General features: G+C 47.0%; 2 protein-coding genes across 2 annotated transcripts; one reads left to right on the forward strand and one right to left on the reverse strand.

The window, feature by feature from the left end:
* Positions 1-17,883: 17,883 nt before the first annotated feature.
* Positions 17,884-43,886, forward strand: POLG2 (DNA polymerase gamma 2, accessory subunit). The gene is made up of 8 exons (XM_082272101.1): positions 17,884-18,257; positions 21,645-21,765; positions 22,075-22,180; positions 32,671-32,844; positions 35,282-35,422; positions 35,500-35,580; positions 35,684-35,784; positions 43,694-43,886. Exons 1-8 carry the CDS (start codon positions 17,978-17,980, stop codon positions 43,857-43,859), a joined length of 1,170 nt encoding a protein of 389 aa, XP_082128227.1. The 5' UTR covers positions 17,884-17,977; the 3' UTR covers positions 43,860-43,886.
* A 5,377-nt stretch (positions 43,887-49,263) lies between these two features.
* LOC309567505 (uncharacterized protein) lies at positions 49,264-54,960 on the reverse strand (the record flags this gene model as incomplete). Its single annotated transcript, XM_082272889.1, has 5 exons — positions 49,264-49,334; positions 49,470-49,532; positions 50,575-50,631; positions 54,407-54,514; positions 54,819-54,960. 5 exons carry the CDS (start codon positions 54,958-54,960, stop codon positions 49,264-49,266), a joined length of 441 nt encoding a protein of 146 aa, XP_082129015.1.
* Positions 54,961-60,948: the final 5,988 nt, after the last annotated feature.

The raw sequence follows: 60,948 nt of genomic DNA on the forward strand, positions 1-60,948 counted from the left end.
AAAATGCTGCATGCACCTTTTTTCTGCGGAAAATGAGGGCATAGCAGCCCGTTCAAATCAATGGGCTGCTATGCCTGTGCAAATGTGGGCCGCCAACCCGCATACATGTGAACCACCAACCCGCATACATGTGAACCAGGCCTAAAGCAATAGTAAAGTCATTAATAGATAAAAACACCGGTCCTCCTGCAGGTTTAACCACTTCTGGATCGCAAGGATTTGCCCCTTTAAAGACCAGGCCATCGGATCAGAGCGCCAGGACCAGTCATCACCAGGTAGGCCAGACACTGCTTGATGGCTATATAATAATGTAATGTGGGCAGCTATGCGTGTGTGTGTATATATATATATATATATATATATATATATTAGAGCTGCACGATTCTGGCCAAAATGAGAATCACGATTTTTTAGCTTGGAATAAAGATCACGATTCTCTGTGTAACAAAAAAAAAATTGGGATAACTTTACTGTTATGATTTTTTTTTTTTTTATTCATTAAAGTCTATTAATTGCGTTTGAAAGACTGCTGCGCAAATACAGTGTGACATAAAATATTACAACAATCGCCATTTTTTTTCTGTAGGGTCTCTGCTAAAAAAATATATAAAATGTTTGGGGGTTCTAAGTACTTTTCTAGCAAAAAAAAAAAACTGATTTTAACTTGCAAGCAACAAGTGTCAGAGAAAGGTCCAGTCTTTAAGAGGTTAAACTTCCTTTCTCCCTGGCAGAGGGAAGGAAAAGATACAATGTAATCATTTTTGTTTATAGTTACTGGGAGACTAAGGCTCGGTTCACACTGATGCGATGCGGGAAGGCTGCGAATTCGCAGCCTGTTCCCGCATCGCACACGCACCCCCGGCAGTTCACACTGCCATATGCGATCCGCTGGGGGTGTCAATGTAATCTTAACGACACCCCCAGTTTGATCGCATATCGCAGTGCGATCGTGCAGTTCGCACAGGATCGGATCGCACAAGTGTGAACCGCTGTGCGATCCGATCCTGATGCGGCAGCAAAAATGCCTCCTGTGCGTGTTTGCTGCGGGTGCGATGCGAATTTAGCCATACAAACTGTATGGCTAAACTCGCACCGCACAGCTGATCACATGTCATGTCGGAGCAGTGCGCTCCGACATGACATGCGAACCCCGCACACGCAGTAGTGTGAACCGGGGCTTAATGCTGAAAGGCGTTAGCTGTGTGAGTGAATGAGTCATTCAGCTCACTGAAATGTATCAATTCACAAGTCAGACCCAGGAGCAGAGAAACTCGGTATTTTAAAAATGCCACAATAACAATACCGTGGCTATGCAATACCGCGATATATCGAATTACCGAAAACCGGCATATGTCTAGTCACAGTACATGTTGGCATTCATGGTTCCCTCAATGATCTGTAGCTCCCCAGTGCCGGCAGCACTCATGCAGCCCCAGACCATGACACTCCCACCACCATGCTTGACTGTAGGAAGACACACTTGTCTTTGTACTCCTCACCTGGTTGCCGCCACACACGCCTGACACCATCTGAATCAAATAAGTTTATCTTGGTCTCATCAGAGCACAGGAGATGGTTCCAGTAATCCATGTCCTTAGTCTGCTTGTCTTCAGCAAACTGTTTGCAGGTTTTCTTGTCCATCATCTTTAGAAGAGGCTTCCTTCTGGGATGACAGCCATGCACACCAATTTGATGCAGTGTGTGGTGTATGGTCTGAGCACTGACACCCCTTCAACTTTTGTAGGAATGCTGGCCGCACTCATATATCTATTTCCAAAAGACAACCTCTAGATATGACACTGAGCACGTGCACTCAACTTCTTTGGTTGACCATGGTGAGGCCTGTTCTGAGTGGAACCTGTCCTGCTAAGCTACTGTATGGTCTTGGCCACTGTACCTCAGTTTCAGGGTCTTGGCTATCTTCTTATAGCCTAGGCCAGCCATCATTAAATGGTAGCCCGCGGTCAAAGAATGGACTGCACGATGCTTCCACCCGGACCGTCAGGCCCCACTATAAGCAGTCATTGGTTTGCTGGGACCTCGCGTGTCCCAGCAACCAGTGACGTCCCGTGTATGCGCCCCACCCCACTGCTTCTTTCTACCGCTCCCGGCTCACTCCCAGTCAGGCCGCGAGTTGGGGCGTGATGTCAAGTGCACGCCCGCCCCCTGCTCCTAACTGCGGCTCCAGACTCTCACTCTCAGCCGGGCTGCGAGTTGGGGCGTGACATCACGTGTGCGCCCCGCCCCCCTGCTGTTTGCGGCTCCTGGCTCTCGCATTTTCTGCCCCCAAAGGTATGTGGGTCACCTTTTTAAAGTGGGTTTCTTATTTTATAAAGTGCAGACTGATGGGCACATATCATGTTAAGAGCAACGCTGATGGACACGTTTTGTTTTGCCCATCCCTCTGAGTCATAGCACAGACTTGAGATTCGGACCTCGACCCAAAGAAAATTTTAGCGGCCGGACCTCCTTGAATGTTAATTCATTACCCCTGGCCTAGTCCATCTTTATATAGAGCAACAATTCATTTTTTTCCAGATCCTCAGAGAGTTCTTTGCCATGAGGGGCCATGTTGAACTTCCAGTGACCAGTATGAGAGAGTGAGAGCGATAACACCAAATTTAACACACCTGCTCCCCATTCACACCTGAGTATCACTAACGAGTCACATGACACTGGGGAGGGAAAATGGCGAATTGGGTCCAATTTGGACATTTTCACTTAGGGGTGTACTCACTTTTGTTGCCAGCGGTTTAGACATTAATGGCTGTGTGTTGAGTTATTTTGAGGGGACAGCAAATTTACACTGTTATACAAGCTGTACACTCACTACTTTACATTGTAGCAAAGTCTCATTTCTTCAGTGTTGTCACATGAAAAGATAGAATAATGTGAGGGGTGTACTTACTTTTGTGAGATACTGTATAAACCTCAGCACAATTATTTAAAAAAATAAAAATAAAACTCTTCCATTGTGTCTTATTTTGTGTACATTGAAAATAAATGGAGAGCTGACACTTCATCTGAGCCGACCATAAAGGATTATTTCACCTTTTACCTGAGAATAATAAATGGCAATTTTTTAGCAGGTAAGAAATCGTACATTTACTTTTCCTGTAAAGCATTGCAGTGAGATTAGCAGATCCCGGGTACCATGCCGCTCTCCTTCACACTGACAGTTTAATAACAAAAATCGGTTGGCAGTGAACAGGTGAGGAGAGAGAGTTGGGGGGGAGGGGAGACTTGGCTCCAAGATTTACAGTTTGTTTCTCTTGATCCCTATAATCCTATCTATCGATCCCTATATCCTTTGCAATCCCTATACATGTGTACATATGGGGGGGGAGGGGTGACCTGTCATCAATGGAAATCCCTATACATGTGTATATATGGGGGGAGGGGTGACCTGTCATCAATGGGGTGGAAGGATCCAATGAAAGGCTGTCAGTTATTTTGTATCTATTAATATCCACAACACTTACCAATCCCGGTGTCGGTATTTCGGGGCGGTCCATTGGCTTTACGGCCGGAACCAATACATCTAAGAACGGCTCTGACGCAGCCGCGCACAAAAGCCCTCCCCCTCTTCATTTTGGGGGGCTTCTTGGTTGGGGTATCTGCAGGATGGTCACTGATACCTCCTTCCATGGGGGGTTTCTCTTTGGTGTTTTTCAGAGAAAAAAGCTGTTTACATTTAAATTGGTTCATTATTAAGAATAATGAAACGCGCTTTAAACGTACAACGATGAAATCGCAATGAAATTGAATTCAAATGAAATCAAATCCAATGAAATCGCAAGAAATATCTCAGCAGAGATAAAGACAGGTCTTCACTGGTCGGTGTCAACACTTGTCTCACTGATCTCCCGCCGCTGCAGCTCCTTATATAGGCCCAGCCTCCTCTGGCTCCTCCCACTGGTCATGTGACTTGTTTTTTTATCTCATGATGACTCAGCAAAAAAAAATAACTGACGATTTTTCTTAAAGGAGCCTCGCCCTTGTTTGTGAGCTGTGTGAATTCAGGCTGTAGGCTCAGTATACGGATCTAATAGGGATACGGCTCCGGTAATAACAGGTTTTTCTGGAAGTGACAGTTATTTTCACTGACATTTAACCCTTACAGTCCCATGGCTGAAATAAAGATCTGTATTCCTATGATAAGACGGTGAATGGAGTCTTATAAATCCTCCCCAGAGATCAAATCTTCCCATTTATTTCATCATTCTCACAAAACAATTATTTTTATACTTTTTAACCCTTTACCTGCCAAACCTTTTTTTTTTTTTTTCCTTTCAGCTTTTAACCCTTTCACTACCAAACTATATACTTCATTTTTTTAACCTTTAACTGTAAAACCAATGTTTTCCCCCTTTCATTTATTAACCCTTTCACTGCCAAACCAAGTAATCCCCTCAACACACACTTTAACCCTTTCACTGCCAAACCAAGTAACCCCCTCCACACACACTTTAACCCTTTCAGTAATCAAAGGGTTAAATCTGAGCCTAGGGGGTGTTTTCTAACTGTACGGGGGAGGGACTTCTGGAATCAACACAGAGACATGTGATCCTATATAGAAGGATCCCAGGAGCTCTGTGTTAATTCCAGGGAGAAGGACGGTCGGATGTGTTTATAACAGCCGACCGTCCTTCTCTCTCAGCGGGGAGCGATCGCGGCGGCCGGTCCTGTGGATCGGCTTCCCTGCTTCCTAATGGCGGAAGCGCGCTCCTGCGAACCGACGTACTGAAACTTTGGTCCGTGCTGCCCAGCCAGCCTGCCGCAGTATATCTGTCGTGGGCGGTCGGTAAGTGGTTAGCCCCTTAATCTCCTCTGGGTTAACCCCTTCCATGCCAGTGTCATTAGTACAGTGACAGTGCAATATTTTTTAGCACTGATTACTGTCGTAATGTCACTGGTCCCCCCAAAAGTGTCAGTTAGGGGTCCGATCTGTCCGCCGCAATGTTGCAAAAATCGCAGATCGCCGCCATTACTAGTGAAAAATAAATAAATAAATAAAAATGACATAAATCTTTCCCCTAGTTTGTAACTTTTGCGCAAACCAATCAAAATACGCTTACTGGGATTTTTTTTTACCATTAATATGTAGCAGAAAACAAATACAGTAAACCCCCCTCCAGACCCACCCGCAATAAGTGAAATTCCGCGAATTAGAAATCCCCTATTTAAATGCACCCTAGGCAGGTTTTTATAACTTTTTAAAGTGCTTTTAAAATTACCGTAAGAGCCGGTTCACACTACCGCTACCAGAAAGTCGCCCCATGAAGGAGCGACTTTTTAGCGCAACTTTAGCGTGACTTTTGAAGAGACTTAAATGATAGGCGACTTTGTCTGTGGGGAATGCCTGGCTAATCTTTTTCTTCTTCCTGGAAAATCTGATAACAAGTCGCTTGAAAATAGATAAGGATCCGACTCAGAGGCGACTCCCATTGAAGTCTATGGGACAAGTCGGATAGAGGTCGCCTTGAAGTAGTACAGGAACCTTTTCTGAAGTCGGAGCGACTTCTGTAGTGCATATTAAGACGGCTCTCATTCATTTACATTGAATTTGTAATGACAAGCGACTTGGGGCAACTTGAGGTCGCACAAGTCGCGTCCCAAGTCGGAGTAGTGTGAACCGGGTCTAAAGGTCTTTAACCACTTTACCGCTGAGTACCGTAGTACTACGTCGTCAGACACTCCCCTTGTGGGCGGCGCACGCGCGCGCCGCCGGAGGCTCGCTCCCGCTGTTTTCAGTCACAGCGGGAGTCGGGCCAGGGGAGGAGCAGCGGCGATCGCCTCTGCTCTTCCCTGATCGTCGGGGATCTAGTGTGGAGATCCGCCTGCTTGTGTAAACAGAGCGGGCGGATCTCCCAAGTGACAGACAGGGTCAGATTGCAGGGTTCAGCATAGCTGAACCCTGGATCTGTCCTTCTGTCACACAGTCACCTCCCCCCACACACGTTAGTAAGCACCAGGCATACATTAACCCCTCCCTCTCCAATAAAATTAACCCCTTCCCTGCCAGTGTCATTTTTACAGTGACAGTGCATATATATAGCACTAATTACTGCAGTAATGTCACTGGTACCCCCAAAAGTGTCAAAAATGTCAGTCAAGGGTCCGATCTGTCCGCCGCAATGTCGCAGTCCCGCAAAAAAAATCGCAGATCGCCGCCATTACGCGTTAAAAAAAAACACCAAAAATGACAGAAATCTTTCCCTTAGTTAGTAAACGCAATAACTTTTGCGCAAACCAATCAAAATACGCTTATTGTGAATTTTTTTACCAAACATATGTAGCAGAAAACAAATTGGCCAAAAATTTTTAAAAATTTTGATTTTTACATTTTTTTGGGGGGAATTTCATATTAAAAAAATGTGAAAAATATTGTTGTTTTTTCAAAATTTACGCTATTTTTTGGTTTATAGCGCAAAAAGTAAAAATCGCACAGGTGATCAAATACCACCAAAAGAAAGCTCTGTTTGTGGGGGAAAAAAGGACGTAAATTTTGTTTGGGTACGGCGTCGCACGACCGCGCAATTGTCAGTTAAAGTCGCACAGTGCCAAATCGCAAAAAGTGGCCCAGACGTAAGACAGCAAAATCCTCCGGTGGTAAAGTGGTTAAACACACATTTAAAACAATAGAAACACATTTAAACACATAAAAGATACAGAGAGAGAGAGCAAGAGCTATGGAAAACACAATACTTAATTAACAATGATTTAATTAGTAAAATAATATTAATAGGTCTCACAGAAAAAAAAAAAAACGCAAAATAACGGGACCGCGAAAACTGAACCGCGATATAACGGGGGTTTACTGTAGGCCTAAAAGGATAAAAAAAATGATTTTCATATTTTTTTTTTATTGGGAATGTTATATAGCAGAAGGTGAAAAATGTTTTTTTTTTTCTTTTTCAGAATGTCGCACTTTTTTTGTTTATGGCGCAAAAAAAAATAAATAAATTGCAGAGGTGATCAAATACCACCAAAAGAAATCTCTATTTGTGGGATAAAAAGGACATCAATTTTATTTGGGTACAGCGTCGCACGACCGCGCAATTTTACGTTAACCACTTAACGACCGCCCACTGCAGATATACTGCGGCAGTCAGCCCCTCCTGGGCAAAGTGACGTATGGGTACGTCACTCGCTCAGTCGCGCGTTGGGGGCGAGCGCACGCCGCCAGAGGCGCGCTCCCGCCCCTGCTTGCTCCCTAACATCCCTGTGCGTGTGACCGGCGTACCTGATGTTCGCCGGTCACTCGCCGGTACAGAGGGAGAAAGGCAGGCGGCTGATGTAAACAAAGCCGCCTGTCATTCTCCCTGGTGTAAGTGCAGAGATCATACGATCCTGATATATAGGATCGTATGTCTCTGTGATTACATCAAACAGCCACACCCCTTGACAGTTAGAATCACGCCCCTAGGGATACATTTAACCCACTGTTTACCAATAAAATTAACCCCTTCACTGCCAGTGTCATTTTACAGTGACAGTGCATATTTATAGCACTGATTACTGCAGTAATGTCACTGGTCCCTCCAAAAGTGTCAAAAATGTCAGTCAGGGGTCCGATCTGTCCGCCACAATGTCGCAGTCCCGCAAAAAAAATCACAGATCGCCGCCATTACTCGTTAAAAAAAAAACAATAAAAATGATAAAAATCTTTCCCTTTGTTAGTAAACGCAATAACTTTTGCGCAAACCAATCAAAATACGCTTTTTGCGATTTTTTTTTTACCAAGCATAGGTAGCATAAAACAAATTGGCCAAAAATGTTAAAAAAATTTTGATTTTTACATTTTTTTTGGGGGGAATTTTATATAAAAAAATGTGAAAAATATTGTTATTTTTGCAAAATTGACGCTCTTTTTTTGTTTATAGCGCATGATCAAAAAATCACAGAGGTGATCAAATACCACCAAAAGAAAGCTCTGTTTGTGGGGAAAAAAGGACCTCAATTTCATTTAGATACAGCGTCGCACGACCGCGCAATTGTCAGTTAAAGTCATGCAGTGCCGAATCGCAAAATATAGCCTGGTCAGGAAGGGGGTAAAATCTTCCGGGGCTTAAGTGGTTAAATTAACGCAGTGTCGAATCGCAAAAAAATGGCCGGGTCATTAAGGGGGGTAAATCCTTCCCGTCCAGAAGTGGTTGAAGGGGAATTATACAAAAAAATGATTGGTTGAACCCACGAGTGCTTTTTATAAAGAGCTATATATAGATCAGACAATAATAAGGAGGAAGGAGGGACTTGTTCCCAATCAGGGACAGGTGGGAGGAGCTATGAATTTATCTGAAATCCCACATTGAGGAGGTCTGGCCCTTTATAGGAACATTGTGTACAATGTTAGAGATGGGACAAAGCTTCTCCTCCTTCACCAGGCTAATACAGCACATCAGAGACACCCCAACCCCCCAACTACAGCCCCAGCACACAGGAGTCACCACTACCGGAAGTCTGCAACTCACAACGAGGCATGAGACGCAGGATTTGCTCCATACAGAGGCTTGAGACGCAAGCCACGCCCACATGCCAAGCTTTGGAACGCAAAGCACGCCCCCAGACAACTTTGAAACGCAAAGCACGCCCCCAGACTGGGCTTTGAAACGCAAGGCACGCCTCTACCACTGGGCAGCGATGTGTGAGACGCAAAACACGCCCCCTATTACTGAGTCGTGAAACAAGGGCGATGACACTCACGCAGTACACGCCCCTAGTGGGCAGGGAAGGAGCCCACTAGAGTGCTGTGCGGGGCGGTGGCACGTGGAGGAAGTACTTTGCTGTAGGTTAGTGATAAATTCTATCTGTGTGTTCTGTGTCACCGCCTACAGGGGCGGACTGAGCGGTCGGAGATGGTCCGAGGGCCCGGCAGCTGGCGCTATTTTCGTGGGAGGAGGGGCCCGGCGCTGTATACTTCACCCCTGCAACGGATGCAGGGCAGAGGGACAGCCTCTGCTAGAAGACTCCGCCCCCTCTCTTCAGCCTCTGCTAGAAGACTCCGCCCCCTCTCTTCAGCCTCTGCTAGAAGACTCCGCCCCCTCTCTTCAGCCTCTGCTAGAAGACTCCGCCCCCTCTCTTCAGCCTCTGCTAGAAGACTCCGCCCCCTCTCTTCAGCCTCTGCTAGAAGACTCCGCCCCCTCTCTTCAGCCTTTGCTAGAAGACTCCGCCCCCTCTCTTCAGCCTCTGCTAGAAGACTCCGCCCCCTCTCTTCAGCCTCTGCTAGAAGACTCCGCCCCCTCTCTTCTGCCGTCACTGTATCTTGAAAAAAAACAATCCCTCCTTCCATCTGGGCGGTGGCAGAGAGAGGGACAGGGAACGCCTCCAGTTCAGCATCACACAGACCATGGCCGCTGAACTGGAGGGCACGGGGAAGAGCCTGGAGCCGATCTAGATGAGGGGGAGGGGCCTGGAGCCGAGTCAGACAAGGGGGAGGAATCTGAAGATGAGGGGGAGGAGCCTGTAGCCGATCTAAATGAGGGGGAGGGGCCTGGCAATGAGGGGGAGGAGCCTGTAGCTGAGTGAGACAAGGGGGAGAAATCTGAAGATGAGGGGGAGGAGCCTGTAGCTGAGTGAGACCAGGGGGAGGGGCGCAGTGGCACTGGTAACAGATGAAAATGTCTCCATACCATCTCTGGGAGGTGGGGCATACAAACTTTTATCTTTATGCTGTCAGAATCTGGCTGTGAATATCATTGTACCAGCCATTCCTTGTGCAATGCCCGCAGTCTGTGCCCGCCCCTTGTGCCATGGATGCAGTTTCTGACCGCCTCTTGTGCAATGCCCGCAATCTGTGACCGCCTCTTGTGCCATGTCCGCAGTCTGAGACCGCCCATTGTGCAATGCCCGCAGTCTGAGACCGCCCATTGTGCAATGCCCGCAGTCTGAGACCGCCCATTGTGCAATGCCCGCAGTCTGAGACCGCCCATTGTGCAATGCCCGCAGTCTGAGACCGCCCATTGTGCAATGCCCGCAGTCTGTGACCGCCTCTTGTGCCATGGATGCAGTTTCTGACCGCCTCTTGTGCAATGCCCGCAATCTGTGACCGCCTCTTGTGCCATGTCCGCAGTCTGTTTCCGCCCCTTGTGCCATGCCCGCAGTCTGTGACCGCCCATTGTGCCATGCCCGCAGTCTGTGACCGCCCATTGTGCAATGCCCGCAGTCTGTGCCCACCCCTTGTGCCATGCCCGCAGTCTGTGACCGCCTCTTGTGCCATGCCCGCAGTCTGTGCCCACCCCTTGTGCCATGCCCGCAGTCTGTGACCGCCTCTTGTGCCATGCCCTCTGTCCCTGACCGCCCCTTGTGCCATTTCCCACAGTCTGTGACCGCCCCTTGTGCCATGCCCGCAGTCTGTGACCGCCCCTTGTGCCATGCCCGCAGTCTGTGACCGCCCATTGTGCCATGCCCGCAGTCTGTGACCGCCCATTGTGCAATGCCCGCAGTCTGTGACCGCCTCTTGTGCCATGCCCGCAGTCTGTGCCCGCCCCTTGTGCCATGGATGCAGTTTCTGACCGCCTCTTGTGCAATGCCTGCAGTCTGTGACCGCCTCTTGTGCCATGCCCGCAGTCTGTGCCCGCCCCTTGTGCCATGGATGCAGTTTCTGACCGCCTCTTGTGCAATGCCCGCAGTCTGTGACCGCCTCTTGTGCCATGCCCGCAGTCTGTGACCGCCCCTTGTGCCATGGACGCAGTTTCTGACCGCCTCTTGTGCCATGCCCGCAGTTTGTGACCGCCCCTTGTGCCATGCCCGCAGTCTGTGACCGCCCCTTGTGCCATGCCCGCAGTCTGTGACCGCCCATTGTGCAATGCCTGCAGTCTGTGGCCGCCCCTTGTGCCATGCCCGCAGTCTGTGACCGCCTCTTGTGCCATGGACGCAGTTTCTGACCGCCTCTTGTGCCATGCCCGCAGTCTGTGACCGCCTCTTGTGCCATGGACGCAGTTTCTGACCGCCACTTGTGCCATGCCCGCAGTCTGTGACCGCCCATTGTGCAATGCCTGCAGTCTGTGACCGCCCCTTTTGCCATGCCTGCAGTCTCTGACCATCCCTTGTGCCATGCCGGCAGTCTCTTATCATTCCTTGTGCCATGTATGCAGTCACTGACCATCTCTTGTGCCATGTATGCAGTCACTGACCATCTCTTGTGCCATGTATGCAGTCACTGGTTATCTCTTGTGCCATGTGCACAGTCTCTGACCATCCCTTGTGCCATGTCTGCAGTCTCTGACCATCCATTGTGCCATGTATGCAGTCTCTGACCATCTCTTGTGCATTGCATGCAGTCTCTGTGGACAGTAATGTAAGGGGGAGCTCTATGGATTCTTGTGTAAAGGGGTCTGTGGTGACCAGAGACTTTTTTACATCAGAGTTTCCCTTTAAACCAGAGTCCACAGCAAAGCCTCCTACATCAGAGTCCTTAGAGTTCTCCTTTACATCAGGGTCCACCATGTTCTCTTTTACATCAGGGTCCACAGAGTTCCCACTTACACTGTAAAGGAAAACCCTGTGTTGGGTTTTATTACCCTGACCTTCATATAAAAATGGAGAAATATGTGTTTGGGCTTTTGTTATACCTACAACACATTGCTAATCACACTAATAACATTTGCGATTAACACAATATATATATATATATATATATATATATATATATATATATATATATATATATATATTGTGAGACATTAGCTCGGTGGTAGGCGTAGATGACCCCTTGGGGGGTGCGTTTTCCCAGAGAGATAGCCGACAAGTGCTTGCAAACAACAGTTTGGTTTATTAATGGTGTTTTCTTCACCAGACTGCATTCAGCAAAAACATCCAAAAGAAAATAAAACAGAAAATAAATCCTTGCCTCTGTGGGCGGCTACCTTCTCACTCTGGAACCTACCTAAGAGTCTGTCTCAAACCTACTGTTGGGCAGACTTTCTTGTCCTACAGCGGACACTCAATAGTCCATTTATAATCTCTTCACACAGCACAAATGTCCATTGAACATGTCCTTAACTCATCACAATGAGAATGTCTCTTGGCTTGCCTCTTCACATGGCAAACATTCCTTTATTTCTTTCACATAGAAATAGTTCGTTTTCTCACCTTTGAGACGTCTTCACACTTGGTTACCCTCCTTAGCGCACATCACTTCAGGGGGTCTTCTCCCATGCTCACCAGCTTGTCGGGAGGCACACATCTGACTGTCCTCCTTCTCCCAGCCCACATGGCTTCAGGAGACAGCTTCCGGAGGCAGCAATCCATTAGCCTTCCTTTGGACAATTATAGAGGCCTTCATTTCCTCATTCTGAACAGCTGAAGGCCTTTCAACTTCCTTAGACAGTTCTGGCTACCTCTGCAGCCGACACCCTATAGTAATTGGTGATTTGTCTAACCCAGGTGGAAGTGTAGCTCCTGTCTGTGACTACATTCACAGATTTACCTGACTTTCTGTCACATACCCCCCCCTCTTGTCCCCCCCCCTCTTGTTTCAACCCTAGGGTTGGGACACAGATTTCCAGACACGCATGTGTTAAGCACTGCACTTGACACTCACTGATACGCCTCTTAGTATCTTCAAACTTCCGAATGAAACTGTTTCTGTCATCTTCATTGACAGATTTCTCATAAATGTCAAACAGTTTGTCTCTTATCTCATTTACACATTCCTCAACTGTATTTTTGGCATCATTTCGCTCCTTCTCAAGTTTGTCTTGCATACAAGTTTGTCCTATCCGCCATGGAGGACCGTGATCCATAGGCAACTCAAGTATGCTAGTCTTAATGTCTTCAACATTCTTGAGCCGCCTCTCTCTGCAATCAACAAATGATTTCCACAACACTTTGAGAACCTTTGCTTCACTAAGCTTTGTTCCAAGTAGGGACTCTTGACGTCCCTCTGTGACTTGAGTTGCCTCTCCATACAGCTGTACACAATCATTGACTTTTTGTTGTAAAAGGGAATGATCTTCCTTCTTGAGCTTGGCTTGCTCTAAGATGCTGTGCAGAGGATTTTCCAATTGAGACAACAGGCTGTCACACATTTCTTCAAAGTGACCCCTGTTCCTTGTCCCAGAGACATCAATATCATTCACCAAACATTTCATATTCATAGGCAGATCTGAAGCATTTGCACTCATCAACTTCTTAAACTGTTCGCCCTCCTGAGCGAGTCGCAGTAAAGGCCTACTATTTGATTTGATATTCAGTTTATATTTCTTGCCAAACTCTTCACAGAAGTAGACAACCAGAACATCATCAACTTTCCTTCCACCAACATAGGGGTCAAAGGCAACACATTTGAACCCAGCGATCTGGGTGGTATCCATTATAGACCTCCTCTCTGCATCAGTGAAGAAGCATGGAACTGCAACACATTCTTTTACAGGTTTCTTCAATGCACTTTCTGCTGAACTATTTGACCGCTCAAGGTCACCTAGTTCCTTTTCTCTATCTGAATTCCACATGGAATGCATCTCAAGATCACGATCAAACTTCTGCCACCTGTCTTTCACCAGTTCCATTTTGGAAATATTCCCTGAAAGGCACTTGAAATTCATTTGCTTCACGTTTTCACCAACAGCCTTAGTTTTCTCCACTAGGTGGCGTTTGCTTTTTTCTCCCAGATTTATATCACTTGCTTTAGTTTTCTCCGCTTTCGTTTTCTCCACTAGGTTTTCAGCCTGAACTGAGAAATCATCACATTTCTTACCCAGCTCCTTTGTTTGCTGAAGTTCTAATGATACATTTTCCAATGCTTGAAGTTTTTGAAGGAACGGTTTATTCCAAAGGGGTGATTCAAGCCACATGTCATCACATTTCTGAGGCTCACTCCGGACAGACCCCAAAACACTGATCCTTTTAAAAACTGCATCAGGCACACTATCCCCTCTTTGGGACAGATCCTCTGTTGCCTGTAATTCCTCTTCCAGTTCCTGCAACGGAATCTTCATCTCTTCTACTTGCTGTTCTAAGGCTCGCCTACACCTTTCTAGCTCCAGAACGCTTTTCCCAACATCATCCTTGGAGCTGACCAAATCTTCAATTTCTGTACACAGCTGTTGGTTAACTCTTTCTAGTTCAACCTTACACTCTAGAGCTTCCTCCAAAGAGCGAGCCAAGAACAGGGCTTTGCTCTCGTTATCATGCGCCTCTGTTTTTGCACGGTCGCGTTCCTCTGCATATCCTGCAGACACAGTCCTCTCCTCACCAAGCATCTGATCAAACTTCTTTTGCTTCTTCTCCAGGTTGGACACAATCTGATTCTGGTGATCCAGATTCACACTCAGTTCATCCAATTCCTGCTGAAGTCTTGTCTTGGTCTTCTCAAGCTTGTCATAAGCAGCTGTTTTTTTTTCATAGCGTTGATTAGCAACTTCAAGGTCTTTCTGCAGTTTCTTTTTCACAACTTCAACACTCTCTAATGAACAAACGCTTTCTTCCATGCGTTTTTTCATAACCGCTATCTGAGCTTGCAATGTTGCGACTTGCTCTGACAAGTTTTTCTTTGCTTCTTCCTCCTCTATAAATTGTTCCAGGAAGCCATTTTTCTCATCTTCCATTCGTTTGAGCTTTGTGCTAAAACTCAGCCTTTGACACCTCTCTTCCTGTAAGAGTTCCTGAGTGTCTTGCAGCTGCGATTCCAAGATAGAGAAATCTTTGGCAATTTCTCTAGATTTTCTGTCTGCTTGAGAAAGCTGATTTGTAACCTTGTCCAACTCAACCTGCAGTCGGTTTGCCTTCTCTGACAGCTTAGCACACACTCGGTCACCTTCTGACACCTTGACTTGCGATTCCTGCAGCTGTGCCTCTATTTTTTTTCTCTTGTGTTCCGAATCTCCTTTTCCCTGCATAAGAGCTTTCACCTCACTGGCTAGCTTCTGGGAATGAGACTAATTCTGCCACACAGGCTTCTTTCTCCTTTAACTGCTGGTTGGACACGTTGGGCTTCCCCTTTCCAACTTTCACAGTCCGTACGCAATTCATTTACCACATTGCTCAAAGTGGTGAGCTCATACACAGTACTCAGTAATTTAGCCTCTCTTTCACTTTTCTCTTTGTCGCTGAGAGACAATGTCGTTTTCAGAGCAACATTCTGTTCCTGCGCCCCCTGCAGGTCTATTTTTGTAGCTTCCAAACACTGAAGACTTTTTTCCAGCTGATTACGCAACTCCAACATATCAGCCATACTTTGCTTCTGCAAAGTCTGAATTTCACTTTCTTTTTCCATGAGGATGGTATCTTTCTCCATTATAGTCTCTCTGCGTTTGTGCAACTCGGAAAAAAGAAGAGCAGAGGATTCTTCCCACTGGAACACCTGAGCCTGCACGTTTCTATGCTCCATCCTAAGCAATTCCAAGGCTTGTTCCTTTTCTTCCATTTTCCGTTGCAAGGCATCCAACTCAGCCCTGCACACATACTCGGTTTCCTCCAAACCGATTGCCTCCATTGGCTGCTGGCATCTCTGTTTCCAGCCTGCCATGCTCTCTTGGTGAGCCTTTTGTTGAGCTGCAAAGCTCCGCTGAAATTCCGCATTTTCCTGCTGTTGAGCTGTATTTGATATAATCAGTTGTTTCAACATTTCCTCCATTTTGGGCTTACTTTCCATCTGAGAACACTGTGTCTCCATAACCGTTTCATTTACACCAGCGTTGCTAGGGACAACAACCTTTCTCTTTAGCCGATTCCGTTCAGGCATGGATGGGGCTGGTTCAGACGGTAGCATCCCCTCCATCCATAGAATCCGGTCTCTCATTTCAGCGATCCTTGCATCTTTCAGGCGCTTTGACCGCCCCATCTTTAGTCACTCCACAAAAAAAATGTTTCAAAGTCCAGAAAAACTTTTAAGACCACTGTCTCTTTAAAACTTAATAGTTTTTTCTCTCTCTTGCAGGATCTCTTTTCCTGCGCACACAGTTTGTGCAGTCCCTTGCACCAGACACAACAAAGTTCATCAAAAATATGCACTTCTTTGCAGGGATCTCTGCTTCTGCCCACTGCATACCTCCACCATATGTGAGGGATTAGCTCGGTGGTAGGCGTAGATGACCCCTTGGGGGGTGCGTTTTCCCAGAGAGATAGCCGACAAGTGCTTGCAAACAACAGTTTGGTTTATTAATGGTGTTTTCTTCACCAGACTGCATGCAGCAAAAACATCCAAAAGAAAATAAATCCTTGCCTCTGTGGGCAGCTACCTTCTCACTCTGGAACCTACCTAAGAGTCTGTCTCCAACCTACTGTTGGGCAGACTTTCTTGTCCTACAGCGGACTCTCAATAGTCCATTTATAATCTCTTCACACAGCACAAATGTCCATTGAACATGTCCTTAACTCATCACAATGAGAATGTCTCTTGGCTTGCCTCTTCACATGGCAAACATTCCTTTATTTCTTTCACATAGAAATAGTTTGTTTTCTCACCTTTGAGACGTCTTCACACTTGGTTACCCTCCTTAGCGCACATCACTTCAGGGGGTCTTCTCCCATGCTCACCAGCTTGTCGGGAGGCACACATCTGACTGTCCTCCTTCTCCCAGCCCACATGGCTTCAGGAGACAGCTTCCGGAGGCAGCAATCCATTAGACTTCCTTTGGACAATTATAGAAGCCTTCATTTCCTCATTCTGAACAGCTGAAGGCCTTTCAACTTCCTTAGACAGTTCTGGCTACCTCTGCAGCCGACACCCTATAGTAATTGGTGATTTGTCTAACCCAGGTGGAAGTGTAGCTCCTGTCTGTGACTACATTCACAGATTTACCTGACTTCCTGTCACAATATATATATATATATATATATATATATATATATATAGTAGCTTAAATATTGATATTTGCACTGTTTTGCACTGAAATTAGCCATTTTATGTAAATTTCTGAGTTATCTGTTAAAAATGTGGCTCTGTTAGTAAATTTTGGACACCCTCTCAGTAAATTTCACTCGGGGGGTTGGCAACACTGCACCCCATTATAGTGCCCCCTCCCCCAACTATGTATGCTGAGCGCCGCTTGCCCACCGCCGGTGTCTGGGCCTAGCATAGCAGGTGCCGCCAGATAGAGGGGAGGGAGAAGAGCAGACACACGTCCACTCTCCTCCCCTTCTTTTGGAGACGGGACGTGGGTGTGGCTGGAGGTGAGACGTGGGTATGGCTGGAGGTGGGGCAAGGGTGTGGCTGGGGGCGGAACATAGGTGGGGCCTGGAAGGGGGCCCTTGATTTATTTTGCCCAGGGGCCCTGAGGGTCCTCAGTCTGCCCCTGCACCATATATATATATATAAATACATATACCTACATTGTATGTCACCCCCCATACCCTCCCTATATCCTCCTATATATAATATATTGTATCAGTGTGTATGTTACCTTCCTATATCGGCTCTATGTACAATCTTCTAACCTGTCCCCATTGTATCCCTCACTTCCAGCCATGGCAATAGTACTCAGGTTATAGACCGGCCTCCCTTGCATCTCCTCCAGCCCCTGCTCCTGTAATCTGCCTGTATAATAGGGATGTTTCCTGGAATGTGGCATCCCCGGCATTGTTCTTAGGTTTAGCGCACTGACAGCGCCTCCTATGAGGACACGAGCTGCCAATTAGTGCTATTTTTTAATGATTTCTGCATGTGTGAATGGCTTACCTCTGTATCTACAGAACAGGAGCAGGCAAGGATTTGCAGTAAAGTTTGGATCTCACCTGGCACAGTTTTTCTTTTCCTGACTGCTGATTGGCTGCCATGAACAATGTCATTCTCACATTATCTTTCTGTACTATTCTCACAGAGCTATGTACCATCCCCCGGCGGAGGCCATATTGTGTCAGGTGACCACGATCTGCCATGTCTTGGTGTGCGGTGGGACTGATCCGGGTCGGGCGGACAAGGAGGACATTTCCGGCGTCTCTATTACTGCAGTGCAGAAGGCTGGCGGCCGGAGGGCGGGAGAGTGATGATCTTCTGGAGTTGTGCCGTCGAAGGTGCTTCCTGTTAGGGGAGAAGATGACTCCGGCCTCTGTTCTAGGAGGACATCACAGCCTGGGGCCCCTGGGAGCCCAAATGAAAAGGAACTTGGTAAAGGAATGGTGGGACGCCATGGTGCTGCACCGGGAACAGGTTCTGCCCATTGACTCTTTGTGTCACCTACCAGGAACATCTAACCCTTCACCAAGACCACCGCTGAAGACCCTCCCCAAAGCCTGTCTGGACCGCCTCCAAAACCAAAGTCTAACCCAGGAGGAGCTGGAAAAGATGGCCGGTCCTCGCCAAGATCTCCTATATGGTAACAATGACACAAATGGAGATGGGCTGAACACCCCCCTGTTCAATTAACAGCAGAACTCCCGAACAGGGAAAAATTCTGCCCCGAAACCAAGTATCCTATTGAAGTCTATGGGGGACGAACATGAAAAATCAAAAGTCCCCATTATGAAGGCTTATATGCAAGTAATTGGCCATAAAAAGGGTATGGGGCCGGGTACTACCCTGGGGGACAAGTATCAATGCAGCATTTTTATACAGGAGCAGTGATTTTAATGATACTTCAAGTGCAACAATAAAAATGATAAAGTGCCTGGGGGGTCCCCTTAGTCTGCCTGTAAAGTGGAGCATCTGTACCATGTATAGAACCTGCTGCAGCAAAACTGACATTTATAAATTATATAAAATATATATATATATATATATTTAACCCTCCTCTTGTGTTAGGGTAAAAACTGACCCGTTTTCAGGTTTTGAATGTCTATAAGTATCATATAAATTTGTTTATTGCATCAAGATTTTTTTACTTTGTCAGGAACCTCTATTTAAACAATGTAATAGAAAAATAATCATTTTCACTAAATTATAAAATACTGTGGTGAAAATTAAGACGTTCATGGTGTTAGGGTCAATTCTGACCCAGTTATAATATAGGATTTTAGGACACTAATAAGTGCCAAAACTGAAATCATAAACACTCTCTCTGCTTAGTAACAGTGACAGCCAATCCCCTCTCAACCCTGTGAGCTGTAGTTAGGGAGGGGCCTATCTCTTTTCCTGCTTGTCTGCTTCTCTAAATAAAGTGAAGAAACATAGGACAAATTCATTTCAGAGTTGCTGACTTTATTTTACCATTTTTTCAATTTGACAATGAGAGGTATGCTATCAAAAGAAAGGTCTAAGGGGTCACGCCAAAAATATTAAAACCAATCTTTTCAAGGATAAAGAAGCCTAACAAGGTAACCAAGAGGTAAGAAACAAATTTGATGATAAATAATTATTCAGAGGGTATTTTATGGCTGATTTAAAACACGGGTCAAAACTGACCCTAACATCATGGATAGTAACGGAATTCTAACATAAGAGGAGGGTTAAATCCCATTTAAATTGACTCACTGTTGCAAGTGCTGGCACCCGGCTATTTAAAAAAAAAAAAAAACGGTGTTCTCCCCCCCCCCCCCCCAGTCCGTACAAGACCCTTATCCAAGCATGCATCCTCCTACCCACAACCCTGTGCTTTGATTGTAGGGGTCTGCGGGCAAGGGGTTAATCAGAATCTGGAAGCCCCTTTAACAAGGGGGCCCCCAGGTCCCATTGCCCCCCTCCTCCCATGTGAATGAGTAGGGTACCCCTACTGCTTCACCAAAAAAGTGTCAAAATATAAAAAAACAGACAGGTTTTTTTTACAATTTCTTTATTAAAAAGAAAATCACACCGTCCTTCAATGTAGATCCATCGTCATTAACTACGCCACCACCTGACCTGAAAAATAAAATAAAAACGCTCCACCCACCACAAAGGCAAACCCCCGAATGGCTGGCTTGCCATTTGACAGTTCTTATATAGGTAAGGGCGGGGCCACCTGGCGACATCACCTGGTGGCACCGCCCACCTGTGATGTCATCGACACAGCATGCACTGGTTGGCAATGTCACAAGGGGGGCGGTGCCACTAGGTGATGTGACAGTTCTTAGGTAAAGGCGGGGGGCCACCTGGCGACATCACCTGGTGGCACTGCCCCCCTGTGATGTCATCGACAGCATGCACTGGTTGGTGATGTCACAAGGGGGGGCGGTGCCACCAGGTAATGTGAAAATTCTTAGGTAAGGGTGGGGCCACCTGGCGACATCAACTGGTGGCACCGCCCCCCAGTGATGTCATCGACCCAGCATGCACTGGTTGGTGATGTTGCAAGGGGGGCGGTGCCACCAGATTTTGCAGCCAGGTGGCCTCGCTCTTACCTATATAAGAACTGTCAAGCCCGCAATTGGGCGGTTTGACTTTGCGGTGGGCGGAGGCCTTTTTTTTTTTTTTTCAAGTCCAGTGGTGGTGGCGGCGTTGTGATTGACGATCGATCTACATTGGAGGACAGCGTTTTTTAGTTTTTAATAAAGGATTTGTCAAAAACCTGTCTACTGTTTTTAATTTATTTTGACATGTTTTTTGATGAATGGGTCGGGGTAAAATGTACCCATTACTCATCCACATATGGGGGGCAAGATCCGATGCCCGCAGACCCCCCACACCCCAAGGTTTTGGGGAAGAGACCCTTGTTGCCCTCAACATGTCCCCTGCCCCAAAGCACCCATGCCTGTTGAGGGCATGTGGCCTGGTATGGTTCAGGAGGGGGTGGGGGGCCCTTACTCGTCATTGTCCACCCCCCCCCCGACCCACCAGGCTGCATGCTCCGATAAGGTACTGGTATGGATTGTAGGGGGGGACCGACCATGCCAGGTTTTTTTATTTTGCTATTTTTTATATATATATATATATATAGCTGTCAGTGGGGAAGTTCATTGACCGCTGATGACTCATCGGTTGTTAAGGACGCTGTAGCCGGCTTCCCGGCCGCTCCTTTACAACCAGCTTATACTGCACCCTTATTGGGCAGAGCTTGCGTAGAATGCACTGTGCAGCACAGGGAACCCCCAGCAAACGCCCTGTAACTTTGGGTGTTCGCCGAATAAGGGGGAACAGCTAATAATAAGCTGAAACTCCTGCTGGGGCTGAACCGTTCGCCCAACACTAGACACAAATTACTGCAGGAAATGTCACCATTGTGGGAGGGGCAGAGACACAAATTACTGCAGGAAATGTCACCATTGTGGGAGGGGCAGAGACACAAATTACTGTGGGAAATGTCACCATTGTGGGAGGGGCAGAGACACAAATTACTGTGGGAAATATCACCATTGTGGGAGGGGCAGAGACACAAACTACTGCAGGAAATCTCACCATTGTGGGAGGGGCAGAGACACAAACTACTGCAGGAAATGTCACCATTGTGGGAGGGGCAGAGACACAAATTACTGTGGGAAATATCACCATTGTAGGAGGGGCAGAGACACAAACTACTGCAGGAAATGTCACCATTGTGGGAGGGGCAGAGACACAAATTACTGTGGGAAATACCACCATTGTAGGAGGGGCAGAGACACAAACTACTGCAGGAAATGTCACCATTGTGGGAGGGGCAGAGACACAAATTACTGCAGGAAATGTCACCATTGTGGGAGGGGCAGAGAAACAAATTACTGCAGGAAATGTCACCATTGTGGGAGGAGCAGAGACACAAACTACTGCAGGAAATTTCACCATTGTGGGAGGGGCAGAGACACAAAGGGGGAAATCTCACCATTGTGGGAGGGGCTTAAAATGTTGACTTTTAAAAATATTTTTCCAATTTTAGGTGCCTTGTATTATTACCCCTCTTGTTTGGAGCTCCTGAACAGGAAGTTGCCTTTTGGTATTGCAGAGGTGGGGAGATGCTTTCACCCAATCGCAGACAACAAGGATCCCGACACCTGCAGGTCAGCCATCTTGTAATGTGCCTAGTAATGGGGGGGGGGGGAGGGTTCTAAATTAGTGTGCAGAATACAATGTATTCCTCATTTGTCTTTTACCCACAATGCAGTTTGTTAGTAACTCTCAGATGTGTGCGCTCTGATTAATACCGGGGAAGGAGATTGGAGGTCACATGGGTTCACGGGCCACCGATTTCATCAACTGGTGCAAAGTCCTAAAAGCAAGAGATAGAATCCCGCTGACAGCGATAGAATTGATTTTTTATGAAGTTATTACATTCCTGTAAGTTGATAAATTTTACTTTCATGTTGTAGGGTGGGGGAGAGGACGGCGGCCTCTCTGGTCTGGTTCAGCTCAGCCAAGACTTGCGCTCAGTGGCGGGACTACTGGCTGCGGCAACGGCTGCTGTGGTGGAGGAAGGTGAGTGACCTGTGATTGCTGAGACATCTATGGGGGTTATTTATAAGAGATGAGATACACTATATTTTCAAAAGTATCGGGACGCCTGCCTTTACACACACATGAACTTTAATGGCATTCCAGTCTTAGTCCGTTGGGTTCAATATTGAGTTGGCCCACCTTTTGCAGCTACTTGAACTACAAGTCCCATGAGGCATTGCAAGGCTGACAGTTACAAGCATGACTCCTAAAGGCAGAGGCATGATGAGACTTGTAGTTCGCAATTGCTGGAACACATGAACTTTAATGGCCTCCCAGTCTTAGTCCGTAGAGTTCAATATTGAGTTGGCTCCGCCTTTTGCAGCTATAACAGCTTCAACTCTTCTGGGGAGGCCGTCCACAAGGTTTAGGAGTGTCTATGGGGGTGTTTCGCCATTCTTTCAGAAAAAGTGTTCCTTTAATTTTTTTGAGCAGTATATAATATGTATGTGTGTGTATACTAGGGACAGACCAATATGTTTTTTTTCAGATACCGATATTTTGGTCACAACATATCAGTATCGGCCGATATGGGCCAATATTTTGTACATTTAAAGTTTTGAAAAATAAAGACAATTTTTGACACAAATCTGGTACTGAACATGTTAATTTATGTTTAATGCTTAATGGCTGGCTGGCACCCTGTGGTGGGTGGGTGGCTGGCACAGGGGCTGTGGGTGGCTGACTGGTACAGGGCCTGTGGGTGGCTGGTAAAGGCCCTGTGGGTGGCTGGCTTGCTGGTACAGGGCCTGTGGGTGGCTGGCTGGTACAGGGCCTGTGGGTGGGTGGCTGGCTGGCTGGTACAGGGCCTGTGGGTGGCTGGCTGGTACAGGGCCTGTGGGTGGGTGGCTGGCTGGCTGGTACAGGGCCTGTGGGTGGGTGGCTGGCTGGCTGGTACAGGGCCTGTGGGTGGGTGGCTGGCTCGCTGGTACAGTGTCTGTGGCTCACTGGTACAGGGCCTGTGGATGTGGGTGGCTGGCTGGCACCAGGCTGCTGTGGGTGAGTGTATGGCTGTGATACACTGCCGGGAGACTAGGCCTGACTCCAGACAAGGCTGTCCAAGGTGAGGGAGGCGGCCTAAGAAGGCAGAATGACATCACAAAAATATCAGCCAGTTCCTGGGCCGATACCGATATATCGGGGAAAGTGCATATTGGCCACCGATATATCGGCCTTGCCAATAATAGGTCTGTCCCTAGTGTGTGTGTGTCTATATATATATATATATATATATATATATATATATGTATATATGTATATATATATATATATATATATATATATATATTACAGTGCCTTGCGAAAGTATTCGGCCCCCTTGAACTTTTCGACCTTTTGCCACATTTCAGGCTTCAAACATAAAGATATAAAACTGTAATTTTTTGTGAAGAATCAACAACAAGTGGGACACAATCATGAAGTGGAACGAAATTTATTGGATATTTCAAACTTTGTTAACAAATAAAAAACTGAAAAATTGGGCGTGCAAAATTATTCAGCCCTTTACTTTCAGTGCAGCAAACTCTCTCCAGAAGTTCAGTGAGGATCTCTGAATGATCCAATGTTGACCTAAATGACTAATGATGATAAATAGAATCCACCTGTGTGTAATCAAGTCTCCGTATAAATGCACCTGCACTGTGATAGTCTCAGAGGTCCGTTTAAAGCGCAGAGAGCATCATGAAGAACAAGGAACACACCAGGCAGGTCCGAGATACTGTTGTGGAGAAGTTTAAAGCTGGATTTGGATACAAAAAGATTTCCCAAGCTTTAAACATCCCAAGGAGCACTGTGCAAGGGATAATATTGAAATGGAAGGAGTATCAGACCACTGCAAATCTACGAAGACCTGGCCGTCCCTCTAAACTTTCAGCTCATACAAGGAGAAGACTGATCAGAGATGCAGCCAAGAGGCCCATGATCACTCTGGATGAACTGCAGAGATCTACAGCTGAGGTGGGAGACTCTGTCCATAGGACAACAATCAGTCGTATACTGCACAAATCTGGCCTTTATGGAAGAGTGACAAGAAGAAAGCCATTTCTTAAAGATATCCATAAAAAGTGTCGTTTAAAGTTTGCCACAAGCCACCTGGGAGACACCAAACATGTGGAAGAAGGGGCTCTGCTCAGATGAAACCAAAATCAAACTTTTTGGCAACAATGCAAAACGTTATGTTTGGCGTAAAAGCAACACAGCTCATCACCCTGAACACCCCATCCCCACTGTCATACATGGTGGTGGCAGCATCATGGTTTGGGCCTGCTTTTCTTCAGCAGGGACAGGGAAGATGGTTAAAATTGATGGGAAGATGGATGGAGCCAAATACAGGACCATTCTGGAAGAAAACCTGATGGAGTCTGCAAAAGACCTGAGACTGGGACGGAGATTTGTCTTCCAACAAGACAATGATCCAAAACATAAAGCAAAATCTACAATGGAATGGTTCACAAATAAACATATCCAGGTGTTAGAATGGCCAAGTCAAAGTCCAGACCTGAATCCAATTGAGAATCTGTGGAAAGAACTGAAAACTGCTGTTCACAAACGCTCTCCATCCAACCTCACTGAGCTCGAGCTGTTTTGCAAGGAGGAATGGGCAAAAATTTCAGTCTCTCGATGTGCAAAACTGATAGAGACATACCCCAAGCGACTTACAGCTGTAATCGCAGCAAAAGGTGACGCTACAAAGTATTAACTTAAGGGGGCTGAATAATTTTGCACGCCCAATTTTTCCGTTTTTTATTTGTTAAAAAAGTTTGAAATATCCAATAAATTTCGTTCCACTTCATGATTATGTCCCACTTGTTGATTCTTCACAAAAATTACAATTTTATATCTTTATGTTTGACGCCTGAAATGTGTCAAAAGGTTGAAAAGTTCAAGGGGGCCGAATACTTTCGCAAGACACTGTATATATGTGTGTATATATATATATATATATATATATATATATATATATATATATATATATATATATATATATATACACAGTGGGTACGGAAAGTATTCAGACCCCCTTAAATTTTTCTCTCTTTGTTATATTGCAGCCATTTGCTAAAATCATTTAAGTTCATTCTTCTTCCTCATGAATGTACACATAGCACCCCATACTGACAGAAAAACACAGAATTGTTGACATTGTTGCAGATTTATTAAAAAAGAAAAACTGAAATATCACATGGTCCTAAGTATTCAGACCCTTTGCTGTGACACTCATATATTTAACTCAGGTGCTTTCCATTTCTTCTGATCATCCTTGAGATGGTTCTACACCTTCATTTGAGTCCAGCTGTGTTTGATTATACTGATTGGACTTGATTAGGAAAGCCACACACCTGTCTATATAAGACCTTCCAGATCACAATGCATGTCAGAGCAAATGAGAATCATGAGGTCAAAGGAACTGCCTGAAGAGCTCAGAGACAGAATTGTGGCAAGGCACAGATCTGGCCAAGGTTACAAAAAGATTTCTGTTGCACTTAAGGTTCCTAAGAGCACAGTGGCCTCCATAATCCTCAAATGGAAGACGTTTGGGACGACCAGAACCCTTCCTAGAGCTGGCCGTCCGGCCAAACTGAGCTATCGGGGGAGAAGAGCCTTGGTGAGAGAGGTAAAGAAGAACCCAAAGATCACTGTGGCTGAGCTCCAGAGATGCAGTCAGGAGATGGGAGAAAGTTGTAGAAAGTCAACCATCACTGCAGCCCTCCACCAGTCGGGGCTTTATGGCAGAGTGGCCCGACGGAAGCCTCTCCTCAGTGTAAGACACATGAAAGCCCGCATGGAGTTTGCTAAAAAAACACCTGAAGGACTCCAAGATGGTGAGAAATAAGATTCTCTGGTCTGATGAGACCAAAATAGAACTTTTTGGCCTTAATTCTAAGCGGTATGTGTGGAGAAAACCAGGCACTGCTCATCACCTGTCCAATACAGTCCCAACAGTGAAGCATGGTGGTGGCAGCATCATGCTGTGGGGGTGTTTTTCAGCTGCAGAGACAGGACGACTGGTTGCAATCGAGGGAAAGATGAATGCAGCCAAGTACAGGGATATCCTGGACAAAAACCTTCTCCAGAGTGCTCTGGACCTCAGACTGGGCCGAAGGTTTACCTTCCAACAAGACAATGACCCTAAGCACACAGCTAAAATAACGAAGGAGTGGCTTCACAACAACTCTGTGACTGTTCTTGAATGGCCCAGCCACAGCCCTGACTTAAACCCAATTGAGCATCTCTGGAGAGACCTAAAAATGGCTGTCCACCAACGTTTACCATCCAACCTGACAGAACTGGAGAGGATCTGCAAGGAGGAATGGCAGAGGATCCCCAAATCCAGGTGTGAAAGACTTGTTGCATCTTTCCCAAAAAGACTCCTGGCTGTATTAGATCAAAAGGGGGCTTCTACTAAATACTGAGCAAAGGGTCTGAATACTTAGGACCATGTGATATTTCAGTTTTTCTTTTTTAATAAATCTGCAACAATGTCAACAATTCTGTGTTTTTCTGTCAGTATGGGGTGCTATGTGTACATTCATGAGGAAGAAGAATGAACCTAAATGATTTTAGCAAATGGCTGCAATATAACAAAGAGTGAAAAATTTAAGGGGGTCTGAATACTTTCCGTACCCACTGTGTGTGTATATATACAAATATAGACCCACTGCTCAAAAAAATGAAAGGTGCACTAGATGGGCAACAAGGAGACAACCTTCAAAACAAAAAATGGTTTTACAGGTGGAGGCCACTGACATTTTTTTTCCCTACTCATCTTACATATAGTTACATAGTTAGTGAGGCTGAAAAAAGACATCAGTCCATCCAGTTCAACCTATGATGTGTGTGTGTGTTTGCTTTTAGCCGTACATTGTATACCCCTGTATGTTGTACATTGTATACCCCTGTATGTTGTGGTCTTTAAGGTGTCCATCTAACAGTTTTTTGAAACTATCAATGCTCCCTGCTGATACGACTGCTTGTGGAAGAGAATTCCACATCCTTACCGCTCTTACAGTGAAGAACCCCTTACGCACTTTAAGGTTAAACCGCCTTTCCTCAAGTTTTAGTGAGTGGCCACGTGTCTTATTGTATCTCCTTTCTCTGAATAGTTTGTTCCTTATGCTCGGGTCACCAGTACAGTATTTGTACATTGATATCATATCCCCCCTCAATCGTCTCTTCTCCAGAGAGAATAAGTTCAGGGCTTGTAGTCTTTCCTCATAGCTGATGTCCTCCATCCCCCTAATTATTTTTGTTGCCCTTCTCTGGACTCTCTCCAGTTCCAGCACATCCTTCCTGAGGACCGGTGCCCAGAACTGGACAGCATACTCCAGATGTGGCCGGACCAGAGTCTTGTAGAGCGGGAGAATAATCTCTTTATTTCTGGAGTGAATCCCCTTTTTTATACATCCCAGTATTCTGTTGGCTTTGCTTGCTGCGGCTTGGCATTGCATGCCACTTCCAAGCCTGTTGTCTACCAGTACCCCTAAGTCCTTTTCCATCCTAGACTCACCCAGAGGTTCCCCCCCTAGCGAGTAGCTTGCTTTCTGGTTTCTGGCCCCCAAGTGCATTACTTTACATTTTTCAACATTAAATCTCATCTGCCATGTAGTTGCCCACCCCGTTATTTTGTTCAGGTCCGCTTGCAAGGTTTCCACATCCTGCATAGAAGATATTGGCATGCCTAATTTAGTATCATCCGCAAATACTGAGATTGTACTAGATATCCCCTCCTCTAGATCATTTATGAATAAATTAAACAGGATTGGTCCCAGGACAGAACCCTGGGGGACCCCACTTTCCACACCCGCCCAATCCGAGTACTCCCCATTAATCACCACCCTCTGTACTCTCCCCTGGAGCCAGTTCTCTATCCAGGTACTCACCTTATGGTCCATACCTATCTTCCTTAGTTTGTACAGTAAGCGTTTGTGGGGAACGGTGTCAAAGGCCTTTGCAAAGTCCAGATACACCACATCCACAGGCTTACCTTTATCTAGGTGGCAGCTCACTTCATCATAGAAGGTTAATAGATTGGTTTGGCACGAACGATTTTTCATGAATCCATGCTGATTAATACTTATAATACCGTTTTCATTACTAAAGTCTTGTATGTGGTCCCTTAACATCCCCTCCAATATTTTGCAGACTACAGATGTTAGGCTGATCGGCCTATAGTTACCCGGGATATATCTCGGCCCCTTTTTAAATATTGGTACCACGTTGGCTTTTTTCCAATCATCTTTTCTGAGTGTTTGTCACGAGTTTTGCATTTGGCTGGGGTCAGTGTCACTACTGGTAGCATGAGGCCAAATCTGGACCCTATAGAGGTTGTACAGGCAGTTCAACTCCTCCAGGATAGCACATTAATCCGTACCATTACCAAGAGCACGGAGGAGATTCCAGGAGACAGGCAGTTACTCTAGGACAGTGTTTCTCAACTCCGGTCCTCAGTGCACACTAACAGGCCAGATTTTAAGTATTACCTTGGGGAGATGCAGACTAGAATTCTGAAATCACTGAGCAGCAAATGATATCACCTGTGATGTATTTCAGTTTTCTTGCAAACCTGGCCTGTTAGTGTGCCCTGAGGACTGGAGTTGAGAAACACTGCTCTAGAAGAGCTGGACAGGGCAATAGAAGGTCCTTAAACCACCAGCAGGACCGGTATCTGCTCCTTTGTGCAAGGAGGAACAGGATGAGCACTGCCAGAGCCCTACAAAATGACCTCCAGCAGGACACTGGTGTGAAAGTCTCTGACCAAACAATCAGAAACAGACTTCATGAGGGTGGCCTGAGGGCCCGACGTCCTCTAGTGGGCTCTGTGCTCACTGCCCGGTGCCATGGAGCTCGATTGGCATTTGCCATTGAACACCAGAATTGGGAGGTCCACCACTGGCACCCTGTGCTTTTCACAGATGAGAGCAGAGTTCACCCTGAGCACATGTGACAGACGTGAAAGAAAGGCAGAGATGAGGGCGCTCTGGTGAGGAAGGCTGTCTGGTCCTTTGTTGCAGTAGAGCGGTTGCACTGAGGGCAGCACTTGTGTGAGAAGCAGCTCTATAGGATCATATAAGGAAAGAAAGACGCCTCTAAGTGCAGTATTCTAAGGATTTATTATTTGATTCAAGGGATTAAAAACACTTACAAGATGGCAGAGATAACAGGCATGTATTAATTGTCCTCTTTTGGTTTGCTGTGTCCTCTGTCTGCCGGGTGAGGGAGGATGAGAGAGCCGTCCTGCAGCTGTCTGGATTCCCTGGTGACGTGGAGGAACGAGAAGCAGAGAGGCAGATGGCGGCCCGGGTTCCGAAACCAAGCTGGAAGGCACGCGGCTGATATGGCGTCAGGTGAAGGCGTTGGGCGGTAACGCGTTTCAAAGCATGCACAGCTCCTTCGTCAGACCTAGGCCCATGTTTGTTCAGCAGGCTCAGAGTCTTGTGTTCAAACTCTCCGAAAGCCAATCGATGGCCTCCCGGCCCTTTTGGCTTCCTCTGTCCAATCAACGCCTCACAAGACTATCCTATCCTGATGGTCTTGTGAGGCATGATTGGACAGAGGAAGTCGAAAGGGCCGGGAGGCCATCGATTGGCTCTCAACGGAGAGTTTGAACACAAGGCTCTGAGCCGGCTGAACAAACATGGGCTTAGGTCTGACGAAGGAGCTGCGCATGCTCTGAAACGCGTTATGCCCAACGCCTTCTTCCGACGCCATATCAGCCGCGTGCCTTCCAGCTTGGTTCCGGAACCCGGGTCGCCATCTATCTCTCCGCTTCCTCGTTCCTCCACGTCACCAGGGAATCCAGACAGCTGCAGGACGGCTCTCTCATCCTCCCTCACCCGGCAGACAGAGGACACAGCAAACCAAAAGAGGACAATTATTACATGTCTGTTATCTCTGCCATCTTGTAAGTGTTTTAATCTCTTGCATCAAATAATAAATTATTTTATTACTGCACTTAGAGGCGCCTTTCTTTCCTGACAGATGTGAAAGCGTTATGCTGCCTGTAACATCGTTCAGTACGACTGGTTTGGTGGTGGGTCAGTGATGGTCTGGGGAGGAATATCCATGGAGGGACGCACAGACCTCTACAGGCTAGACAATGGCACCCTGACTGACATTAGGTATCGGGGTGAAATCCTTGGACCCATTGTCAGACCCTACGCTGGTGCAGTGGGTCCTGGGTTCCTCCTGGTGCACAACAATGTCCAGCTACATGTGGTGAGAGTATCCAGCCAGTTCCCTGGAGCATGAAGGAAGTGATGCCATTGAATGGCCCCCACACTCGGCTGACCTAAATCCAATAGAACACCTCTAGGACATTATGTTTTGATCCATCCGATGCCCCCAGGTTGCACCTCAGTCTGTTCAGGAGCTCAGTGATGTCCTGGTCCAGATCTGGGAGGAAATACCCCAGGACACCATCTGTCGTCTCATTAGGAGCATGTCCAGATGTTGTCAGGGATGCATACAAACACGTGGGGGCCATACAATCTACTGAGGACCATTCTGAGGTCCTGCAATGAAGTTTCAGCAAAATGGACTCCCCTGCTGCATCATTTTTTCACTTTGATTTTCGGGGTGTCTTTGAATTCAGCCCTCTGTAGGGTGATAATTTTCATTTCCATCAAATTATGTGGCATCCTTTCTTTCCTAACACATTACCCAGCCCATACCAGTATAGATCCTAACACATTACCCAGTCCATACCAGTATAGATGCTAACACATTACCCAGCCCATACCAGTATAGATCCTAACACATTACCCAGTCCATACCAGTATAGATCCTAACACATTACCCAGCCCATACCAGTATAGACCCTAACACATTACACAGTCCATACCAGTATAGATCCTAACACATAACCCAGTCCATACCAGTATAGATCCTAACACATTACCCAGTCCATACCAGTATAGATGCTAACACATTACCCAGTCCATACCAGTATAGATGCTAACACATTACCCAGTCCATACCAGTATAGATGCTAACACATTACCCAGTCCATACCAGTATAGATCCTAACACATTACCCAGCCCATACCAGTATAGATCCTAACACATTACCCAGCCCATACCAGTATAGATCCTAACACATTACCCAGCCCATACCAGTATAGACCCTAACACATTACACAGTCCATACCAGTATAGATCCTAACACATAACCCAGTCCATACCAGTATATATCCTAACGCATTACCCAGTCCATACCAGTATATATCCTAACGCATTACCCAGTCCATACCAGTATAGATCCTAACACATTACCCAGCCCATACCAGTATAGATCCTAACACATTACCCAGCCCATACCAGTATAGATCCTAACACATTACCCAGTCCATACCAGTATATATCCTAACGCATTACCCAGTCCATACCAGTATACATCCTAACACATTACCCAGTCCACACCAGTATACATCCTAACACATTACCCAGCCCATACCAGTATAGATCCTAACACATTACACAGTCCATACCAGTTGAGATCCTAACACATTACCCAGTCCATACCAGTATAGATGCTAACACATTACCCAGCCCATACCAGTATAGATGCTAACACTAACCCAGTCCATACCAGTATAGATCCTAACATGTTACCCAGTCCATACCAGTATAGATGCTAACACATTACCCAGTCCATACCAGTATAGATCCTAACACATTACCTAGTCCATACCAGTATAGATCCTAACACATTACCCAGTCCATACCAGTATAGATCCTAACACATTACCCAGCCCATACCAGTATAGATCCTAACACATTACCCAGTCCATACCAGTTTAGATCCTAACACATTACACAGTCCATACCAGTTGAGATCCTAACGCATTACCCAGTCCATACCAGTTGAGATCCTAACACATTACCCAGTCCATACCAGTATATATCCTAACGCATTACCCAGTCCATACCAGTATATATCCTAACGCATTACCCAGTCCATACCAGTATAGATCCTAACACATTACCCAGCCCATACCAGTATAGATCCTAACACATTACCCAGCCCATACCAGTATAGATCCTAACACATTACCCAGTCCATACCAGTATGGATCCTAACACATTACCCAGTCCATACCAGTATGGATCCTAACACATTACCCAGTCCATACCAGTATAGATCCTAACACATTACCCAGTCCATACCAGTATAGATCCTAACACATTACCCAGTCCATACCAGTATGGATCCTAACACATTACCCAGTCCATACCAGTATAGATCCTAACACATTACCCAGTCCATACCAATATAGTTATCCAGCATGAGATTTTTCCCCATTGAGATCTGATGTGTTTTCAAAGTGTTGCTTTAATTTTATTTGAGCAGTGTATATATATATATATATGTATATAATAAAATGCATTTTTACATATGACCGAATGCTGAGAAAGCATGCCTGGACCCGACTGTACGGCGCTATTTTCTCACCCCTCCCCCCCTCTGTGTCCAGTTTGCTCAGTTGCCATCCAGATTCAGCAGCGGTGACCACCCTGACGAAGACGGAAGGAAAACGACCCTCATACAGTACGACTTCCCCTGGGGCAAGGAGCCAATCGAACGCCTCGGCAGCCTAGATGACTCCGCCCTCACCCAGATGCACCATGGGCCCATCACTCATCTTCAGGTATGTCACACTGACTGCACACAGAATCAATCCATGTCATTTCCAATCCTTTTACTTGCATCGATCATTAGAGGGCAACTCCCACTTTCATAGGGAAAAAATTTAGCAAATAAAAAAAAAAAAAAAAAAACAATATATAGAATTGTGACAGTAGTTATATTGTAATTGGATCTTATTAACCACTTCAGCCCCGGAGGATTTTACCCCCTTAATGACCAGGGCCTTTTTTGCAATTCGGCACTGCGTTACTTTATCGGACAATTGCGCGGTCGTGCAACGCTGTACAATGAAACAATGATTTCTTCTGAATAACAAAAGGAAGGAATCTACTACAAAGTTTGCTACAATCCCTGCAATGTACAGAGATCACCCAGAGGGGGGGCAGGGGGGGGTCTTCTCAACAAAGAGTGGAGTTATTCTTTAACCACTTGCCGACCACCGCAAGTACATATACTGGGTACGTCACTCGCCCGCGAGCCAATAGGGGGCGAGCGCGCGTCGCCGGAGGCGCGCTCCCGCTCATTCACTGCCATCCCCGCGCGAGTGACCGGCTGATGTAAACAAAGCCGTCTGTCATTCTCCCTGGTGTAACTGCAGAGATCATACGATCCTGCTATGCATTTACAGTTAGAATCACACCCCTAGGGACACACTTAACCCCTGGATCACTAATAAAGTTAACCCCTTCCCTGCCAGTGTCATTATCACAGTAACAGTGCATATATATAGCACTGATTATTGTAGTAATGTCACTGGTACCCCCAAAAGTGTCAAAAATGTCAGTCAAGGGTCCAATCTGTCCGCCGCAATGTCGCAGTCCCGCAAAAAAAATCGCAGATCGCCGCCATTACTCGTTAAAGTAAAAAACAATAAAAATGACAGAAATCTTTCCCTTAGTTAGTAAACGCAATAACTTTTGCGCAAACCAATCAAAATACGCTTATTGTAATTTTTTTTTTTTTTTCAACCAAAAATATGTAGCAGAAAACAAGTTGGCCTAAAATGTTAAATTTTGATTTTTAAATTTTTTGGGGGAGGGAATTTCATGTGAAAAATATTGTTATTTTTTTCAGAATTGTCGTTCTTTTTTTTGTTTATAGCGCAAAAAGTAAAAATCGCACAGGTGATCAAATACCACCAAAAGAAAGCTCTGTTTGTGGGGAAAAAAAGACGTCAATTTAATTTGGGTACAGCGTCGCACGACCGCGCAATTGTCCGTTAAAATAATGCAGTGCCAAATCGCAAAATAGGGCCTGGTCTTTGAGCAGCCAAATCCTCCGGGGCTTAAGTTAAAATACTCCCTGGTGATCCTGCTATATAAGACATTTCCTTGTATAGGGTGACAACGCTCTGTCCCTGTCCTCTAATTGTGCTCCTGCGTTGTCATACAAGCTTAGTATGGCTTTTTCTGCAGTGTTGTCACCATCAGGAAGCTGATGCCAGGCAGCCATCACTGGACTGTGTATAAATGTGAAGTGGCTACAAAGAGGCTGCAGGAGATCCACAGGACGTAGGTAGCAAATTGAATATTATGGAATAGTTTATAATACGCAGTGCACAGAGCAAACTGAGGAACAGCGCTGAGATCACGGCAGCGGAGTGGCTTAGTGGTTGGCACTTCTGCCTTGCAGCACTGGTATCCTCAGTTCAGATTCTGTCCAGGAAAATGCAAAGGAAATGCCATCCACTCAGAGTCCACATCGGCACCCCCTGGAAGTCTGTCACACTGTGTATGTGTAAGCCTAGTCTGTACATTATACACAGGCAGCCGAGGGGGCTCCTTCGTGATTCTCTCCATGTTACCACAAGGTGGCGCTAAGCTTACATTTTTGCAATATTGGAGTTTGATTGCGGGAAGATCGGATTTGCTTTCCAGTAGGCTGACATTAGGAATGCAGAAAGACGTTCTTCGGGGGGGGAGGTCCTCATGGGGTCCTTACTAGTTTGCTGCGCTTTACCCTTCCTGACAAATTCCACTCCACCTGCTTGTCCCTCCAATTTATAATGGTTTAACCTGGAAATCAATCCCATAAACTGGTGAGATGAGGCCCTTGATGCGCACATGCGTGTTGTGTCCTCCTAGTGCGCATGTGCGGTTTTTGTGCCATTCTAGTGTGCTTGCACAGGTATTATATTCCTATAGCATGCATGAATATTATGTCCCTCTAGTGCGCATGTGCGGTTATTGTGTCCCTCTAGTGCGCATGTGCGGTTATTGTGTCCCTCTAGTGCGCATGTGCGGTTTTTGTGTCCCTCTAGTACATATTTATGGTTATTGTGTCCCTCCTGTGGACATGCTCGGTTGCTGTGGCCATCTGGTGTCCATGTGCGGTATTACATCATCTAGTGAAGAAGTGATGCCAGAGGTCCTATTTGGGGGCGTGGTTTTCATGTAACCCTTCAGTGACTCCTCCTCTCCTCCGATGTCTGTCCACAGGGCCGGGACGGCAGGAAGTCGGTCGTTCCACACGTGGTCTGGGTGAGCAGCGATGTGGAAGGCGGTCTGCTGGCCTACCTGTCTGATGCCATGCAAGTGACGGAAAGCGCGGCGCCCCGGGGGAAGGAGCAGCAGCGCGCGGTGAGGGATCAGTAAACGATGTCACAACATTGTATCTTTTTATTTTTATATTTAATTCCGTCCTTCTTGTCTTTCAGGTGCTGAAGATTCACCCGTCGCTGGCACCGGTTACATTGGCCGTAGACTTGGGGAAAGGCCCGGCCGCTGACCTACGACTGGTCTGTATTACTAGATTTGGGGGTCGTGGTTCATAGATGGAGCTCATTATGTGTAATGTGAGCTGCTGATGGTGATTGGCTGACGCCAGTCTCTGTCTTCTAGGTGTGCCAGGGTCTGTGTACCGAGCTGCGGGGGAGGGGGATCTCCGTCTGGCCGGGATACCTCGAAACGTTACAAACTCCTATGGAGCATCTGTTCACCAGGTGAGTGATAGGTGACCGCGCGGCATATTCCACCTTGGTCAGGGTTCCAGGCGCATCTGTTGGGTGGGTGATTGGTGGTGGGGGGGGGGATCTAATGTGGGCTGCACCCTTTTTGTCATCAATGGGGTTTCCTATGGGCAGCACAGTGCTTAGTGGTTGGCCCTTTGACCTTGCAGCGCTGGGGTCCTTGGTTGGCATCCTGGCTGGCACACTATCTGCATGGAGTTTGCATGTTCCTTCTGTGTTTACACAGGTTTCCTCCTGTAACGACACCCCAAATATAACAGGGGTTACAGTCGTCTAGGATAATCCGCTCCCGAACACCAGGACAGCTATCGACCACTCCAATCCGCCATACATGAAGCCCATCATTAATTCCCCCCCAAGTACGAGACAAGGCTCTGTAGTGAGGTTCAATCAAGAGTAACTCTCTTTTCCTTTATTGAAAGAAACACAGCATTTATATATACTTTGAGAATACCACATGAACAATGACATGACTGTGTAATTACCTCCCTTAGTAGACAGCCAGGTGAGCTCATTAACATACTTATCAATAGTCTCAGACCCAATTAACATACTGTCCTATTTTAGACAAAAGCACATTCTTTAGGAGTGGCTGCTGGAAACAATCCCCCCCCCCCTCTCTCTGCAGCTAATACACATTGATTAGCAGACACAGTGTCTCTCCTAGTTCCTGGACGCCCAAATTAGGAGTTGCACTTCCTGTGCCTTACAGTGTATAGGAATAAGGTAGATCTCCATATTTCCTGAGAGATATGGGTAATGCATATTACTGTCCCATCTGAAATAGTCCAAACCATATTCTCAGTGTACACCACCCTCCCGGTCACCCTGCATCCATAAAAGATGCAGGGTGACTTAAACATAAGAAAGCCACACAAGGCTGGACATGGTGTCTCCCAACCTCTTTAAAGAAATTTGGGGTCCACAACCCCCATGCCCAAAGTGACTCCTGTCACACCTCCGACACGCCAAAGACATGCTGGGGGGGGGTGTATTGGCTCCTATCTAAACTGGCCCCAATATTGTGAGATAGGGCCCCTAAAGGGAAAGTCTACCCTAACACTAAAGTCGCTACATCTACAGCCATCCACAATCTAAGACTAACCTACAGTGCCTTGAAAAAGTATTCACACCCCTTGAAATTTTCCACATTTTGCCGTGTTACAACCAAAAATGTAAATTTATTTTATTGGGATTTTATGTGATAGACCGACACAAATCACTTTAGGCCTCATGCACACGGGGCGTTTTTACAGCGGTTGTTTTTACAGCGGCATGTTCTCCTATGTCTCCCCAGCATGTTCTCCTATGTCTCCCCGGCATGTTCTCCTATGTCTCCCCGGCATGTTCTCCTATGTCTCCCCTCAGCATGTTCTCCTATGTCTCCCCAGCATGTTCTCCTATGTCTCCCCGGCATGTTCTCCTATGTCTCCCCCGGCATGTTCTCCTATGTCTCCCCGGCATGTTCTCCTATGTCTCCCCGGCATGTTCTCCTATGTCTCCCCGGCATGTTCTCCTATGTCTCCCCGGCATGTTCTCCTATGTCTCCCCGGCATGTTCTCCTAGGTCTCCCCGGCATGTCCTCCTATGTCTCCACAGCATGTCCTCCTATGTCTCCCCGGCATGTTCTCCTAGGTCTCCCCGGCATGTTCTCCTAGGTCTCCCCGGCATGTTCTCCTAGGTCTCCCCTGCATGTTCTCCTATGTCTCCCCGGCATGTTCTCCTATGTCTCCCCGGCATGTTCTCCTATGTCTCCCCGGCATGTTCTCCTATGTCTCCCCTCAGCATGTTCTCCTGTGTCTCCCCGGCATGTTCTCCTATGTCTCCCCGGCATGTTCTCCTATGTCTCCCCGGCATGTTCTCCTATGTCTCCCCGGCATGTTCTCCTATGTCTCCCCGGCATGTTCTCCTATGTCTCCCTGCACGCAGGCTGTTATCAGCGTTTTCTGGCTGGGGAAAAAAAACTGAAATTTAGTGGTTTTTAGGAGGTGTTTTTCAGCTGTAAAAACGCTTGAACGTCAATAAACACTGAAAAATGCCAAAAAACGCTGCTAACTGGCGTTTTTTTAATGTTGTTTATTCCATTGCTTTTTTTAACCACTTCTTGACCGGAAGGATTTGCCCCCCTTAATGACCAGGCCATATTTTGCAATTCGGCACTGTGTTATTTTAACGGACAATTGCGTGGTCGTGCGGCGCTGTACCCAAATAAAATTGATGTCCTTTTTTTCCCCACAAATAGAGCTTTCTTTTGGTGGCATTTGGTCACCTGTGCGATTTTTTTTTTTTTTTTTTGTGCGCTATAAACAAAAAAAGAGCGACAATTCTGAAAAAAAAAATATTTTTCCCAAAAAACAAAATTTAAAAATCGAAATTTTTTAACATTTTAGGCCAATTTGTTTTCTGCTACATATTTTTGGTAAAAAAAATCGCAATAAGCGTAGTTTGATTGGTTTGTGCAAAAGTTATTGCGTTTACTAACTACGGGGAAGATTTCTGTCATTTTTATTGTTTTTTTTTATTTTTTTTTACTAGTAATGGCGGCGATCAGCTTTTTTTTTTTTTTTTTCTGCTGCGACATTGCGGCGGACAGATCGGACCCCTAACTGACATTTTTGACACTTTTGGGGGGACCAGTGACATTACTACAGTAATCAGGGCTAAAAATATGCACTGTCACTGTACTAATGACACTGGCAGGGAAGGTGTTAACATTGTGGGTGATCAAGGGGTTAAATGTGAGCCTAGGGGAGTGATTCTAACTGTGAGGGGCTTGTGAAATGACCATAGAGACCTGTGTTCCTATATAGAAGGATCACAGGCGCTCTGTGATCATTCCAGGGAGAAGAACGGTCAGATGTGTTTACAACAGCCGACCGTCCTTCTCTCTCAGCGGGGAGCCATCGCAGGTGTCAGACGGCAATCGGAGCCGCCTGCCCCGTACATCGGAGCCCCCGCAGACGAGTGGGGGTGGGAGCGCGCCCCCTAGCTGCAGGCGTGCGACCGACGCAGACCTACATCGTTTTGCGCAGGAGAGGCTGTCTGCCACAGTAAATATGCGGTGGGAGGTCCGGAACCGGTTAAGCCTGGGTTGTGTTTTGAGGTGTCGTTGATGGAACATAGCCTGGGGTCACACTGCCACATGCTGGACACTGCATGTGATTTGCACCAAAAACACACCGCATTCCTGTGCACATCACATGTGATGTCTGTACGATGCGATTTGAGCTGTGTATTTTGTTTGGCTCAAACTGCATCACATTTGCCCCCAAAATGTTGTAGGACCTTTTTTTTTTCTGCACACCTAATCGTATTGAATGAGTGTGAACACCCATTTGATGCGACTCTGGCAAGCTCACTTCATTTTGCAATCTGCTTCGGGGGTTCGTTCATAGAAAATGAAGCCCTATTGACATTGTGCCGATTTGGCATGCGATTTGTCATGTCGAATCGCATGTCAAATTGTAGTCTATTGCCAGCAACGGCACCGGTTCACACTGAGGGCGGGGGGTGAAATCATTCAGCTGAACGCGCGCGATTTCAAACTCAGTGCAACTTTGGGGGCGATTTGACAGACATCTGTACGGGTTCATGCACAGATTTCTATTGAAATCGCCCTGAAGTCGCCAAAAGTAATGCAGAAACTTCTTTTGGGAATCGGTGCGGCGCTGCAAAGCCCAGGTCGCACCAATTCGGACAGCGACGTCGCCGGCAGTAGGCTCTGATTTGGCATGCGATTTGATATGTCAGATCTGCCCGATGTGAACGGGGGCTTAATGTTCCATGAACGACCCCCCCCCCCCCCAAACAGATTGCAAAATGCAGTGAGCTTGACAGAATTGAATGCGATGCGATTTTGATGCGGGGGAAAAAAGGGTCCACATTTGCACCAAAATGTTTCCCCCGCACCTAAATCTTATCGCATGAGTGTGAACAGCCATGCAATGCCTTTCTGGCAAGCATTGCATTGTGGGAAAGTAGGAGTTACTAAAATAGCCGAGGGGGAATTTTTATCTAAAATTGCCAAAAAAGCTGAAAAATGCACAACGTTTTTGGCGTTTTATAACCTCCCGTGTACACGAGGCCTTATTGTGAATTGGAAGAAAAATGATAAATGATACAAATAAATCTGTGAAAAGTGTGGCTGCATTTGTATTCACCCCCCCCCCCCGAGTCAATCCTTTGTAGCTCCGCCTTTCCCTGCAATTACAGCTGCGGGCCTTTTTGGGGATGTCTCTACCAGCTTTGCACATCTAGAGAGAACATTTCTGCCCATTCTTCTTTGCAGAATATCTCATCTCTGTCAGATTGGATGGAGAGCGTCAGAACAGCAATTTTCAAGTCTTGCCACAGATTCTCAATGTGATTTAGGTCTGGACTGTGATTGGGCCATTCTAACACATGAATATGCTTTGATGTAACCCATTCCATTGTAGCTCTGGATGGATGTTTCGGGTCGTTGCCCTGCTGGAAGGTGAACCTCCGCCCCAGTCTCAGGTCCTTTGCTGACTCTAACAGGTTTTCTTCTAAGATTGCCCTCTATGGCTCCATCCATCTTCCCATCAACTCTGACCAGCTTCCCTGTCCCTGCTGAAGAAAAGCATCCCCACACCATGATGTTGCCACCACCATGTTTCACAGTGGGGATGGTGTGTTCAGGGTGATGTGTAGTGTTAGTTTTCCCCCACACATAGCGTTTTACTTTTAGGCCAAAAAGTTCAATGTTGGTCTCATCTGAGCAGAGCTCCTCCCCCCACATGTTTGCTGTGTCCTCCACATGGCTTCTCCCAAACTGCAAACAGGACTTCTTATGGCTTTCTTCCACCAATGTCTTTCTTCTTCTCACTCTTCCATAAAGGGCAGATTTGTGGAGCGCACGACTAATAGTTGTCCTGTGGACAGATTCTCCCACCTGAGCTGTGGATCTCTGCAGCTCCTCCAGAGTTTCCATGGGCCTCTTGGCTGCTTCTCTGATGAATGCTCTCCTTGCCGGTCAGTTTAGGTGGACAGCCATGTCTTGGTAGGGGCCCGGCCATTCAGTTTAGGTGGACGGCCATGTCTTGGAAGGGGCCCGGCCGGTCAGTTTAGGTGGACGGCCATGTCTTGGTAGGGGCCCGGCCGTTCAGTTTAGGTGGACGGCCATGTCTTGGTAGGGGCCCGGCCGGTCAGTTTAGGTGGACGGCCATGTCTTGGTAGGGGCCCGGCCGGTCAGTTTAGGTGGACGGCCATGTCTTTGTAGGGGCCCGGCCGGTCAGTTTAGGTGGACGGCCATGTCTTGGTAGGGGCCCGGCTGTTCAGTTTAGGTGGACGGCCATGTCTTGGTAGGGGCCCGGCCGTTCAGTTTAGGTGGACGGCCATGTCTTGGAAGGGGCCCGGCCGGTCAGTTTAGGTGGACGGCCATGTCTTGGAAGGGGCCCGGCCGGTCAGTTTAGGTGGACGGCCATGTCTTTGTAGGGGCCCGGCCGGTCAGTTTAGGTGGACGGCCATGTCTTGGTAGGGGCCCGGCTGTTCAGTTTAGGTGGACGGCCATGTCTTGGTAGGGGCCCGGCCGTTCAGTTTAGGTGGACGGCCATGTCTTGGTAGGGGCCCGGCCGTTCAGTTTAGGTGGACGGCCATGTCTTGGTAGGGGCCCGGCCGGTCAGTTTAGGTGGACGGCCATGTCTTGGTAGGGGCCCAGCCGTTCAGTTTAGGTGGACGGCCATGTCTTGGTAGGGGCCCGGCTGTTCAGTTTAGGTGGACGGCCATGTCTTGGTAGGGGCCCGGCCGGTCAGTTTAGGTGGATGGCCATGTCTTGGTAGGGGCCCGGCTGTTCAGTTTAGGTGGACGGCCATGTCTTGGTAGGGGCCCGGCTGTTCAGTTTAGGTGGACGGCCATGTCTTGGTAGGGGCCCGGCCGGTCAGTTTAGGTGGACGGCCATGTCTTGGTAGGGGCCCGGCCGGTCAGTTTAGGTGGACGGCCATGTCTTGGTAGGGTTGCAGTTGTGCCATACTCTTTCCATTTTCCCATGATGGATTGAACAGCCCTCCGTGAGATCTTCAAAGGTTGGGAGATTTTTTTTTATAACCTAACCCTGCTTTATACTTCTCCACAACTTTATCCCTGACCTGTCTGGTGTGTTCCTTGGCCTTCATGATGCTCTTTGTTCAGCTAAGGTTCTCTAACAAACCTCTGAGGCCTTCACAGAACAGCTGTATTTATACTGAGACTAAATTACGCACAGGTGGACTCTATTTACTAATTAGGTGACTTCTGAAGGATAGACAGACAGCAAAGAAATGGGACTTTAAAGGCACCACATCCTGGAGTAGATTTAAATCGTAATATTTATTGAAACTTAACAAAACAATTAAAAATATATACAATATGGACATATTTCATGGGTATCAAGCTGTATTTTTGCATTAATCCCAAGAAAAACTTGGCTGGTAACCCCATCCACAATTAGGGAGCCCCCAATATTTACAATACACACAGGATAGAGAAAACAACCATAGTGTCCTAATTTCCGGATAATAACACTGATGATGTCCGGCTTGACATGTTTCACATGTTTCACATATTTTACGTTTCATCAGGAGCTTAAGGGTAAAATGACTTTGATCTATAATAAAGTAGAGGCAATATAATCAAACCTCTCAATAACGGGTATTCGGTGGGATACAGATCTATGACTATACAGATCTATGACTATACAGATCTATGACTATACAGATCTATGACAGTGTTCTGATCCAGGCCCCTTTCTCACAGGGCGGATCCACTATCTCGGCAGGGATCAATCTGTTGACCTCTGCTGAGCCGGCGGATGACAGGTCTGTCCCCGCTCACTGTGCAGAGACGGACCTGTCAGAGTCCCGCCCTCCTCTATGGGGAGATCGGATTAAAACAGACAGCATGTCCGATACCACCCACCCCATCCCCGGACGGATGGCGAACGTATCGCCACTCGGATCGTATGACAGATGGGTGTCAGCGGACACATCTCCCCTGAAATCCGCTTCTCCATAGAGAATGTATTTTATATCAGCTTTTTTACATTTCTTTTTTTTTTTTTTTTACAACTTACAATTGTTTTTGTTTCTTTTACAATTTACAATTGTTTGTTACACTATGTAAAATAAATAAAATCATTTTTTTCAGCTTTTTACACTTTTTTTTTTTTTTTTTTTTTTTTACACACTGTGACCAGAGCAATACAGCGTTGCCATATAAACTGACTGGTGGTAGTATGTAAAAAATAAATACATTTAAAAAAATTAAATTTTTTTATTTTTTTACAATTGTTTTTAAAACACTGTGAATACAGTGTTACCATAGAAACTGACTGGTGGCAGTATATAAAAAAATTAAATATTAAAAAAGAAAAAAAAATATAAATAATTGTTTAACACACTGTGACCAAAGCACTATAGGGAAGTAAACAGAGGGGTTTTTTTTGTTACACATTATGATTGCTTATAGCAGTGAATTTCATTGCTATAAGCAACCATTTCAATTGAGAATTTCATTGCCATAAGCAACCATTTTAATTGAATGAAACAAATACATTCAGTGTGTTTTGTTGTGATTAGCTGTGATTGGCCCTGTCTGTACCATGTGATCACTGTGATTAGCTGTGCTTGGCCCTGTCTGTACCATGTGATCACTGTGACCAATTACAGCTAGCAACACAGTTGTACACAATGGATGGCATGAAAGGAAGCCATCCATTGTCTACAACTGACAACTGTCGTGTGATCTGCTGTGATTGGTCACAGCGATCACATGGCAGGGGGCCGGTGCCGGTGCGCTGATCCGTTTCTGGTTGTATCTGGTGGACACAGCGCGTCCTCTCAGGAGGACGTCCTATAACATCATTTACTGAAAACCCTTCTCCTTCCAGGTACGACGAGATGGGCGTCCTGTTCACCGCGCTGGTCAGTGACGTCACGCTGGAGAGCGGGCTGCTTCATCTGCGCAGCAGAGACACCACCATCAGAGAGACCGTCCACATCTCCAAGCTGAGCGCCTTCCTGGTGCAGCACATCACTGCGGCCACCAAACTCTGACCCAATAAAACACTTCTTTTTTTCTTTGTGGTCGATTGGTGAATTATTGGTCTGATTGAAGTGGGGGTGGTTGGGGCCTCCCAATATCCGCCCACTCTGCAAATACAGAATGTCCAACTAAGGGGGGCCCCCAATTTCCATTCCCATCTGCTAATAAAAATGTCAAACTAAGGGGGCCCTCTGATATCTATTTACTTTGGTAATACACAACATTGGTCTGAGGGGTCCCCCAATTTCAATCTCATTTGTTAATACAGAATGTCCTACTAAGGGGGCCCCCTGATATCCATTCACTCCGCTAATACACAACGTCTGACAGAGGGGTCCGCCCAAGATTCATCCCATCTGCTAATACAAAATGTCAAACTAAGTGGGCCCCCTAAAATATTTATACTCTGGTAATACACAACATCAGACTGAGGGGTCCCCCAATTTCCATCCCATCTGCTAATACAGAATGACCAATAAGGGGGGGCCCTGATTGGCTATCACTCTGGTAATACACAACTTCTGACTGTGGGGGTCCCTCAATTTCCATCCCATCTACTAATACAGAATGTCCAACTAAGGGGGCTCCTGATATACACAATATCTGACTGGGGGTGCCCAAATATTGCTCTACTCTAATACACAACCTCCAAATGAGTGGTCCCCCAATTTCCAGCCCATCTGCTAATACAGAATGTCCAACTAAGGGGACCCCCCTGATATCCATTAACTCTGGTAATACACAACATCGGACTGAGGGGGTCCCCCAATTTCCATTCCATCTGCTCATACAGAATGTCCGACTCAGGAGGCCCCCTGATATCCATTCACTCTGCTAATACACAAGGTCTAATTAAGGGGTCCCCAAAGTTCCATCCCATCTGCTAATACAGAATGTCCAACTGAGGGGAACCCCCTGATAGCCATTTACTCTGCTAATACACAACATCTGACTGAGGGGGTCCCCCAAATTCCCTCCGATCTGCTAATACAGAATGTCCAACTAAGGGGGCCCCATGTAAAACACATGTGACTGGGGGTGCCCAAATATTGCTAATATACAACGTCCGACAAAGGGGTCCCACAATTTCCATCCACTTTACTAATATAGAATGTCCAACTGAGGGGGGACCCGCTAAATATTTATCTACTTTAACGCACAACATCTGACTGAGCCCCCCCATATCTGTCTACTCTGCTAATACACATCTGTCTGAGGGGGGGCCCCAATATCCATCCACTCTGCTAATACACAATATCTGTTCACCCTCTTCATACATAACGTCTGACTGAGGGGGTCCCCCAATTTCTATCCCATATAATGTAGAATGTCCAACCAAGGGGGCTCCAATATCTATTTACTCTGCTAATACACAACATCTGACTGGGGGGGGGGGGCCCAATATCCATCCACTCTGCTAACACACAATGTCTGACCAAAGAGATCCCCCAATGTCCATCCACATTGCTAATACACAAATTCTGGTGGAGGGAGCCCCCCAATATCTGTTCACTCTGCTAATACACAACGTCTGACCAAGGGGGACCCCAATATCCATCCACATTGCTAATACACAATGTCTGACTAAGGAGTCTCCCCAAATATCCACCCAATCTGCAAATACACAATGTCTGACCAATGGGGCCCCCAATATCTGTCCACTCAGCTAACACACAATGTCTGACTGAAGGGAAACCCCAATATTCATCCACTCTGCCAATACACAATGTCTGACTGAGGTGGACCCCCAATATCTGTCCACTCTGCTAATACACAATGTCTGACTGGGGTGGGCCCCCAATATCTGTCCACTCTGCTAATACACAATGTCTGGCCAAGGGGGGGCCTCCAATATCCATCCACTCTGCTAATACACAATGTCTGGCCAAAGGGGGTCCCCAATATCCATCCAATCTGCTAATACATAATGTCTAAGTGAGGGGGCCCCAATATCTGTCCGCTTAACTAATGCATAATATCTGACTTGAGGGAGAGCCCCAATATCTGTCCACTCTGCTAATACACAATATCTCACCAAGGGGGGCCCCTAACATCTGTCCTTTGCTAATACACAACATCTGACCAAGGGGAGGCCCCCAATATCTGTCCACTCTGCTAATACACATCTGACAGAGGGGGAGCCCCAAAATCTGTCCACACTGCTAATACTCAATTCCTGACTGTGGGGAGGCACCCAGTATCTGTCCACTCTGCTAATACACAATGTCTGACTGAGGGAGACCTCAATATTTAACTGAGGGGCCCCAATATCTGTCCACTCTGCTAATATACAATATCTGACCAAGGGGGGCCCCCAATATCTTTCCACTCTGCTAATACACAATATCTGACCAACGGAGGGCCCCCAATATCTATCCACACTGCTAATACTCAATTCCTGACTGTGGGGAGGCCCCTAATATACGTCTACTTGGCTAATACACATCTGACAGGGGGAGCCCCAATATCTGTCCACACTGCTAATACACAATATCTGACCAAAGGGGGGGCTCCCAATATCTGTCCACACTGCTAATACTCAATTCCTGACTGTGGGGAGGCCCCTAATATATGTCTACTTGGCTAATGAACAATATATGACTGAGGGGGCCCCCCCAATATCCATCCACTCTGCTAATACAGAACCTCCAATCGAGGGAGCCCCCTCCATCTATTATACTAATGCACGCACAGCTGTAAATGGCAGTTTAAAGAATTGGTCTATGAGAGCTCACAGACCATCAACCGAGCAAATCATGGATATCAAACTCCCGGGAAGGCAGAGCTCTGAGCAGACATACTTTATGTTCAGCCAAAACTGCCCTCCAATCACAGGGTTGGTGGTAACATGAAAACCTGAATCCTGCAGGAATCCGGCTCAGATGGGGGTTTGGAGGAATCTGTAAGATTAGCTAAAAAAACTTCTCAGTTTCAATTAATTTCTATCCAGGAACATTTTCCTAAAAATTGCTTAAACGGTTTTTGTCCGGGGGAGACATTTTCGGGTACACAACTGTCTTTCTGTCCAGTCCAGATCCTCTTGTCTTTCAGTCCAGTCCAGATCCTCTTGTCTTTCTGTCCAGTCCAGATCCTCTTGTCTTTCTGTCCAGTCCAGATCCTCTTGTCTTTCTGTCCAGTCCAGATGGCCATTATGGCTGCTGTTGAACCTAGAAGTAACCAATGAAAAGCTGAGTTATTACCAAGGCTCCTCCAGACAAGGCCCAGAGTCCCCACCCCTGAGGAGTTTCAGCAGCTCAGGATAGAGATGAGCAGGACTGGCTGCCCCGTCCCCCGCATGACACAGAGAGTGACACCCATTTATAGTGGTATCTTGGTGATGGTGGCACACTCTGCCATCACTTACCACCTTCTGAAAATGCCACGTGCCTGGCTTTCTCTGACTTTTGCTTGTTCTGAGTCAGTGACAAAAAAATGGATGCCAGAGGATCAACATGATGGCCAAGCCCTTAGCTTCTTTAGGAGAAGAGGTCCACATTGGAAGCCTCCATATTTCTCGGTGTCCAGAGAGAACAGATATTAGAATGAAGGTGTCCCCACCCTGCAATGCTTCAGTTCTGGGGGTCGGGGAACATGGTCATGTGGCCTTCCGCAGCTGTGTGTGCGGGGCACTGATGCCAGGGTCCAAGTGCAGGTACCACAGCCAACAATGAACATCTATGGCTATTATATGGAACCAAATGCCATCATAAAGAATTTCAAGGACTTGAATTAAACATTACACGAGGATAAACCAATAGATTAATGGGCTAAAGGTGATAGTGATTGGCTGATGGCTTCATCACAGCATGAGCAACCAATTCAGACCTGACCCGCCCCTTTTATTCATCCTTCCGCAATCCAGGAACCCCCCCAATGCCTGTACCGTGACCAGTGCCAGGAGGGATTGGCGGAGCAAAGATGGCCAGTGAGTGGCTGGACCTGAGTCTGAACCGCCTTTTAACAAGTCATGTGACTGGATTCCAGGAGGATTCTGGGACTCAATGAAAGGGTAAGCTGTTTGTATCCACTACCTTCTTTATGCATAAGGGGTGGGTTTTCTAAAAGAGTTTCAAGAGAAAGACTTCCCCTCTATGTGATAACAGGCCCACTTTAATGCCCCCTCTGTGTGATAACAGGCCCACTTTAATGCCCCCTCTGTGTGATAACAGGCCCACTTTAATGCCCCCTCTGTGTGATAACAGGCCCACTTTAATGCCCCCTCTATGTGATAACAGGCCCACTTTAATGCCCCTCTGTGTGATGACAGTCCTCTTTATTCCCCCCCCCCCTGTCTGTGATGACGGGTCCTCTTTATCGCCCCCTATATGTGATGACGGGCCCTCCTTATCGCCCCCTGTATGTGATGACAGGTCCTCGTTATCACCCCCTGTCTGTATTGACCGGTCCTCTTTATCGCCCCCTGTCTGTGATGACGGGTCCTCGTTATCACCCCCTGTCTGTGATGACCGGTCCTCTTTATCGCCCCCCCCCCCCATCCCTGTATGTGATGACAGGTCCTCTTTATCGCCCCCGGTATGTGATGACCGGTCCTCTTTATCGCCCCCTGTCTGTGATGACCGGTCCTCTTTATCGCCCCCTGTATGTGATGACCGGTCCTCTTTATCGCCCCCTGTATGTGATGACCGGTCCTCTTTATCGCCCCCTGTATGTGATGACCGGTCCTCGTTATCACCCCCTGTCTGTGTTGACCGGTCCTCTTTATCGCCCCCTGTCTGTGATGACCGGTCCTCTTTATCGCCCCCTGTATGTGATGACCGGTCCTCTTTATTGCCCCCTCTATGTGATGACCGGTCCTCTTTATCGCCCCCTATATGTGATGACAGGTCCTCTTTATCGCCCCCTGTATGTGATGACCGGTCCTCTTTATCGCCCCCTGTATGTGATGACGGATCCTCTTTATCACCCCCTGTCTGTGATGACCGGTCCTCTTTATTGCCCCCTCTATGGGATGACATGTCCACTTTATCGCCCCCTCTATGTGATGACCGGTCCTCTTTATCGCCTCCCCCCCTCCCCTGTATGTGATGACAGGTCCTCTTTATCGCCACCCCCCCTGTATGTGATGACCGGTCCTCTTTATCGCCCCCTGTATGTGATGACAGGTCCTCTTTATCGCCCCCTCTATGAGATGACAGGTCCTCTTTATCGCCCCCTGTCTGTGATGACTGGTCCTCTTTATCGCCCCCTGTCTGTGATGACTGGTCCTCTTTATCGCCCCCTGTCTGTGATGACTGGTCCTCTTTATCGCCCCCTGTCTGTGATGACGGGTCCTCTTTATGTGATCTGACAATACATTGTAGCGTGTACAGAGGATGTCATTGTTTTGGGATAATTGATACTTTGTATTACATTGTATATATGGGAGTACCTGCACAGCTGACATAGGAGGACCTGTCACTGGGGACCCTCAGGCCAGGTCCGTGTGACGACCGAGTATTCCGCCGTCTGCTCAGCGCAGGTCACATCTGTGAAAGAAAAGAGAGGATTAGGAGGACAGTCCTGGTATCTGATGTCCTAAAGATGTCCCAACCCCCGCACCACAACTGGTCAACAGCAGGGAGGAACTACAATTGCCAGCATTCTCTGCACCAGGGACTTACCTCTGCTGCCTTCTTTCAGGATCACTGTGCTGTAGTGCACTTCCTCCTCCTCCCTCCGTCTCTCTGAAAAGAAGGATCAGGATGTTAGATTCTTCCCTCTGTACACGGGTGGTCCTGGTCACGCCTAAAGTCTGCCAATAACACGCACTGATCCTCATGTATGAGTCATGTAATGTAATGCAGAGTGCAGGGGTCATTAGTATGCGACGCAGAGTGCAGGGGTCAGTAGTATGCGACGCAGAGTGCAGGGGTCAGTAGTATGCGACGCAGGGGAGAGTAATATGCGACGCAGAGTGCAGGGGTCAGTAGTATGCGACGCAGGGGAGAGTAATATGCGACGCAGAGTGCAGGGGTCAGTAGAATGCAACGCAGAATGCAGGGGTCAGTAGTATGTAATGCAGAGTGCAGGGGTCAGTAGTATGTGACGCAGAGTGCAGGGGTCAGTAGTATGTGACGCAGAGTGCAGGGGTCAGTAGTATGGAACGCAGAATGCAGGGGTCAGTAGTATGTAATGCAGAGTGCAGGGGTCAGTAGTATGTGACACAGAGTGCAGGGGTCAGTAGCATGCAACGCAGAGTGCAGGGGTCAGTAGTATGCGACGCAGAATGCAGGGGTCAGTAGTATGTAGCGCAGTGGGAGGGGTCAGTAGTATGTAACGCAGAATGCAGGGGTCAGTAGTATTTAATGCAGAGTGCAGGGGTCAGTAGTATGTAGTGCAGGGGTCAGTCGTATGTGGCGCAGAATGCAGGGGTCAGTAGTATGTAGCGCAGAATGCAGGGGTCAGTAGTATGTAATGCAGAATGCAGGGGTCAGTAGTATGTAGCGCAGTGGGAGGGGTCAGTAGTATGTAGCGCAGTGGGAGGGGTCAGTAGTATGTAACGCAGAATGCAGGGGTCAGTAGTATGTAGCGCAGTGGGAGGGGTCAGTAGTATGTAGCGCAGAGTGCAGGGGTCAGTAGTATGTAATGCAGAGTGCAGGGGGTCAGTAGTATGTAGCGCAGTGGGAGGGGTCAGTAGTATGTAATGCAGAGTGCAGGGGTCAGTAGTATGTAGCGCATTTGGAGGGGTCAGTAGTTTGTATTACAGAGTGATCGGAAGAACGATACCTGTGTCCCTCTCTGTCACATTCTCATAGGTGGCGTCCTCCTGGATTGCCTCTTGTTCTGTTACAGAAGAATTGTTATTAACGATCTACTAAAATCCAAAAAGAAATATCACTTCATCCATGTTCCTGCCACCAGGATACCCAGCGCCTGACACCCTAAATCAGTGGTTGTCAAATTATAAGCTAAAGGGGGCCTCAAATGCGGCCCCTGACATCACCAAAGGGCCACACATAATGTTCAGTATACAGTATGTAATGCTGGAGAGGAGTCAGAGACTGCAGAGATAATAGAGGAAATGCAGGTCAGAGAGTGAGGACACGATACATTGTTGGTGGGGAGATGCTGCAGAAGACAAAACTGGGAAGATGTTACATGAGACTGGTAGAGAGCAAAGCTATTCCCCTAATTCATGTTCCCACTACAGACTGCTGAGGTGCAAGGGCCACACATCATATACCAAAGGGCCACACATCATATACCAATGTTGTCAGCACAGACTAGGGCAGAATAGGAGGAATGCCTGTTGCATTATGGGAGCTGAGAGTTTTTTCCAGCGCAGAGCAGGATAGAGCAGGGGGTCACCCTGTGGGGTGTCTGCTGCTCCTCCTCCTTCCTTAGATATAAATATGTACAGTATGCTCTAATGAATGAACTGTACATGTTTATATATATATATATTTGTGCTTAACACTTCACTTTTTCCACATGTTGTTATGTTACGGCCTTATTCCAACATGGATTCAATTCATTATTTTCCTCAAAATTCTACAAACCCCTCCCCCATAGTGACAACGTGAGAGAAGTTTGTTTGAAATCTTTGCAAATTTATTAAAAATAAAAAAAAAATAAAAAATCCCATGTACATAAGTATTCACACCCTTTGCTCAATACTTTGGTGAAGCTCCTTTGGCACCAATTCCAGCCTCCAGTATTTCTGAGTATGATGCTACAAGCTTGGCACTCCTATTTTTGGGCAGTTTCTCCCATTCTTCTTTGCAGGACCTCTCAAGCTCCATCAGGTTGGATGCGGAGGGTCGGTGCGCAGCCATTTTCAGATCTCTCCAGAGATGTTCAATCGGGTTCAAGTCTGGGCTCTGGCTGTTCCACTCAAGGACATTCACAGAGTTGTCCTGTAGCCACTCCTTTGTTATCTTGGCTGTGTGCTTAGGGTCGTTGTCCTGTTGGAAGATGAACCTTCGCCCCAGTCTGAGGTCCAGAGCGCTCTGGAGAAGGTTTTCATCAAGGATGTCTCTGTACATTGCTGCATTCATCTTTCCCTCAATCCTGACTAGTCTCCCAGTTCCTGTTACTGAAAAACATACCCAAAGCATGATGCTGCCACCACCATGCTTCACTGTAGGGATGGTATTGGCCAGGTGATGAGCGGTCCCTGGTTTCCTCCAGACATGACGCTTGCCATTCAGGCCAGAGAGTTCAATCTTTGTTTCATCAGAGCAGAGAATTTTGTTTCTCATGGTCTGAGACTTCTTCAGGGGCCTTTTGGCAAACTCCAGGCGGGCTGTCATGTGACTTTTACTGAGGAGTGGCTTCCATCTGGCCACACCCATACAGGCCTGATTGGTGGAGTGCTGCAGAGATGGTTCTTCTTCTGGAAGGTTCTCCTCTCTCCACAGAGAAAAGCTGGAGCTCTGTCAGAGGGACCATCGGGTTCTTGGTCACCTCCCTGAGGCCCTTCTCCCCCGATCGCTCTGTTTGGCCGGGCGGCCGCTCTAGGAAGAGTCCTGGTGGTTCCAAACTTCTTCCATTTACAGATGATGGAGGCCACTGTGCTCATTGGGACCTTCAATGCTGCAGAAATGTTTCTGTACCCTTCCCCCGATCTGTGCCTCCATACAATCCTGTCTTGGAGGTCTACAGACAATTCCTTGGACTTCATGACTTGGTTTGTGCTCTGACATGCACTGTTACCTGCGAGACCTTATATAGACAGGTGTGTGCCTTTCCAAATCATGTCCAATCAATGGAATTTACCACAGGTGGACTCCACTCAAGTTGTAGAAACATCTCAAGGATGATCAGTGGAAACAGGATGCACCTGAGCTCAATTCTGAGTGTCATGGCAAAGGGTGTGAATACTTATGTACATGGGATTTTTTCGTCTTTTATTTTTAATAAATTTGCAAAGCTTTCAAACAAACTTCTTTCATGTTGTCATTATGGGGGATTGTTTGTAGAATTTTGAGGAAAATAAGGAATTTAATCCATTTTGGAATAAAATGTGGAAAAAGTGAAGAGCTGTGAATACTTTCTGAATGCACTGCATATACATACAGTATCTCACAAAAGTAAGTACACCCCTCACATTATTGTAAATATTTTATTCTATCTTTTCATGTGACAACACTGAAGAAATGACACTTTGCTACAATGTAAAGTAGTGAGTGTACAGCTTGTATAACAGTGTAAATTTGCTGTCCCCTCAAAATAACTCAACACAGCCATTAATGTCTAAACCGCTGGCAACACAAGTGAGTACACCCCTACGTGAAAATGTCCAAATTGGGCCCAATTAGCCATTTTCCCTCCCCGGTGTCATGTGACTCGTTAGTGTTACAAGGTCTCAGGTGTGAATGGGGGAGGTGTGTTACATTTGGTGTTATCGCTCTCACTCTCTCATACTGGTCACTGGAAGTTCAACATGGCACCTCATGGCAGAGAACTCTCTGAGGATCTGAAAAAAAGAATTGTTGCTTTAAATAAAGATGGCCTAGGCTATAAGGAGATTGCCAAGACCCTGACACTGAGCTGCAGCATGGTGGCCAAGACCATACAGCGGTTTAACAGGACAGGTTCTACTCAGAACAGGCCTCGCCATGGTCCACCAAAGAAGTTGAGTGCACGTGCTCAGCGTCATATCCAGAGGTTGTCTTTGGGAAATAGATGTATGAGTGCTGCCAGCATTGCTGCAGAGGTTGAAGGGGTGGGGGGTCAGCCTGTCAGTGCTCAGACCATACGCCGCACACTGCATCAAATTGGTCTGCATGGCTGTCGTCCCAGATGGAAGCCTCTTCTAAAGATGATGGACAAGAAAGCCCGCAAACAGTTTGCTGAAGACAAGCAGACTAAGGACATGGATTACTGGAACCGTCTCCTGTGGTCTGATGAGACCAAGATAAACTGGTTTAAATGGTGTCAAGCGTGTGTTGGGTCAACCAGGTGAGGAGTACAAAGACAAGTGTGTCTTCCTACAGTCAAGCATGGTGGTGGGAGTGTCATGGTCTGGGACTGCATGAGTGCTGCCGGCACTGGGGAGCTACAGTTCATTGAGGGAACCATGAATGCCATCATGTACTGTGACATACTGAAGCAGAGCATGATCCCCTCCCTTCAGAGACTGGGCCACAGGGCAGAATTCCAACATAACGACCCCCAAACACACCTCCAAGATGACCACTGCCTTGCTAAAGAAGCTGAGGGTAAAGGTGATGGACTGGCCAAGCATGTCTCCAGACCTAAACCCTATTGAGCTTCTGTGGGGATCCTCAAACAGAAGGTGGAGGAGCGCAAGGTCTCCAACATCCACCAGCTCTGTGATGTCATCATGGAGGAGGGGAAGAGGACTCCAGTGGCATCCTGTGAAGCTCTGGTGAACTCCATGCCCAAGAGGGTTAAGGCAGTGCTGGAAAATAATGGTGGCCACACAAAATATTGACACTTTGGGCCCACTTTGGACATTTTCACTTAGGGGTGTACTCACTTTTGTTGCCAGCGGTTTAGACATTTATATAATTAGACATATATATCATTTTTTTATTAAGCTTGTGCTGACATGTCCATCTGCCCTCTACTGCCTGCCCCCGAATGTACTCACTTGCATCAGGTGTGAAGTTCCTCCAGTAGAAAAAGGCTGCTGTTAATAGAACCAAGACCAGGAGCGGAATGATCCAGGCCAAGTGCATCCATCCTCCACCTGTCTCACCTGGTCATAAAAGGGACACAGACAACTAATAATAATTCTTCCTGTGGTAGAAATATCTATCCTAGGATAAGCAGAGATTGGCAGAGTAATGTTACAGTCAGAGGTTGGACAAGGGGGGCAGGAGGGGAACCTGCCCCAGGCACAGTTTTCTTATATCAAGGGGTGCTGGGAGCTGACCAGTTCTCCAGCTGTCTGAATGACAGCAGGGGCATTTTTTTATTCTTTCCAGTGACACCACTTACTGAGGGAAACTTTATTTCGTCCAGTGATACCACCAATGACGGGGCATTTCATGCTTTGTTACTGTTAGCCCCACATTTTACAGAATTTGCACCATTATTTAACACATTACAGAAGTTCTGATACAAAACACCATTAAAAAACCAGCCCTTCACCCAGAGGAAGGTGCGGTTTGGCATTTTCACCCCGGGGCCCTCGATCTCCATGTCCCAACGTTGGCTGCAGTCCTCCAAACTTCAACTACAAAGTAAAGCGCACATGTGCCAACATTTTGCACATTAACCACTTGCCGGCTGCCAGTGTTAATTTAGTCAATGAAAGCTTTTTCATCAAAGTTTTCGTCAGCAGCATTTTTTACAGTGTTACAGGCAAGCCTCCCGAGTCCCGGCGAGACTGTCCCACCCCCGAGTCCTGGCGAGACTGTCCCACCCCCGAGTCCCGGCGAGACTGTCCCACCCCCGAGTCCTGGCGAGACTGTCCCACCCCCGAGTCCTGACGAGACTGTCCCACCCCCGAGTCCTGACGAGACTGTCCCACCCCCGAGTCCTGACGAGACTGTCCCACCCCCGAGTCCCGGCGAGACTGTCCCACCCCCGAGTCCTGGCGAGACTGTCCCACCCCCGAGTCCCGGCGAGACTGTCCCACCCCCGAGTCCCGACGAGACTGTCCCACCCCCGAGTCCTGGCGAGACTGTCCCACCCCCGAGTCCTGGCGAGACTGTCCCACCCCCGAGTCCTGGCGAGACTGTCCCACCCCCGAGTCCTGGCGAGACTGTCCCACCCCCAAGTCATGACTCGCGAGACGACTGCCCACGTCCAGAGCAGAGAGCAGACTGTGAGTGTGTAGTACTAGTGTGCATTACATTTACAGCACTCCTGAGGCCCCCCCACAGACCACCGTCCATCCAGAGCACTGTGTGCAATATTACAGGCCTCCTCTGACTACCGGCATCCAGAGAACTGTGCATTACAGGCCATCCCTCAGACCTGAGACCATCATCCAGCGCTGTGCAGCACAACAGGCCTCCTCAGACCACCATCCAGCACTGTGCAGCACAACAGGCCTCCTCAGACCAGTGACCACTGACATGGTGGCATCCAGAGCACTGTGCATTACAGGCCATCCCTCAGACCTGAGACCACCATCCAGCACTTTGTAGCATTACAGGCCTCATCATACCACCGTCCAGAGTACTCTGCACCATTAAAGGCCGCCTCAGACCACCAGAGCACTCTGCAGCATAACAGGCCTTCTCAGACCTCCATCCATAGCACTGTGCAGCATTACAGGCCTCCTTAGACCACAGTCCAGAGCACTCTTCAGCATTACAGGCCTCCTTTGACCACCGCCCAGAGCACTCTTTAGCATTACAGGCCTCCTCAGACCTCCATCCAGAGCCCTCTGCAGCATTACAGGCCTCCTCAGATCACCGTCCAGAGCACTTTGTAGCATTACAGGTCTCCTTAGACCACCGCCCAGAGCACTCTTCAGCATTACAGGCCTCCACAGACCACCATCCAGAGCACTGTGCAGCATTACAGGCCTCCTTAGACCACCGCCCAGAGCACTCTTTAGCATTACAGGCCTCCTCAGACCTCCATCCAGAGCCCTCTGCAGCATTACAGGCCTCCTCAGATCACCGTCCAGAGCACTTTGCAGCATTACAGGTCTCCTTAGACCACCGCCCAGAGCACTCTTCAGCATTACAGGCCTCCACAGACCACCATCCAGAGCACTGTGCAGCATTACAGGCCTCCTTAGACCACCGCCCAGAGCACTTTGCAGCATTACAGGTCTCCTTAGACCACCGCCCAGAGCACTGTGCAGAATTACAGGCCTCCACAGACCACCATCCAGAGCACTGTGCAGCATTACAGGCCTCCTTAGACCACCGCCCAGAGCACTGTGCAGCATTACAGGCCTCCTTAGACCACCGCCCAGAGCACTCTTCAGCATTACAGGCCTCCTTAGACCACCGCCCAGAGCACTGTGCAGCATTACAGGCCAAGTCAGAACTCCATCCAGAGCCCTCTGCAGCATTACAGGCCTCCTCAGATCACTGTCCAGAGCACTGTGCAGCATTACAGGCCTCCTTAGACCACCGCCCAGAGCACTGTGCAGCATTACAGGCCTCCTTAGACCACCGCCCAGAGCACTGTGCAGAATTACAGGCCTCCACAGACCACCATCCAGAACACTCTGCCAAAATTAACACTGCCAACTAGGAATCGACCGATTATCGGCAAAGCCGATATATCGGGGACTGATATACATTTTCCTTGATATATCGGAATAGGCCCCAGAGGTTACCGATATTGCCTATATTTAGGGATAGTGCTTGTACCGGAGTGATGCCTGCAGCTAGAGCCATCACCCCGGTGCCTCGCCCGGGTCTCCCATCCCACCGGGAGACCCGAGCATCCTACCTGCATGGCGGCCGAAGAGAAGACCCGGTCAAAGCCGCATTCGGCTCTGATCGGGTCTCCATCTAAAAAACCCGGAAGTGATGTCATGACCTCACTTCCGGGTACTCGGCGCCAGATTAAAAAGAATGCGAGCATTCGAAACAGCCAAACTTGGCGTTTTGAATGCTTTTAAGTGCAGAGGAGGGGTTTGGGGTCTTTTAGACCCCCAGATCCCTGCACCACATTACCTTTTATTAAAAAAATGTTAAATGTCCGAAAATATCGGCCGATACCGATATCCGATTACCAAAGTATCGGCACTAAAAAAACTATATCGGTCGATCACTACTGCCGACTGCCCTATAGCACTTTTACTGCTACAGGGGGGCAGCTGTGTGCAGGATCACATATATATATATATATATATACATACATGATCCTGCATTTATGGGTAGGGGGTGTGATTGCGCACTGCCAGCGGCTCGCTACCTCTGTGAAGCGGAAGCTGATCTGCAGGTACCGGATAGAGACACAGCACTGCGGTCAGCCTATATAAACAAGGCAGAGCTCCATTCTGACAGGGGGAGAGGGATAGAATTTTTGTCCCTGCAAAGCAGGGAATAAAGTCCATCTCTTCCCCTAGTAAAAGCACCTCCCACAATTTTCATAAACACCAGCTAGGCACACAGTTAACCCTTTGATCGCCCCTGATATTATCCCCTTCCCAGCCAGTGTCATTAGTACAGTGACTGATCACTGTGTTAGTGTCACTGGTCCCCACAAAGTGTCAGTGTCCGGTTGTCCGCCGCAATATCGCAGTCCCGCTATATGTTGCTGATCACCACAATTACTAGTAAAAAAAAAAAAATGCAAACATCCCAGTTTGTAGACGCTATAACGCTTGCACAAACCAATCAATATATACACCTTTTGGGATTTATTTCTACTAAAAATATGTAGCAGAATACATATTGGCCGAAATTAAAGAATTCGATTTTTTCCCCATTTTTATCGGATGTGTTTTAAAGCAGAAAGTAAAAAACATTACTTTTTTTTTTCTCAAAATTGTCGGTCTTTTTTTTTTTTACTAGCGCAAAGAAAAAAGAAAACGCAATGGTGGTCAAATACCACCAAAAGAAAGCTCTATTTGTGGGTTAAAAAGGACATCAATTTTATTTCGGTACAATGTTGCATAACCGCGCAATTGTCAGTTAATTTTAAAAAGCCTGGTCATGAAGGGGGAGGTAAACCTTCCAGAGGTCAAGTGCTTAAAGTATTTACATATTAAAAAAAAAAACCTGTAAAACATTTTGAAACAAACCCTACTTCATCTCTGTAGCTATAGGCACTGTGGAGAAATTCACCTTCAAATTTCACAATAGGGGCACTGAAATCTCAATCCTTTTCTATTGATCGGAATCTCTAATGCAAAAACACAGCAGATGTTTCTAAGCTGCTAGAAAGCACTTCCAATTTTAGAGTCTTTAAACACTTCTGGACCGGAAGATTTTCCCCCTTAATGACCAGGCCATATTTTGCGATTCAGCACTGCGTTAATTTAACGGACAATTGCGCGTTCATGCAATGCTGTAGCCAAATAAAATTGACGTCCTTTTTTTCCCACAAACAGAGCTTTCTTTTGGTGGTATTTGATCACCTGTGCGATTTTTATTTTTTGCGCTATAAACAAAAAAAGAGCGACAATTTTGAAAAAAATAACAATATTTTTCACATTTTTTTATCTGAAATTCTCAAAAAAATGTAAAAATCAAAATTTTTTAACATTTTAGGCAAATTTGTTTTCTGCTACATATTTGTGGTAAAAAGAAAATCGCAATAAGCGTATCTTGATTGGTTTGCAAAAAAGTTATCGCGTCTACTAACTACAGGAAAGATTTATGTCATTTTTATTGTTTTACTTTTTTTTTTAACTAGTAATGGCGGCGATCTGCGATTTTTAGCGGGACTTCGACATTGTGGCGGACAGATCGGACCCTTAATTGACATTTTTGACACTTTTGGGGGGACCAGTGACATTACTACAGTAATTAGTGCTAAAAATATGCACTGTTACTGTAATAATGACACTGGCAGGGAAGGAGTTAACATTATGGGTGATCAACGGGTTAAATTTGAGCCTAGGGGAGTGATTCTAACTGTGGGGGGCGTGGCTTCTGAAATTACTATAGAGACCTGTGTTCCTATAGGATCACAGGGGCTCTATGATCATTCCAGAGAGAAGAACGGTCGGTTGGGTTTACAATACCCGACTGTCCTTCTCTCTCAGCGGGGAACGATCGTGGGTGTCAGGCGGCAATCGGAGCCGCCTGCTCACTGCCCCCATCGGCTTCCCCGCTGACGAGCGGGAGCGCACGCTCGCCCCCTAGCTGCAGGTGCGCGGCCGATGTAGGTCTAGGTCAGTTTGCGCAGGAGGGCCAGCCTGCCGCAGTAAAAAGGCGGCCGGCGGTCCGGAAGAGGTAAATGAGATCTTTGAAGAGGAATTATTTTAGAGTAGCTGCAGCTAGAGGGGTCAGGAATGGCTTGGTTTAACCACTTAAGCCCCGGAGGATTTGGTTGCTCAATGACCAGGCCCTATTTAATGGACAATTGCGCGGTCGTGCGACGTTGTACCCAAATGAAATTGACGCCCTTTTTTCCCCACAAACAGAGCTTTCTTTTGGTGGTATTTGATCACCTCTGCGATTTTTATTTTTTGCGCTATCAAACAAAAAAAGAGCGACAATTTAGAAAAAATAACAATATTTTTCAAATTTTTTTTACAAAATTCTTCTAAATTTTTTAACATTTTAGGGTAATTTGTTTTCTGCTACCTATGTTTGGTAAAAAAAAATTAGCAATAAGCATATTTTGATTGGTTTGCACAAAAGTTATTGCGTTTACTAACTAAGGGAAAGATTTCTGTCATTTTTATTGTTTTTTTTTTTAACTAGTGGCGGCGTTCTGCGATTATTATTTTTTTTTAGCGGGACTGCGACATTGCGGCGGACAGATCGGACCCCTGACTGACATTTTTGACACTTTTGGGGGTACCAGTGACATCACTACAGTAATCAGTTCTAAAAATATGCACTGTCACTGTACTAATGACACTGGCAGGGAAGGGGTTAACATTGTGGGTGATCAAGGGGTTAAATGTGAGCCTAGGGGAGCGATTCTAACTGTGGGGGGGGTGGCTTCTGAGATGACCATAGAGACCTGTGATCCTATAGGATCACAGGGGCTCTATGATCATTCCAGGGAGAAGAACGGTCAGCTGTGTTTACAACATCCGACAGTTCTCTCTCAGCGGGGAGCGATCGCGGGTGTCGGGCGGCAATCAGAGCCACCAACCCCGTGCATCAGAGTCCCCGCTGACGAGTGGGGGCGGGAGCGCACGGTCGCCCCCTAGCTGCAGGCACGCGACTGACGTAGGTCTACGTCGGTTTGCGCAGGAGGGCCGCCCTGCCGCAGTAAAAAGGCGGCGGGCGATCCGGAAGAGGTTAATGAGATCTTTGAGGATGGATTATTCCAGAGTACCTGCAGCTAGAGGGGTCAGGAATGGCTTGGTTTAAAGCAATTTTTTACTGGGTCCAGGAGAACTTTATTTATCGGGACACAGTCACCCTTTAGTAGAAGAAGTTACAGTGATATTATAAAATATGGCTTTGCACTAACCTGTGGGTCCTGATCCATGGGTTGTGTTCTCTGTGGAGACAGAGGGGCAGTTATCACACCATGATTAATACATACACCCCCCCCCTCCAAATCTCCACAGAGCCGTCACCCTGA

This window comes from Pelophylax lessonae (assembly GCF_965119305.1).
Source record: "Pelophylax lessonae genome assembly, chromosome: 11".
Lineage (NCBI taxonomy): Eukaryota > Metazoa > Chordata > Amphibia > Anura > Ranidae > Pelophylax > Pelophylax lessonae.

Bases quoted from the DNA above. Each gene is read 5' to 3' on its own strand.
- POLG2 (XM_082272101.1), top strand. From the start codon at position 17,978: ATGACTCCGGCCTCTGTTCTAGGAGGACATCACAGCCTGGGGCCCCTG. The intron at 35,423-35,499 runs GTGAGGGATCAG...CTTGTCTTTCAG, and splicing joins GGAAGGAGCAGCAGCGCGCG to GTGCTGAAGATTCACCCGTC. The intron at 35,581-35,683 runs GTCTGTATTACT...TCTGTCTTCTAG, and splicing joins CGGCCGCTGACCTACGACTG to GTGTGCCAGGGTCTGTGTAC.